The 59,258-nt window shown below is 48.7% G+C and overlaps 2 long non-coding RNA genes, 8 other non-coding genes and 1 pseudogene across 10 annotated transcripts; 7 read left to right on the plus strand and 4 right to left on the minus strand.

The window, feature by feature from the left end:
• The first annotated feature begins 5,217 nt into the window (after positions 1–5,217).
• TRNAV-CAC (transfer RNA valine (anticodon CAC)) lies at positions 5,218–5,290 on the plus strand. Its single transcript has one exon. It is a non-coding gene; the product is annotated as a tRNA-Val (tRNA).
• An 8,421-nt stretch (positions 5,291–13,711) lies between these two features.
• On the plus strand, positions 13,712–13,783 carry TRNAE-UUC (transfer RNA glutamic acid (anticodon UUC)). The gene has a single exon. It is a non-coding gene; the product is annotated as a tRNA-Glu (tRNA).
• A 6,534-nt stretch (positions 13,784–20,317) lies between these two features.
• Positions 20,318–21,514, minus strand: LOC141582163 (uncharacterized). The gene is made up of 2 exons (XR_012515001.1): positions 21,213–21,514; positions 20,318–20,551 (listed from the first exon to the last, which is right to left on the minus strand). It is a non-coding gene; the product is annotated as an uncharacterized LOC141582163 (long non-coding RNA).
• On the plus strand, positions 21,447–21,520 carry TRNAN-GUU (transfer RNA asparagine (anticodon GUU)). The gene has a single exon. It is a non-coding gene; the product is annotated as a tRNA-Asn (tRNA).
• A 6,936-nt stretch (positions 21,521–28,456) lies between these two features.
• On the plus strand, positions 28,457–43,583 carry LOC141582315 (uncharacterized). Its single transcript, XR_012515181.1, has 2 exons — positions 28,457–28,890; positions 40,809–43,583. It is a non-coding gene; the product is annotated as an uncharacterized LOC141582315 (long non-coding RNA).
• On the plus strand, positions 28,673–28,836 carry LOC120360277 (U1 spliceosomal RNA). Its single transcript, XR_005576846.1, has one exon. It is a non-coding gene; the product is annotated as a U1 spliceosomal RNA (small nuclear RNA).
• LOC141582314 (coatomer subunit gamma-1-like) lies at positions 36,087–40,814 on the minus strand (annotated as a pseudogene).
• LOC120360276 (U1 spliceosomal RNA) lies at positions 41,812–41,975 on the plus strand. Its single transcript, XR_005576845.2, has one exon. It is a non-coding gene; the product is annotated as a U1 spliceosomal RNA (small nuclear RNA).
• LOC141582358 (U1 spliceosomal RNA) lies at positions 43,444–43,607 on the minus strand. Its single transcript, XR_012515224.1, has one exon. It is a non-coding gene; the product is annotated as a U1 spliceosomal RNA (small nuclear RNA).
• A 6,219-nt stretch (positions 43,608–49,826) lies between these two features.
• TRNAQ-CUG (transfer RNA glutamine (anticodon CUG)) lies at positions 49,827–49,898 on the minus strand. Its single transcript has one exon. It is a non-coding gene; the product is annotated as a tRNA-Gln (tRNA).
• A 4,451-nt stretch (positions 49,899–54,349) lies between these two features.
• Positions 54,350–54,423, plus strand: TRNAN-GUU (transfer RNA asparagine (anticodon GUU)). The gene has a single exon. It is a non-coding gene; the product is annotated as a tRNA-Asn (tRNA).
• The last annotated feature ends 4,835 nt before the right edge of the window (positions 54,424–59,258 follow it).

The raw sequence follows: 59,258 nt of genomic DNA on the forward strand, positions 1-59,258 counted from the left end.
GTGGTGAGCCGAGATCGCGCCATTGCACTCCAGCCTGGGTAACAAGAGCGAAACTCCGTCTCAAAAAAAAATAAATAAATAAAAATAAATAAATAAAAAATAAAAAAATAAAATAAAATAAAAAAAAAGATGCAGTCCAGTAGATGGTGCTTAAGGGTAAGGGCCGGCAGGTAGGCTGGGGCCTAGTGGAAACACCTGCCCTGACAAGGTGGTCCAGGAGGTCACGCTGGGGTGTGCTGAGGCCTCAGCGGAAGGGGTAGAGGTGCCCCAGCTCCTCCTCCTGAGTAGGCAGGAGCGTGATCCGCTTCGCTCTCACACCCCTGCCACAGAGCTCACAACCTTCAGTTCACAAAGACTTTGTCCTTTGGTTCCCGGCTGTGGTGCAGCTGAAGTCTGTGGATATACCACTCTAACAGCTTCCACGAAAACGGGGTTTGGGGCAAAGCTGCTTCTTCCAGTCCAGGGCGGGCAGCTCCACGGCCTGTGTCGGGAGGGAGAGTCGGGCCCGTCCTTCCTGAAAGCCCAAGCGGTGTCACTGGCTCGCTTGCAGCCTGGGCGGTGCCGCCATGAAAAACTTGAAAAACGTTCTTAGTGCACACTCACTGGGTCCTGGAGAAAAGCACTGCTGTGTCTGCGGCCATATAGGAGGTAGGCGAGAGGTGACCCCTGTTTTCCACACCCGTTCCTGGGTGTCAGTGCTGCCCGCTTCCGCGATGGGTGCCACGCCAGTGTTTGCTTTGTCCCTAGACGGGCTGTGGCAGTCTGTGCTCCTCCTCCCTTCGGGGTGGCCCACGCTCAGTGCTGGCTCTCCAGGGCGCTTGCAGCTCCCCAGGGACCTGCCCTGTACTTGCCAAAGTCAGAGTAGGCTGTGGGGGTACATGTGCAGGTGGACAATGGCTGGAGGGTCGAGAATCCCCAGGCGGGGTAGCGCTCCCCGACGGCTGCACCAGCAGCATGGCGGCCGCGGGCTCCGTTTGGGTCCGAGGAGAACGCAGGCGTGCCGGAGTGTGCTGGCCACACAGCTCTCCGTCCCCGGGAAGTCTGCAAAGCGCTACGATGGTGTTGCCCTATCATACGGGCAGAGGGTCTCCCCAACAGTTTAGCAGTGAGCAGACTGTCAGGGGGTGAGGGGAGCCAGAAGGCTCCCACCTGCCCTGTGGAGCTCCACGGTCCCTAGGGGCCGATCTCTGCCAGGCTCCTGCTGTTTCCTTTGCTGCACCCCGGCGACTTCCTGTGGGTGCTCCCATAGGACCTGGCTTTCTTCTCTCAGACTTCCGTTTGGAACTTGTCCATTCACCGGTAACTTTAATCTCTCTGAGGAGAACCGGTGTCCCTAGTCAGCCATCTTGGAAACTCTCCAAAATTTCGCTCCGGACATTTTACAGATAATCCATAGATACATGTTATTGGATGGAGGTGTTAGTTGATGTGTGTGTTCCTTGGTCCTTTTGTATCAGCCAGTGATTGAAAACTGAGTATAAATAATGGGACTGTATAACTGAAAAAAGATACTTCCCAGGAGAAGCCCTTCTGAAATTTTTTAATTAATTAATTTATGTATTTATTTATTTTTGAGACAGAGTCTCACTCCATCACTGGGCAGCAGGCTGAAGTGCAGTGGCGTAACCTCGGCTCGCTGCAACCTCCGCTTCCTGGGTTCAAGCAATTCTCCTGCCTCAGCCTCCCGAGTAGCTGGGATTACAGGCACAGGCCGCCATGCCCAGCTAATTTTTTTTGTATTTTTAGTAGAGACGGGGTTTCACCATGTTGACCAGGATGGTCTCGATCTCTTGACCTCGTGATCCACCCGCCTCGGCCTCCCAAAGTGCTGGGATTACAGGCTTGAGCCACCGCGCCCAGCACCCTTCTGAAATGTTTGTTTTAACGGTGGAAATAACTATGTTTGATACAAAGTCCTTTGACATTCAGATGTGTGTTCCCAGAGGGTGAATTGGGTGCTTTGGACGGGAAGCTGAGACCAAAGCTTTTGTGGTGGTTCTGCTGCCATCAAGTGGTGAGGGAGATTGGGAAAATCTTTTATCCTTTCTGAGCCTCAGTTTCCTCATCGGAAAGATCAGGTTATTGTTCCAGTTCTAGAAAGTCACTTTCTGCTCAGTTTTCTCAGAGTGTATGAGGGAGTGAGACGTGTATTCGGCATACTCCAGACACTGCACGGAGACCTGACCTCAGTCCCTATTGCGTGTTTCCAGGACCTGGCCCAGCCTGAGCCAATGTCCTTAAAGTGCAAAGCTGAGAGTTAAAATGGAAGAAAGTCTGCAAGTTTGGAGAATGAAAATAATTTTTTTTTAATTCCAAAGTAATGGTGGAATATGGGGTAGCCTATGGTGGTGAGAATAAGGACAGATTTCAAGCTGGGTCTGGGTAAGTCAGGGGAAAAAAGGGAGTGTCCACAGCATTATCAGATTCCTCAAAGAATACCTTGGGCTGAGTAGTGAGTAACTTACTCCACAGTGAACTTTGCACCATCTGAAGGAGATCTGCAAGATAAACTCAGGTCTGGTTTATACGGAGGGGGAACACCAAGTCCAAGAGGGGAACACCGATTCCATGAAACCCTGCCCAAGACCCAGCGGCCTTGACCTTGGGGCTGCCCTCTCAGTGGATTCTCTTCAAGTAAGTGTCGGCTTATCGGGAATGAACGGTGCTCAGAGAAGGGTTGGAGACATCCATTCTTGCCTTAAATAGTTCTGTGCTAAGTATAGGAGGCACCAAGGTAGGAGAATTCTTGTATCTGAAGCAGCGATACTAGTAATATGCTTCTGTATTTACAGTTGGGAAAGGCTTTACACACGGTATCTTATAAACATGGTAAGTGCTGAATTTTCCTTTCTCTTGGTTTAACACTTGGGTTCAGATACTAATGTCTTCCTGAGGAACTCAAGCCAGTGGGAGGAAGAACACAAACAGGTGATTTCAACAAATGTGGTAGCTCTCCTAAACTGGGTGGAGTGATAGCTCAAAGTAAAGCAGACAGGCCAAGAACACCTCTTCTATATGAGAGGGTGAACCATTGAGAGGAACTGCTGAGGACTGTCTGTTTTCATCAAGTCTCACCACAGATAACTGAACCCAGGACATGGACCAAATGCTATAAAGCAGAGTTCTTTCTAGGGAAGGGAAATTGTTGCGTCCTTGGAAAATGTAGAGCACTGAGGAAACTTTGGACAAGTATATGGTTGAGATGATTGGAAGTTTGCAAGCATTTCTCTTTTCAGCCGTTGGACAAATATTACTAAGAACCATCTTTAATACTTGGCCCTGTGCTGAATACATGGATCCAGAGATCAATAAAACATTATCTAAACTGTCAAGGGGATCTCCGGTGAGCAGTCAATAATGGCCATATTGCATGAGAAGTGCCATAATAAAAACATGACGAAAATATGGGGAAGGGGGAATAACATTCAAAACAGGGAATGGCCTGCAGTCATTGTGCCGATAATAAATGCATAGTAACAACAACTTTACATGCTTAATTCAACAACTTAGAAGAAATGGACAAATTTCTCAGAAACTGCAAAATAGCAAACTCAACCAAGATGTAACAATCTGAATAGTCCTATAAACACCAGAAATTTGAATTTGTCATTAAATAACTCCCCACAAAGAAATGGTCAGGCCAAGATGGTTTTACTGAAGAATTCTACTAACATTTAAAGAAGAATGAACACCAGTTCACACAATCTCTTCTGGAAAAATATAAGAGGAGGGAACACTTGCCAAGTCATTTTATGAGGCTAACATCACCCTGACACCAAAACCAGGCAAAGACAGTACGAAAGAAAACTATAAACCAATATCCCTCTTAAATTTAGATGCAAAAATCATCATCAAAATATTAGCAAATCAGATCCAGCAATGTATAAAAAATCATACACCATCACAAAGCGGATTTATTCCAACTGCGCAAGGTTGGTTCAACATTCCAAAATTACGTTCAACATTCCAAAATTAATCAGTGCCGTTCACCATATCAACAAGCTAAAAAGAAAAGGAATATGATTATACCACTTGAGGCAGAAAAAGCATTGGCAACATCCAATACCCATTCACGAATAAAAAGCTCAGATTGCTTACACAATCCCTTTTCCACGATTTCTTAATGTGAGCAAACAACTGTTCTGATAAACGCAATTAACGCGCGACCCTTGGCTGGCTCAGGTCGTAGGGTAGGGCTGGGCCGCCTTTGCGTTTTTCCTTTGGATCTGCCCCTCTTCCGGGTTTGTTCTCTAGAACCAGGGGAAGGACTGGGTCCTCTCTCCTCGGCCGGATCAGAAACCTCACACTCCTTCCCTGTCCGGAGAAGCTTCAGAGAGTGTTTTGTTGGGTTTGCTGGAACCCCGCAAGTATGTGGGGCTGAGCGCACGCAGTGCGTCCCCCTTTCCTCCGCTGTGACTGCTCTTCCCGCTCCTGCAGGAAAAGGCAATGCCCCTTTTGTCTTGTTCACGTGGGACTCCAGCAGGGGAGGAGATCGAATATGGAAATGGGGTGGTAGAGGGGTGGAATGCCACGCATTTCCTGATCGAAGGCTGCCATGCTTTGCTACGGTACCTGCTAAAATCTGGAAGTGTGATGAACTGTTACTTAAATTGAATCGGGTAGGATAAGAGACGGCGGCAGTGAGGGACGCCCTTTGGGAGGAAGACGTCGAGGCGCTGAGGCCCAAGGGCCCGCGAGGAAAGGGCGCGCAGCCCGGGTCCCCGGGCCTGGGGAAGGGCGGGAAGGGATGATCCTACGGTTCCTGGGAGGACGCGAAGAGCGCAGAACGCTGACTGCCGGCGCCGGGGAAAAGTCCCCGACGTGCGGCCCTCATCCCTGGACATGCTGCGTCCACATTCCTCCGCGGCGCGGGGCGCCCGGGGCTCTGACGCTCCAAACCCAGCGGCTGCTGCAGCTTCTGGGGGGGCGGAGAGTGTCCGCCGGGAGCATCCCGCGCCCGGGCCCTTAGTTCTGGAACTGGAAACCCCACGGCCTCCCGGGTTTAAAGCCCGGGTATGGCTCCCCATGGTCTTCGTTTTGGGGATAGCGCTAAGCCTGGCCCTACTGGGAGCCGTAGTCTCCTTGATGGCTGGTGTTTGCTGGGCTTTTTTCAGTCAAATTTCAAAATGCGGTTGCATTTCTTTCTTTAGACACTGTATTAGAAATGGCTGATCTAAGATTTTCATGATTATATTTTGTCTTTTAGGGACACATGTGGTTTCCGTAGTGTAGTGGTTATCACGTTCGCCTCACACGCGAAAGGTCCCCGGTTCGAAACCGGGCGGAAGCATGAGGATTTTGCCCCTAAATTTAGTGAAATTAATCGAGGTTGGGAAACAGAACACTAGTTGAACTTGTGTGTACGTTTTAGACCTCATCAGTCTAGACAGATTGTCGACCAGGCTACAATTGCCACTGGTCTGCCAGTTAGGGGACATCACAGCAGGCCTGATTAATAGTAGCTTTGGTTCCAGAAATTCCTTAAGGGTCTCTTCATGCTCTTCGATCCCCTGAATTTTCACAGGCTGACGCTGAAAGTGGATGACATCTTAGCGCATTTCCTAAGCGTCCTGCCTGGCTCCGCTTTACGCTGATACAGTTGCAGGTCTGACTGATTTGCGAGACAACAAAAACAACATATTTTTTGAAAAGGTTCTAAATCTGCACCTGGAACTCGTAGAGTCAATATTCGGAAATCACACGAATTATGTACATACATACACATTTGTATGCATACCCCTTCCCCAAATAATCCTCAGAAAACCGGTAAGTGTCCAAACGACTCTCCTGAGGCTTAGATAATCAACGATTTAATAAATATAGTTCCTAATGTGTGGTGTCCAGATCCTGGATTGCCCACCCTTCTCTACCGCTTTGTTCCTGCACGCCCTCAATTTTGCCTAGATGGATTCCAGGCCCCGGACTCTCGCTTTGCTTCCTGTCTTCTCAACAGCGCGCTTAAGCACTATTGCTCCAGGTGACGCTGCTGAGAACAGCTAAGCCGCCAGCATCAGTGCAGCTGGAGGCGGAGGCCCAGAATCCCGAGGAATCTGCCATTTACCCAGGTGAAAAGCCCAAGGGCTCTCCCCACAGCTTCCCAACATCCCTCTACAGATTTTTTTTTAAAAAAAATAGACGTATTAACCTGTAGAGGTGGAGAGAATCAAAGAAATCACAAGATATCTCTGAGGGAAAAAGGGAGGGCACCAGGAGTAAATCACTTGAGAATATCGAAGAAATAAGCCAAGGATAAAAGAATGGAAACCCCGTCTCAAAAAAAAAAAAAAAAAAAAAAAGAATGGAAACTGACAGGATGACTGCAGGGGATGGTGCTGAGGTGGATGCGAATCACTGCTTACTATTAATAGGTTGAACCAAGCACGAATGGGGGCATCACCAAAATACTTAATAAGGCACTCCTTTACCCACCATGTGTTTTATAGTATGGTTGCTAAAGAATGTGCCACCCTACTGGCTCTAGAAGCTTCTGGAGCCAAGGAGCCAAAGCATGGGAGCATAAAAATTCTGTCAGTTGAAGCCTTGGGCTCTATACTGCTAAGCCTGGCCCAGAGACTGGATGGCAAAAGCAGGGGCTGGTGTGATGGAATGGATATTTGTGTCCTCTTCAAATTACTTATTGAAACCTTAGCTCCCAATGTGAAGGTAGTTTTGGAGGTAGGGCCTTTGGAGAATAATCAGATTTAGATGAGGTCATGACCATGCGATCTCCATGGTGAAATCACTGTCCTTGTAAGAAACAGAGAAAGACCAAAGTGCGCTCTCTCTCTCTCTCTCTCTCTCTCTCTCTCTCTCTCTCTCTCTCTCTCTCTCTCTCCCCATCATGCCAGGGAGAGGGAGAAGGTAGCAGTCTGCAAGCCAGGGAGTGACCCCTCACCAGGGAACTGAATCAGCTCACACTTTGATCTTGGTCTTCTCAGCCTCTCCAACTGTGAGAAAGAAATTCCTCGTGTTTAAGCCACCCAGTCTGTGGTATTTTGTTATGGAAGCCTGAGTTGAGACCGCTGGTTCATTGGGGAATCCACTGGCATGAACCTGTGAGAAGTTTGAGACATGTCAAGTAGTTTGCTGCTCCTGGATTTCAGCATTGGCAAGAGCTGTTAGAATGATGAGCATAGAGGGAAACAGGGTACAGAGAATAAGGTATTAGTCATTGTACTGAAGAAATAAAGGGACATGACATGGCTTTAGGCTGAAGTTAGGTGCAGATTTAAGCTGTGGAAGGGTAACTCGGCATACAGTGTGGCAAGTAAATGGTGCAGACTACACTGGCTGTAATTTATCTGCTTATGTTAATGGTCACGAGAGCTGATAGATGGAAAAGTGTGGTATTAAAACGACAGTACACTTGTGGAGTGTCCAATACACTTGAACACTATTTTTTTAATTACGCTGAAATTGTTATGTCATGAAAACAGGAGAGTTTATCCAAAGGAAGATTTGCTTTGGGAAATAGGATGGATGGTGGTGAGGCTAAGTGTCTAGGCAGAGGTAGAAGCAGCTTTCAGTGTCTGCTGAAACACCCAGGACCACCCGCTACTCTCTGGGAGATGCTGGCTTAGGGCTGATCACTGAGTGTTGAGGTAGAGGGTGGTACATGATGCTGACAGGGAACTCCCCGGTGTGTTGAGTTTTAGTATCTGTGACTCTGAGATGCATATGAGGCCTTTGTAAATTTCAGAGTTGTGAATAGAAAGGACAGATTTGTATTTTAGAAAGAGATTTGGGAAGAAACGTGGCTCTGGTTGACAGACAATATATGAAGGCTTGTTGGCTAGAGCTGGTGTGTGTCTTGGGTGTTGGGCAGAGAACTGTTGGAGCCACAGCTCTGCGAGGTCAATGTGAAGGGTGATTTCCTTGTTAGCTCAAGTTTGTGACTCAGCCTGAGCCTGGCTTGGCTTCTTGGCTAGAGAAAAAGCATGATTTCACGTCACAGCTCCTGTCTTTGAAAAAGTCTTAATGACTCCCAGATCCAACATGTGGGGCAAACTCTAGATTTCTCTTCAGTTTAATCCCTCAAGGGAAGATTGAGGAAGGAAACCACTACTCTTTGAACTTCATTAAAGACTAATTTGTTAATATTTTGACCGTCAATATTTGCTTAAACCAGTCTACTCCTTACATAGCCAATACATCAAAGCATATTAACTTAGGAAATTGGATTCTCCCAAACAACGAAACATTGACTGCAAGCATTATTAATCTTTTTATATCACATTTCCTTCCAATGCATTCTACATCTTCAAGCAGAGAACTAGTAGTATTGTAATGATTACAAGACTGATCATTAATTACTCTTTTGCTAAAAAACAGCTTACAAAGGACTAACTCAGTGGACCAACCTTTGCTTCCTCATTATCTCTACCTGGATTCTGGCCTTTTATTTTCTCTTTCTTCTAATTCTAATTCTGCTTCTGCTTCTCATTTCCTCCCCAGTTAGGACTTTATTTACCTAAACTACCAGTTAGGTCACCTTCTCAGTACCACTAAGGCAGCAGTTTGAGGGTGACAATTGAAGATTTAGGATGAGAAAAAAGAAACGTGAATGAACTTTTTATGTTTCATTATCGGGGTTTGTGATGCAGGTAGAAAGACCTTTTTCAGAGTTAAGAGTTCGATACGGAAAAATAAGCTATTTTAATATTTATAACTTTGTCTAGTAAAATTTTTCTATAAAAACATTTGTTTTGGATGTCTTTGTTAGCTTTGAGTTGACACTTGAAAAAGCCTCTTCTGACAGGTTCTATGTCTTTCTGGATACTCTTTTCAGTTATCCCACCAGGAGCTAGCACGAGAGAAGCATTGGTGGCTCAGTAGTAGAATTCTTGCTTCCCACGTGGGAGACCCGGGTTCAATTCCTGGCCAATGCAGTTAGATTTTGAGCTTACTTCCCTTATGGCTCCTTTAACCCTTCTGCCCTGCAAAATTATACTGCATACCCTAATAGTGCATTTAGAGGCTTCACCACCACAAAGTAAACTGACCAAGGTCGTGCGAAAAGACATTCAGGAGACAAACCGGGCCCCTGCGGTTGTTGGACTCCGCAAACCACTTGGCAAAGTGGCAAATACGAAGTATTTCTGGCGAGTCACTGCAGTTTTGATGATATTGGTACCTGTTACTTTCATCTATTTTCTGGGCGGATCCCTGCAAACCCAAAAAACCATCAGGTTCCTGATTCGCGTGCTGGACCGTGGGCTTCCCGCTGAGCCACAATGGTGAGGATCAAGAAACGTAGCTCCCGAAAGGAGAGAAGCTGTGGGCGGGGCAGTCACCTCCGAGGTCCAAGAGGTGTCAAAGAAAGGGGAGGTGTGTGGGGAAGAATCTGCGTGGCGATGAGGGGAGCGCCGGAGACCGGAACTTGTGCAGGTGACCCTCGGGGCTGTACCCCAGACACCGAGAACCCAATTTGCTAACATCGTCAGCTACCGGGGCCTCCGAGTGTTTTGTGGGCCCGTCGGTGTTCCGGGAGGGATTCCGGAATCTGCGTCTGGCAATGTCTGTCAACACGTGTTGGCCTGGAATTTGGCCCGGCATGGTGGCTCGCGCATGTAATCCCAGCACTTTGGGAGGCTGAGGCAGATGGACGGCTTGAGGACAAGAGTTCAAGACCAGCCTGGCTAACACAGGGAAACCACGCCTCTACTAAAAATACAAAAATGAGCCGAGTGTAGTGGTGTGCACTTGTTATTCCAGCTACTTGAGAGGCTGAAGCAGGAGAATCGCTTGAACCCGGAAGGCAGACGTTGCAGTGAGCCAAGATGGGGCCACTGCACCCAGCCTGGGCGACAGAGCAAGACTCTGTCTCAAAAAAATAAAAAAGGTGGTGGCCCGAAAATTACATTTATATTTATTTTTTAAGAGTGTGTGTGTGTGTGTGTGTGTGTGTGTGTGTGTGTGTGTGTGTTTTGAGAGACAGGGCCTCACTCTGTTGCCCAGGCTGCGTTGCAATGACGCGCTCCTAGCTCACTGTAGTCTGGAACTCCTGGGCTCCCGTGATCCTCCCGCCTCAGCCTCTGGAGTAGCTGAGATTGCAGCTAAACCACCATGTCCGATCCGAAAAATATATTTGTAATACAGGAAAGCAAAGAACAGAATCTGGGAACTGTTTATCCGGTTGTCATGTGAGGATGTTACTGCGTTAGAGACACAACAAATGACAACAGGTGATGAATTGTCTTCCAAAGATTTTTGGAAGAATTTCTTCCCATTTAACAGTCACTTAAAATGTAGGATCAGCCACATCTGGGGAAATTTTTTTTTATCCTTGCCATGATGATAAATAACTTTATCTTGATAATGAATTATATCCTGGTAAGTTAATTATAACTTGCCATAATGAGAAATAACTTTATGCTGAGTGCAGCAGACACACAAGCCCTTGAGGACACATGCCTGAGGATTCTGATGAAGATGTGATGTCCACATATGTGCACAGTTGGACCTACGGCCAGCTTTGAAACAGTGGGAGACCTAGTTTCAAATTCAAGGTTGCTTTGAGTAGAAATTCACTTTACCTCTCTTTGCATGGCAATGGGGCTAATCTTCCCTAAGCTACCCCTGACAAGAAAAGGAATCATACTGGTAAGAATTCAAACTTCAGCAAACAGGGGTAAGTAAGAAAGTCTTATAAATCTATTCTAGCCACCTAGCAAGAAACCAGGAATTTAGCAAGTTTGTTCACATTCAGGACAGTTGTGTTCACTAGATCAGAGGCCCTGAGACACGAAGAAGAGACCCCCTAACAAGGGAAAGTGTTTCTTCCTGTCCTAGGACATCACTGCCAACTTCAGGGAAGCAGGAACACAGCTGCCCGCTTTACAGTATGGGCTGCTTTTGTGCCTGGAGTGTGTCTGATGTCCCAAGACCTGTACCTATTTCAGGGAGCCTTGGGAGGAGCCTGAATCACAGATGGAATTGGACAGTGCATGGAGACGGTTGAGCAGGACGAGGGTAAGTGCAGGGGCGTGGCCAGGTCCTACTGGGAGACAGTGAGCGGCACTGATGGGGAGAGACAAAGATAAAGTCAAAAGTGTGTGCTTCTGTGTCAAAAACTCAAACCAATAACTAGTTTGCTTTCATAAGCAATAAGTATTTTTTTATTTACATGAGGATTTAATCTCAAAACAGAAATAATAGAAACAGTAAGTCCAGGGCATAAAACCTAAACTATAGCTCATATTTATTCTTTCTAAATAGAGTTATTAGCAAAATATTCTTCGTAAAACAAATATTGTGGATATCAGAAGGCAAAAGTCGGCTGGGTGCGGTGGCTCACGCCTGTAGTCCCAGCACTTTGGGAAGCCGAAGCGGGCAGATCACGAGGTCAAGATATCGAGACCATCCTGGCCAACATGGTGAAACCCTGTCTCTACTAAAAACAAAAATTAGCCAGGCGTGGTGGCACATGCCTGTAGTCCCAGCTACTGGGGAGACTGAGGCAGGAGAATCTCTTGAACCTGGGAGGCAGAGGTTGCAGTGAACTGAGATTGTACCACTGCATTTCAGCCTGGTGACAGAGCAAGATTCTGTCTCAAAAAAGAAAGAAAGAAAGAAAGAAAGAGAGAAAACAAAAGTCTTAGTGAAAATCATTGGTATTCCATAGAAGAGAGAAATAAATATAGTCAAGGGAAGACCACATCTCATACTTCTCTTGTATATTCCAAAGGTCCAGGGAAATTCCAGGTAATAGAGGTTATTTCCCACACTGTTAAAGCAAGGTTGCAGACGCTTCTGAATTTTGGTCCCAATACTTTAGGAGGGCACAGCTCTGTCCTGGAAAATGATACAGGACTGAATACTCTTCCTGCGACTTATTCTGGCCATTCGTCCAACATTACAGAAACCAAAAAATGGAAATATGGCCAAATTCATGATTTGCTAGCCCTCTCGTTCAGGTTTCTTACCTGATTCTTAGGATAACGGCGTTACCTTGAGGATTATGATGAAGATATGCTGTCCAAATATGTGCACAGTTTTGTTTTTTTTTTTTTGAGACGGAGTTTTTTGCTCTTGTTACCCAGGCTGGAGTGCAATGGCGTGATCTCGGCTCACCGCAACCTCCGCCTCCTGGGTTCAGGCAATTCTCCTGCCTCAGCCTCCTGAGTAGCTGGGATTACAGGCACGCGCCACCATGCCCAGCTAATTTTTTGTATTTTTAGTAGAGACGGGGTTTCACCATGTTGACCAGGATGGTCTCGATCTCTCGACCTCGTGATCCACCCGCCTCGGCCTCCCAAAGTGCTGGGATTACAGGCTTGAGCCACCGCGCCCGGCTATGTGCACAGTTTTGAGCAAAATGCCTGGTACAAATTGATCAACAAATAATTACTGAATGATTATATGAATATTTACTGAATGACATGGATTCTATGAATAATTATGGAATAATTGTTGTGATTGCTTTTATTAGCAGTTCTCAAAACTCATCTCTTTGAGATGTCGAGTAAGCCCATAACTTTGTGAACCTGTAGTCTCATCATTTTTAAAATGAAGAAACTTGACAGATTTTCCTTCTGCCACAGAATGTCAGGCCTCCCAGACACCAGAACATGTATATACATAAAGCCTTTGATGTATCTGAAAGCAGTATGCTCACAGTGTTGCTGGAGGATGATGCGGGCTGTAGAGAGGCACGCTTTCCAATGATTGATCCAGTCCTCCTTGCTTCACTTCCACATGAATGTTGGGCAGCCCAGGGTCACACCCATTGCACCCTCAACTCAGGCAAGCCCAGGAAGCAGCCAATCATAGGAGACCTGGGCTACAGAACGGTCTCCCAAGTCCCAGGCTCACAAAACCTGGGTGGCAATGAAAGCTGAGAAAGTGAGGAGGTGGTTCAGGGGATCACTCTTCCCTACTCGTTCCTGTCATCTCCAATCCACCTTCTATTGCACAGCAACCCGGAGGACCACCAACCACCCCTGACCATCACCTTGATCTTACCATGTTTGGTTAGTGGGATGCAACCACACATCAACGGCATTAGACCAACTCAGAAAAATATCTCTCACACAGTCTTCCTTAAGGACCGCCCATGGCCCTGTTATTTTCAGTATATGGGAAAAAATAAAATGAAAACAACAAAATCATATCAGGTTTACAAGACTTCCCAAGACAGATGGTCACACATGCCTTCAGGGGATCTCTATAGAAATTATTTCAATGACATGACACTTTGAAAAGAGCTCTTCTGGGACTAGAATGACATCCATAAGTGACAAGAATGAGATGTAGTGTTCAGTCACATTAAAAAACAAATCATCCCACATAAAGGAAGCTTTGGATATAGGAGCATCAAACTGATCTTAAGTGTAATAAAAAGCTTCTTCTGCCACAAACATCAGCCCAGTGGTATCTGCCAGTAAGAAAAAACAAATCAGCATAACCATGGGATGGAGCAAGAAGAATATTGAGCCAGGAAAGAAAACATTTTTAAAAAATGAATTCCTCATTCACTTTCTAGTGGATACAGAGAAAACTGCAGAAGAGTCAGAGGCTATCACAGCAGTGTAATGGGATGATGTGTTAAACTTGTGAAAAAGCCTTCAATTCTGTTTTCACATATGAGAAGGAGGCGTGACTGACTTCCTGACTAGAATTAAGCAAATATCGCATGTTGGGAAACTGTTTCTGCCTTGATGATTTTATACACACAAGAGATAAAAAATGAGGGAAAGCACTGTCGTGCGTCTCCCTGGTGGTCTAGTGGCTAGGATTCGGCGCTTTCACCGCCGCGGCCCGGGTTCGATTCCCGGTCAGGGAAGCTTTTGGCACCAGCCTTCCTCCCGCGGGAATCTTCCTACTCCGCTGTCAGCCGGCCTGTTCCAAGGGCCAGATGCAGAACAGCCTCCGCAGTGAGGTGCAAACCCCGGCGAAGGAGGGCGAGTCCTGGCGGACCGCCTCTCAAGACACCGCTCTGGCTTATCTCGGTGCCAGTTACCTGCTGAAGCAGCTTTAGAGAGCGGCTGGGCCTCTCACTCAGGTGTACCCAGCCGCGCAGAGCTGCCAGCCCCTGCCGATCTGCACACAAGGCGCCCACACTTTTTGCCGCCGCCGCCCCGGAGGCGCCGATCCGGCTGAGCTGCGAACTAAGAGAGAGGCCAAGCCGAGTCCTGGCGATCGTGTGCACACGGGCGGGTCCGCGGAGCGTCCTCACCTCCGTTTGCAGCTACCGTGCTCGTTAGGCCCTCGGAAGAGGTGACGGGAGGCGATGCCCGGGAGGGTGGGAGGGGAGTGAGCGCGGATGGCGTCCTCCAGGGCCCTTCCGTTTGTAGGCTGAGCGGTGGAGGAAGACGGTGGTCGCTGACCGAACGAAGGCCGCAGGTGGAGGAGGCACAAGTGGAAACCCGCTGCCGGTGTCCTCAGCAGAAGGCAGGTGTAAAACTCAGCTCCGGGACGTCAAAGCGGCGGTACCACAGGCAAATCCCGCAGTGTCTGCACTCCACCAAGCACCTGCCCGGCTCCCCGTTTCCATGCAGAGCCCCGCGCCCCCTGTCACATGGGGGAGAGCGCGCGCCTGGGGGCGAAGTGACGGACTCGGAGCGCGGTGAGCGCGCGGTGGCTGCGGGGCGGAGCCGCTGCTGAAAGGAGGCCTGGGTTGTCGCGTGGGTGACTGTGGGTGGAATCTTTGGCGGAGGGAATGGCGGAAGCTTCCATCTTTGGTGGAAGAGTGGCCAGGGGTGAGCACACCGCCAGGGGCCAGGAGGCTGTGCTGGCCCTGCGGGTTACGCGCTCATTCCTACTTAACTGGCCGGGGAGAGACCGTGGTCAGGAAGGGGGTTCTCCCAGAGTGAAACTTCCTCTTCGCACTCTAGACTTGCTGATCCCGGTGATTTCTTCAATGCGGGAGATGGTGTTTGTGCTAGAATAGGGCTAAGCTGACATAACCGGGTTCAAGACTGACCTCGTCTCACGCCCACCCAAAAACGTTTACAGCTTCCTTCTCTCTCTCTCTCTCTCTCTCTCTTTTTTTTTTTTTTTTTTTTTTTTTTTTTTTTTTTTTTTTGAGACGGAGTTTCGCTCTTGTTACCCAGGCTGGAGTGCAATGGCACGATCTCGGCTCACCGCAACCTCCGCCTCCTGGGTTCAGGCAATTCTCCTGCCTCAGCCTCCTGAGTAGCTGGGATTACAGGCACATGCCACCATGCCCAGCTAATTTTTTGTATTTTTAGTAGAGACGGGGTTTCACCGTGTTGACCAGGATGGTCTCGATCTCTTGACCTCGTGATCCACCCGCCTCAGCCTCCCAAAGTGCTGGGATTACAGGCTTGAGCCACCGCGCCCGGCTTTTTTTTTTTTTTTTTTTTTTTTTTGAGATGGAGTTTCGCTCTTGTTACCCAGGCTGGAGTGCAATGGTGCAATCTCGGCTCAACACAACCTCCGTCTCCTGGGTTCAGGCAATTCTCCTGCCTCAGCCTCCTGAGTAGCTGGGATTACAGGCACGCGCCACCATGCCCAGCTAATTTTTTTGTACTTTTAGTAGAGACGGGGTTTCACCATGTTGACCGGGATGGTCTCGATGTGGGACAATTGGGTTGGTTTCAAAGTCAGTGCAGCTTTCCTATGGTTGCTAATTCCATGATTATGTTACATTGTATGGCAAAGGGATTTTACAGATATAATTAAATTAACCTTAAAATGGGGAGATTATCCAGGCTGGCTAATCTAATCACGTGGACCTTTAAAGTATGGGTCTAGAGGTCAGTCAGTGAACTAGGAAGTCAGAGAGATCCAAAACATGTTAGATGAGGAAGAATTTCTTCGTTGCTGACTTTGAAGATGGTGAGAGTCACAGTCAAAGAAATGAACTCCCCAGGTCAGCAACTTTGTAACTAGTGCTAAGTGCAGAGAGGAGCTAACAATATTTTTAAATGCATTTACAATATGTGGTCAACAGATTCACATTGTCTCTGCCTAGTCTTCTCTTTCGCTTTGTCCCTGCATGCCATTACGACTGTCTAGATTGGCAGACACAACCACGAGGGCTTGTGCAGCGTTCTCTCCTCTCCTGGGATGCTACGGCTCTCTAGAGTCAGACAGCACTGCTGAAGGTGGCTGAGTACAGTCACCTGCTGGTATTAGAAGCCACAGGCCCCTAGTTCATCAAGGCTCTAACCTTCACCTACCCCAAAGTTCTCAGAGCCCTCCTTATAGCTTCCTATCAGTTTTATACAGATTATTACCCATAAACCTTGCTCTTCCTTGGGCCCTAAGGCCAGGGCTTCTAATATCTTCACCACTTTTGAGGTATCTAGTAACTCTTGTTTCTGAAGTTCCGGTTACCGCATCCCCACTGCACAGCGAGAAGTTACCGGATGACCAGCCCAAAGCCTCACATGCAAATCAGGGCTAAACGGTGACTGGATGATATTTTGTCTAGATCAGCCACAGGTACTGGCAAATGTGACAAGGATATTATTTCTAAACATTCGACACTACAGAAACACTCTAGAGCTTACTTCCCATGTTAAAAGACACCCTGGAGGAGTGGTTGTTAATCTCAGGCCAAGCATTAATCCCTCCAGGATTACAAGCTGGCTCCCAAAGTTGCCAAGCTATTGGACAAATTCTTTAATCTCTGTTATACCTAAACTATCGTCAGGTCCCCACAATTTGCACCTGGCTGCTATACCTCTAGGAAGACTAGAATTACCTATGAGTCAGAGTCTAAAATAAGCCTTCTAAATCAATTCAGATCTGTCTCACATACTCTTTGGTTTACAACTGATAACCATGAAGGGGTTCTGAGTGGAGGTGCCCCGACCTTTGGCAAATCTCCAATTGGTGCTTGGTACCAGCTTGAGCTATCTTAACTGCTCAAACCAATAGGACAATTTGCTGAGGCCTCAGAGATCCCCGCCTCCAGAGAATCCTGATTTCCCCAAATTGGGTTGAGATCTAAGGTTTATTTTGCTGTACAACTCATTTTCTGGTGGTTTACCTGCTTCCAACAATGAAGGCAAGTTTTCCTGCTTCGTGATGGTGGAGAGCAGGCACTTCCTTTCTGGCATTTCAGCTCACTTCTGTTTTTATTTTTTAATTTTTTGCCTGCACCCCAACTCAGCTCACTTCTCACAGGGAAGGAGAGTTTGAGTTTTTCCTCCTTCTAGGATGGTACAGAGCAGTCTGCAGCCTGGTCCCCATTCCTAGCTCAATAACCGAATCTGCGTTTTGTCTTAGAAATTCTCCTGAGTGACTCAGGTTAAGATTAAAAACCAACTGCTCGTAATTTCCCCTTCCCACTAGAGCGCTCAGCAACCATATGAATTGTGCGATCATCGATTTTCTTAACTTTTTGGTTTGATTTTGTTTTTGTTTCCTTCTTTTTCATTGGGTTTGACCAGTTCTATCTGACTAGATCAAATCCAAAAAAATGTTCCAAATTATGGGGAACAAGGCCTCTGAATCAGAGAAATCCATGCAAAAAAAATTAATTAAAAATAAAACATTTTAAAAAGAGAGAGAACTGGGGGGGGGGGGAAGCAGCCATCAAGAAAATAAAGGTTTTGAGTACCTAAGGGTCTTTCTTTATATCACAGGGCCACTTTCGCTAGCCAGACCGAACTAAAAGAGCAATGGCTGTCACCTCGTCCTGCAGGCTAGAGTTCAGGAGCTACGGTTCTGCCCCTTTTCTCATCATGACAACCTGGGTTTCGTTCCTAAATCAATTTCTTTCTAATCGATATTTGGGTTGCTTTTGAAATAGCAGCTATTTGTCCCAGCTGAAATACAGTAATGAGAGTTAAAAGGATTTTTAATATGTATATTTCAATATACGTCTATATATAAAAAATATATAATATGCACACATATTTATATAGGTTAATGTATATTAACATATATATTTATTTAAAAGTCATTAATACTTTTTTTGTCTTCTTGGACCGTGTTGTTTGAGAAAAAGTCCTTTTCCTTCTCAGCTGACTGAATTCTGTTTCTCCGTTTACCTCTGTGTGTCTCTCCTTTCTTTTGCCACCCTCTGTTGCATGAGGGACCTGAAATAGTTTCTAACAGCCTGGGATTTCTTAATGAAAATGGAGGGATTGCCAGACTTTTTTGGGGGTAGAAACCTCTGCTTTTTCTTATGGAATCCCAAGAGTGTAAACAGAAAAGTTCCTCTCAGATCTTAAACTGCTTGCTTTTGTATTGTGCTACCTATTTCTTTTTTTTAACTAAGTATTGACTAAAATAGTTATTACAACAGAGGATACTTCTGGGGTGTTTAAGATACTAAATGGTGTCGTTTAGACACTTATAGAAATGTCTTTGTAACAAAATGCACGATAAAATAATTATGTGGCCTAACCCAGGGTAATTCTGCCTTTTGAAGATTTAGGATTCAGTGTGGGCTCTGCTGAGAGCTCAGGTCCAATTAAAAGACAGAGTCTAAATTTAGAACTATCTAAATAAAATTGGTCTACTTATACAGTCCTAGGATAGATTTCTATAATGTTAGGTTTGATTTGGCATCCGCTTTTAATCTCCCCCTAGTACACCAGACTCTTTCTCACTATACTTTGATGTCTAAATTTTGCCATCTGATGTTTCACCTAAGAGCTGTTCCTTTAATATATAAATTAGGACTCTCCAGCTGACAGCTGCCCAGAGCAACGAAGCAGGTGATCAAAAAATTGGAAGTCTAAAATAGGAGGAAAAAGAAGAGTTCTTATGAATGTATGAGAGCTACTCCTATCAGCATGTCTAATACATTATATAATTATGTGTCGTATATATGTTTCACTACTAAAAATAGATTTTAAAACTTGATTTAATTGACTTAAAGGGAAAAAAACACTTAAATGAAATACACTATCAGAAAGATAGACTTGAAGACATGCTTTTTTACAAGTTCATGTGATGTAAGTAAATCTTTAGTAAATAAACTGATTTTAAAATGATTGGTAAAACAGAATTAGAAATGGCTTCAGAATTGACAACATACCTTTTCATTTAAATTTACTGCTCAAGTGGTTTTATATTTATCTCTGCTATGTAGTATAAGGTGTCAATTTGAAATGAGGGTTATAAAGCTATGAATGCGGCCCAAAAGAGAATTATCTTTGTTTGTGTAATTTTTGATAAATAAGGCAATTAATGTTGTTTGTTTAATGAAAATAGCTGTCTTGAGTTATTGGCCAAAACAAAGAAACAAACAAACATTTATCTAATTTTAAGGTTTTTTGTTGTTGTTGTTTGTTTTGGTTTGGTTTTGTATTTCAGGCAGGGTTTTGAAGGGGTGATCTTGAATTCCTGGGCTCAACAGATTCACCCACCTCAGCCTCTCAAAGTACTGGCATTATGAGGTATGAATCACCATGCCCTGAGTAACCTTAAGGTTCTTACTTAGGAAAATCTGAAATTCACAGATAATGAAAATGGTTAATAGGGAAATAACTTTAAATGATAACTATCAGCTGGGCATGGTGGCTCACACCTGTAATCTCAGCACTTCGGGAGGTTGAGGCAGGCAGATCATGAGGTCAGGAGTTCAAGACCAGCCTGGCCAACATGGTGAAACCCCTTCTCTACTAAATACACAAACATTGGTCAGGCATGGTGGTGGGCACTTGTAATCTCAGCTACTCAGAGGCTGAGGCAGGAGAATCTCTTGAATTCAGGAGGCGGAGGTTGCAGTGAGCCAGGACCACACTGTTGCACTTCAGCCTGGGGAACAGAGTGAGACTCCGACTCAAAAAAAAAAAAAAAAAAAGAAAGAATAAGAAAACACACAAAAGCGAAAATAGTTCACCAACCCTCACTGCAAGAAATCTTAAAAGAGTCCTCCAGGTAGAAGCAAAAGGATACCAGATAAAAATGTGGACCTACACAGAGAAATGAATATTGGAAATGGCTTTTAGAAAGCACGTACTACACGTTTTCTTATTTAAATTAGATTAGATCAGATTAGATTAAATTAAATTAGAATTTAAATATTCTAAAAATATTTGACGTAATTTATAAAAGTAATAAGAATTACAAACTTATAACAACTAAAATAAAAATACACGATAACACTAAGATAAAGGCCAGAAAGGGAGGTGTCACGTCACTTGAAAGCTGACTGGTGAATTAAAGATATATCCCAGACACCCTAAAGCAGTCGCTGAAATAAGGAAAGAGTTATAGCTAATAAAGAACAAAGGGAAAAAATGGACTGAAGTAAGAGCCATGTGATCACTGCTGGAACCACTGCTCTCCGGGCCTCCCCCTAGAGAAGCGCGCAGCGGCCAGTGAGAAGCGAACAGAGTGGTGACTGCAGCATTGTCTGTGATCCGAAAGGAACAGAACCAGCGTCATCTTAAAGACATACGAAAAGGGTTTTCTTTATTTAACAGACAATTGAACCAACAATGGAAGCAAGTCCTTTGCCAAAAGGAACGCCGAGGGTCATGATGAGGCTGCTCCTCCAAAGATTTCGGGGTTCCCAGACGCCTAGTTTTCGGCCTGTTCTTCTGGAAGATCTTATTCTTGGGGAGCAATAGGTCCTCGCGTTTGGGGTTCTTTCAGGTTCTCTCTCCATTTCCTCGTTCTGCTACAATTAAAACAAAACAAAAACAAAATCCCCACAAAACCCATTCTCACTTCCAGAAGGTCCCGCCTGTGCCTCCGCAGGAGCCTTTCAGGAGGTCGGGGTGCCTGGTCCACCGCTCCCCGGCTTCTGTTTCTGCTTTTGCTTTTCCTCCCCGGCTCCCGCCGTCCCGCGCCGACCCACCGCGGGCCAGCTGCGCCCCGGCGCCACCGCGCACGAGGTGCCCTGGAGGCCCTGCCCGTTGCCGCCCGCGGGGCGCCGAGAAACCAACGTCAATAAACCCTTTGAGAAAATAACTTCCCCGTGGAAAAAGCCCTCTTGATTTCCATTCTAGGGCTCTTGAGAGGAGTAAAAGCTGAAGACGACGATGCATTCATTGGACAAGTCCCAGCCGTGCGCCCTGCTGAGTGCAGGACCCTGCTCCCCGCCAGGGGACCCACGAGCGACCCTCACCCCATCCCTGCCCTGGCGGGGACCCCGTCCGGGGCACAGGATCCGAAGACGGCAGCGGAAGCTCTGCAGCGGCCCCGAAAGCGCCTGGGCAGGGTGGGCACAGGCCCCCTCACTGGGCGAAGGCGGCGCAAAGAACGGGAAGCGCCATCCCGGGAGCCCGCCGGGCGCTCAGCTTCCCTTGGGCCCCCGGGGGGCTCAGGCGGGGTCGCACCAGGGAGATTCCGGGGGCTTCTGAAACAGGCGAGGGGCGGGGTGGGCGAAGGCCGTTCGTCTGTCCTCGCTCCGGAATCTCCCAACGCGCGGGTGTCCAGCGTGACCGCTCCGGCCTCTCCGGTTTTCCAAGGCCTGGCCCAGTCGTCCTGCCGGCGGGCGGCGAGGACGGACCGGACGGGGGAGGTCGAGTGAGCGCGCCCTACCTGGAGTGCCCAGCAGGGACGCGGCGCCTGTCTCTGTGGCGCAATCGGTTAGCGCGTTCGGCTGTTAACCGAAAGGTTGGTGGTTCGAGCCCACCCAGGGACGCTAGTGTGGAACTTTTAAAGCATTCACGAATTGTCAATCACTAGGTAAGTGGAGACGATTTTATCTTCCCGAAGTCCTAAGCCACCAATTTATGACTGATCCGAGTCAAAGCCCAGCCCACCTCCCCGACCAGATTCCTAACCAGATATCTTTGAAGTGCCAGGTTTACACCTGTGCGACTCCGAAATCCTGAAACAGAGAGCTAGGAACCCACTTCTGGTGCGATAAAATTCTAATTCAGTCCGTTATTCGCTTAAACGAGTAATTTATGTAACTCTAGTTTTTCATTATTTAACAATAGGAGGCCAGTAGTATCCCCAGGATGTGCCTGGATTTGACATTTCTGTAGTGTAGAGAACTGGGTGGACAATGCCACATTATAGAGTTTATATAATGCTTCTAATCTGAGTACATGCTGCAAATGTATCTTTCACAGGAGCAGTACCAGATAATATTACAATATGAATATCTATAAAAGGAAAAATGTGCAGATGTGCAATTGAGCTTCGTGCCTCTCCCTGAGACCCATGTTCACATTGATAGAGCGATCACTCTTATCAGTTATAGGCACCTGTAATCCCACCTACTCGGGAGGCTGAAGAAGGAGAATTGTTTGAACCTGGGAGAGGGAGGCTGCAGTGAGCCGAGATTGCGTCACTACACTCCAGCCTGGGCAATAGAGTGACACTCCATCTAAGAAAAAAAAAAAAAAGTTTTTGAGGTGAGGTTGGTTTCAGTTTTAGGATGACAAAGAACGCTGCAGTCACCATTCTTGTACACCTGGCTGTGGTCATTGTGGTCGCGTCTTCACCGCAGACATTTCTATAGTGTAGGGAACTGGATGCACCATTGCGGCACCGTTGTGTTTATATCATGCTTCTGATCTGAGGACACTCTGAGAACGTGTCTTTCATGGGAGCAGCACCAAGTAACATTCTAATATGAATATTTCTAACAAGAAAAATGTGCAAGATGTGCAATTAAGCTGCGTGCCTCTCCATGGGACCCATGTTCATAAAACAGTGGCATGAGCAAACATCTGAGTGGCGTTGGTGGCCTTCTGACGTCAAAAGCTGAAGCAGAGGACATGAAAACTCTCACTGAACATCCTCTGTAGGCTGGCCGGATTCATTCCTAGGTCGGTGGTCTCTGATCAGGAGGGAATGCTGGTTGCTTGTTTTATCAAAAACCAAAAGGGAGGGAAAGCCTCGGGCCGTTAGCTGGTAACAGTGGCAAAGCAGGGCTTTCCGAAGGGTGGCTTTGTTAACCCTTGGGAGAAACAAGCCTAATTGTTACCAGATGGCGAAGTGCAGTTCCAGGTTCTTGGTGTCCCAAACAACGAACCGTACATGACACACACAAAGCAGCAAAGCAAAGTTTATTACGCACAGGAACGCTCTCGGGGAGATGACGGCAGTGTTAGTTTGGTGTATACACTGGGTCTTTTTATGTGTGTTTTCCTTTTCTTCAGAAGGACGGCTAATCCTTATTTTTTTTATTTTTTAGATTTTTGTATTGCATTTTAGGTTTTGGTGTACATGTGAAGAACATGCAAGATTGTTGCATAGGTACACACATGGCAGTGTGGTTTGCTGCCTTCCTTCCCCTCACCTATGTCTGTCATTTCTCCCCATGCTGTCTCTCCCCACCTTTCCATCCCCCCATCCCTCCCCCATTTCCCCCCAACGGACCCCAGTGTGTGATGCTCCCCTCTCCGTGTCCATGTGTTCTCATTGGTCAACACCTGCCTATGAGTGAGAACATGCCGTGTTTGATTTTCTGTTCCTGTGTCAGTTTGCTGAGAATAATGGTTTCCAGGTTCATCCATGTCCCTATAAAGGACACGAACTCATCATTTTTGATGGCTGCATAATATTCCATGGTGTATATGTACCAGGTTTTCCCTGTCCAGTCTATCATCGATGGGCATTTGGGTTGGTTCCAGGTCTTCGCTGTTGTAAACAGTGCTGCAATGAACATTCGTGTGCATGTGAAGGATGGCTAATCTTTAGCCAGTGTTTACCTTTCGCTTGCTAGGGAGATTGCTTAGTTACTTTGGCCCTTGTGCGCGTGCAGGTTGCCTCCATCCCATAATTTTAAGTCCATGCATGTGTGCAGTCCATATGTATGGGATTTAATGAGCTGATTATCGTATGGAGTCCTGTTAAGGACACCTTTTGTCTCTAATGTGCATGGCTTGCTCTGAGGGGCTGCCCCTATACTGGTTTGGATCTTGCCAGCCATGCAGTCTTTGCTTTTTTTTTTTTTTCTTGAGACAGAGTCTTGCTCTGTCACCCTGTCTGGAGCACAGTGATGCTATCTTGGCTCGTGGCAACTTCTGCCTCCCAGGTTCAAACAATTCTCCTGTCTAAGCTTCCTGAGTAGCTGGGAGTACAGGCACGTACCACTACACCCGGCTAATTATTTTTGTGGTTTTAGTAGACATGAGGTTTCACCATGTTGGCCAGGCTGGTCTTGAACTCCTGACCCCAGGGGATTTGTCTACCTCCGTTTCCCAAAGTGCTGGGATCACAGGTGTGAGCCGCTGCGCCCGGCCTTGCTTGCTTTTTAAATCTTTTTGTTTTGGCTGCTCGACTTCTGCCTCTTAGCTTGCTTCTTGCCCACATGCCCCTTCACCTTGCTTGTTTCTGCTTTTACTCATTCTGCCTTTTATCCAACCTCCAATTCCCTCTGCTGTTCTCCTGCCTCATAATGGCAGTTAGAGAGGAGGGTTTAAGGGGGCATGTGTGCTGTGCCACCTCTGATCCTGTCACAGCCAGAAACTCAGTTTTCAAGGTTTCTCTGCGGTCCTGTCAGCCAAGAGGGAGTCTGGTCGTAGGGCTTCAAGCTTATTTTTACTTCTCAATCCTGACAAGACAAGGCTGGATGAATGCAGATTCTCTGCAGGTGTAAATTTCCCCTATAAAAGAATTTTCGCTGGGAGCAGTGGCTCACGCCTGTCATCCCAGCACTTTGGGAGGCCGAGGTGGGCGGGTCACCTGAGGTCGGGAGTTTCAGAGGAGCCTGCCCAACACGGAGGAGCGCTGTCTCTACTAAAAATACAAAATTAGCTGGGCATGGTGGCACATGCCTGTAATCCCAGCTACTCAGGAGGCTGAGGCAGGAGAATCACTTGAACCCAGGAGGCGGAGGTTGCAGTGAGCCGAGATGGCACCATTGCACTCCAGCCTGGGCAACAAGAGCGACACTCCGTCACACACACACACACACACACACACACACACACACACACACACAGTTTACAGGATTACTTCTGTTTGCTGGCTCTCTTGACAGCCACTTTGAAATATGCCAAAGAAATATATTCTGGGGTAAAACAGTTTTATTTTCTTCATCTATCTACAGCCTCGCCATGCTGGCAGCCCCCAATCCCAGCATACCTGAAGCCTTTCTTTTTAAAAAGCTTTCCCACTCTTCCGGGTGCCTTCAAGTCTCTGCCAAAACGCAAGTAACAGTGGCTGACTCTTAGATATAGCACGCTCAGAATATGTAGCCTTTGCTTTTTTTTTTTTTTTTTTTTCATTTTGTTGGTCTTCATTCATTTGCAGAAGCTTGAGTGTAGAGCTGACAAGGACACCGTCTTTGACCAAACCTCAATCCGTTTCCTCTGAGCCCCTTTCTCTGTTCGTTCCTGGCCTGCCAAGTCCAGTTTTAGAAAAGAATCCTGTCGAGCTGAGTTTAGCAAGCATCTTCCCAACCACCTGTGACAGCTAATCAAGTTCCTCTTAGTAGTTTTCGATCCACTGACTTTAATATCTTGCTGGTTGGCTATAAAGCTTCATCTTTTCTTACTTCTTTTTTTTCTCATTAAACTTTTTTAACGGGTCTTGAAATTCTGTGACAAATTTTAGGTCGTTGTTTCATTAAAAAGTACTGATTTTAAAAACTAATGACTTAAAACTGCCACACGCAAAAAAGAAAATCAAAGTGGTCCACAAAACATTCTCCTTTCCTTCTGAAGCTTTTACGATGCATTGCTATCATTAACCAGTCTTTTACTACTAAACTTAAATGGCCAATTGAAAAAGAGTTGAGCTCAGTTCTCTGCTGGTCTCTCTTGCCTACTCTAGTACATACATTAAAATCTGCCTCAGGTTTTTAATAAGCGTCCAGTGTAGTCCCTTTGAAACTACTTTGCAAAATTATGACAATAAGAGAAATCTGACGTGGCTGACTCCATCTTGGTTCCAGCCTCACAGGCTAGCTGGCTTCACTCATCCCTGTGCAATTGCTCCCCAGCTATTGTTGGAAAAATTCAAGTTTATAGTTTAAATCAGGCGTCCCCAGCCCCTAGGGCCACAGACAGGTACAGTCCCTGGGACTGTTAGGAACCCAGCCGAACAGCAGGCGGTGAGCTGCAGGCTTCAGGCGTTACTACCTGAGCTCTGCCTCTTGTCTGGTCAGCATCGGCATCAGATTCTTATAGGAGCTCAGACCCTATTGAGAACTGTGCATGTGAGGGATCCAGGTTCCACGCTCCTTATGAGACTCTGACTAACCCTGTGACCACCCTGTGCCATTCCTGTCTCATCTGACTAATGCCTGATGACGTGAGGTGGACATTTTCATCTGGAAACCGTCGCCCACCCCCTTCTGTAGAAAAATTGTCTTCCATGAAACTAGTCCCTGATGGCAAAAAGGTTGGGAATGGCCAAAAAGATTGGTTTAAATGATAACTTCCCCAAAATGAAATGACCCCTGTGAAATTAATGAAAGGCCACCAAGTTAGGAGGATGAAAGGGGCCTGAATTCTCCTAAGATATGTGCCTCGTTAGATCATTACTAGCCGTTATTCCAGAGGTCACAAGATTTGAGCTTCCCCAATTACCACTGGGAAGAACATCACTGTTGTAGAACCTAAGATTGACCTCTTGAGATGTCTTTTCAGGCTTTTGCATTTCTGACTACCGGATGTCACCATTTGGCCCGAAAATCAACCAGTCCCTCAGGCCCCACCCAGAAGCTGACTCAGTGCAAGAGGGCCAATTTCCACAGCCCCGAGATTTCATCCCCAACAGTCAGCACCATCCAAACCCCGGCCCCCTCCCCACCAAACTATTTTTGAAAGACCCCTTACCTCTGAGCCTTCAGTAAGATTGATTTGAGTAGTAACTCTGTCTCCCACATGTCGTGGCTGGCCTGTGTCAATTAAACTCTTTACTGCAATCCCATGGTCTCCATGAATTGATTTTGTTTGTACAGTGGGCAGGAAGAACCCCTTCAGGTGGTCATATCTGCAGGATGGTGCCAGTTCTTTCCGCAAAGTCTCATCAGATACCCAGAGAATATTTCTCCGCTACTGCCTGGACAGTGCATCTCCCTGTCAGTATCCAGGGAATGGGCCTGGATCAAGTATTTAGTATTCAGCCATTGCTACACTGCCACCTAATCCCTCATTTTCAATATTTTGCCATGCCTTCCAGTGGCCTAACTGGCTACCATGCCACAGAATCTGTGCTTTATGGTCTCCAGAGAACTCACCACTCGATGTTTTGTGATTTGAGCAATGGAATAGAATCCGATACTGGTGGGCTGGGGGAGGTCCCCAAACGCTGGTGGGATCTCGACCCCACCCGTGGTGTCCAGGCTCTTGACACCATCTCAAGAAGGAAGTCAAAGATGAGTCAGCAAATAAAGAAGAGATTTATTGCAAAGCAAAAAGCACACACTCAAGAAAGGGGAGTTTGGGCCAACCCCAGAGAGAGAACAATGGGATCTGGGGTTTCATCTTGATGGTTTCTTCAACCAAGGAGTGAAATACTCTTGAAAATTCCTGGGTAAAGGTGGAGACGTCTTGGCTGTGATGCCACCCATTTTTATATGAAATATTGGTGGTCTCCGAACTGTCCTGGCACTAGTGGGTGTGATTTCGTATGCAAATGAGCATATAGTGAGGTCCTAGGTGAAACCTACATCAAATCCAGGGACCACATGGGTCCAGTCAGTCTCAGCCAGCTTGGTCTACACCCTAGTTTTGCAACGTCTTAGCCCACAGTCTCAAGTCATGTAAATCTGCTGCCTAGAATTTGTTATCCTGTGACCACTCTGTACTATTCCTGTCTCAAATCTACTTGTAAATATTCAAACGATCTTTGACTTGGGCATTCCACCTTGGCTTAGTTCACAGTGCTGCCTGCGTTATAATTCAATATACGGCACGATGACCCAGGCGTTTGTTAAACACCTCACATAAGGTGTATCCCAGGTATTTGTGTCAAATGTGGAGTATTTTGGTTTTGTCTTTGCAGAATATAAAATACGAACATGAGGTCAGCACTGAGGCCTGGAGAAGGCTGTGCGGGAGATGACGTTGTCCAGCGCCACGCGTGAGAGTGTCCCATTGTCTCTTCTGGGGCAGCATATTTTTCTACAATACTGAATTTGGAGGAAAAAAACCAAGATTCACGAAACTGGACAACTGTGTTTACAACATTACCAGCGATAAACCGTGATCACTGGTTTGCATTCCTGGGAGGACCGCAGCATTCCAAGACAGGCGAGGCTGCGATTCTGACCCGGACGGCGGGTGTGCAGGCATCCGAGCCGCCCCTGCAGCTTCATAAACACGGTTTCCCTCTGATACCGAAGGGCCTCCGATTTCAAGGGGACTGCCAGATCACAAGGGCAAGGATGTGAGGGAACCGGTTTACACTGCAATCCTACACGTTCCAGGCTGCGAATCAAAAGCCATTATTTGAAGAAGGGCGCGCAGGCTCCGCCGGCCGCCGACAGCGCGCTCGGTCACGGACGGTGCGGCCCCGCCTCCCTGGGAGAGAACAGACGGGGCGGGGGGAGGGAGAGGCCGACGTCACTTCCCCGCCGACTCCGGCCGCGGTCGCTCGGCTGAGTGGCGGAGGAGCAGGCGGGCCTGGGAAGGCGCTGACGATGACGTCACGGAGGGGGCGGCCTCTATGCAGATGAGGCGGCGCAGGGGCTGCTGCTCGGCCACCCGCTGCTTCCCGCCGTGGGAGTTCCCCGCGTGGGAGCGAGTCTTGGACCGCGGGTCGGCCCCGAGGGTCCCAGCTGCGTGTGCGGGCGAGGAGGGCCGGGGGTGCGGCGCCCGCGGCAAGTGACCGTGCGTGTCAAGGGCGAGGCGCGTGAGGCCTTGTCGGGGCGGAGGCGTGTGTCCTCATACTTACCTGGCAGGGGAGATACCATGATCACGAAGGTGGTTTTCCCAGGGCGAGGCTTATCCATTGCACTCCGGATGTGCTGACCCCTGCGATTTCCCCAAATGTGGGAAACTCGACTGCATAATTTGTGGTAGTGGGGGACTGCGTTCGCGCTTTCCCCTGGCCTTTCGAGGTTTATAAAAGAAGAAGACTTTCTGTTGTTGGAGGTTATTGGAGGTTAGTGTTTTTACTGCTTTTGCTTAAATGTTTTGGGCCAGAATGAAGTAAATTAAAGGGATTTTTTGGGATTTCTTTTTTTCTGGTGTTTTCCCTGTGTTTTGTGTTCTACTACATGACAGTATCTAAGAAGCAAGTTCTTTCATTCTTCGGTAGAATGTGGTGTGTGCTGTTGTTTCGCTTCTCTTCGTCTCTGGCAGAGCTGAGTTCTGGGCCACGCTGTTTATGTAGAGATTGTTCTGTGGACCTGGAGGCCAGCCTTGAGGTTGGTCAGCCCTCTAGCCTAGATAACTTAAGAGGAAAAACAAGATCTTGTGCCTTATTACTATTATTATTTCATTACTTAAGCTTTATTATTTATTTATTTAGAGACAGTCTGGCATGATCTCTCAGTTCACTGCAAGTTCAGCTCCGACATTCAAGCCATTTTCCTGCCTCAGCCTCCAAGAGTAGCTGCGATCATAGGTGCATGCCACCGTGTCCAGCTAATTTTTATATTTTTAGTAGGGAGGCCGTTTCACCATATTTGCCAGGCTGGTCTCGAACTCCTGAATTCGAATGATACGCCTGTCTCAGCCTCCCAAAGGGCTGGGATTACAGGCATGAGCCACCTCGCCCAGCATATTTATGCTTTAAATGGGACATTTCATGAGGGAAAAATTTTCTTGTTGAATTTCTAACATGAAAAAATAATAGATTTAGCTGTAAATTAAATTAATGGTCTTGATAGTTTGGTACAACAAAAGAAAGTTGATAGCAGAGAGGAATCTGATGCTTTTGAACAATTTTAATAATGTAAATATTTAATATATAAAGACATCAGAAAGTTCATTACATTTTTTTAAAAATAATCAGTGTGATTCGGCTGGGTGTGGTGGCTGACGCCTGTAATCCAAGCACTTTGGAGGCCAAGGCGGGTGGATCACCTGAGGTTGGGAGATCCAGACCAGCCTGACCAACGAGGTGAAACCCCGTCTTAAAAAAAAAAAAAAAAAAAAAAAAATCAGTGTGAGTCTTTTGACAAATTAGAATGGTTTAATAATCTTGGTTATGCTGGGTGTGGTGGCTCACACCTGTAATCCCAGCACTTTTGGAGGTCGAGCCAGGGGGATCACGAGGTCAGCAGTTTGAGACCAGCCTGGCCAACATGGTGAAACCCCATCTCTACTAAAAATGCAAAATTAGCCGGCCATGGTGGCGTGCACCTGTAATCCCAGCTACTTGGGAGGCTGAGGCAGGAGCACTGCTTGAACCCAGGAGGCAGAGGTTGCAGTGAGTAAAAATTACATCACTGCACTCCAGCCTGGGTGACGGAGGGAGACTCCGTCTTGAAAAATCATCATCATCATCATCATCATCTTGGCCTAAAAACTGTTACATACTATATTTTATTTCAGATTTTATTATAAGGTAGAAAATAGTGGTAGTATAATAGTCTGGTACATACAAGACTTAGGTTTATTTTGGCCTGAAAATCTTAAGGCTGGGTGTGGTGGCTCATACCCATAATCCCAGCACTTTGGGAGGCCAAGATGGGCAGATCATAGGAGGCCAGGAGTTCGAGACCCAGCCTGACCAACATGGTGAAACCACGACTCTACTAAAATACAAAAATTAGCAGGGCATGGTGGTGCGTACCTGTAGTCCCAGCTACTCCGGAGGCTGAGACACAAGAATTACTTGAACCCAGGAGGCAGGTTTGCAGTTAGCCAGGATCATGCCATTGCATTTCAGCCTGGGTGACAGAGGGAAACTCTGTTTCAAAAAGAAAAAGAAAGAAAGAAAAGAAAGTTTTAATTAAATAATTAAATTGAACTTCCTAAATTTCTTGTGCTTGTTGTACTGGTCAAAGAAGCAAACATTACTGCCAATATCTATTTAAATGTACAAACAATTAGTTAGACCTGGCTCCGTGGCTCACGCCTGTATCCGAGCACTTTGGGAGGCCGAGGCGGGTGGATCACTTGAGGTCAGAAGTTTTGAGACCAGCCTGGCCAATGTGGTGAAACCCTGTCTCTACCAAAAATACAAAAAATTACCCAGTCATGGTGGTGAGCGCCTGTAGTCCCAGCTACTCAGAAGGTTGAGGCAGGAGAATTGCTTGAACCAGGGAGGCAGAGGTTGCAGTGAGCCAGGATCACTACACTGCATTCCAGCCTGAGCAAGAGCAAGACTCGGTTTCAAAAAAATAAAAAGGGGATAAAAAATTAAAATAATATGTTCAGAAAATTAAATATCTAACAATGAAAAGGAGGCCTAGCATGCATGACAACTACATTTTGCTCCTAACCCTTCCTACCCTGTAGTGGTGTCTTTTAGGCTAACTGCTTTCCCTTATTTCTGCACATAGGCCAAGCTGTCTATCAGAGGGATTTAGTTTATAGTTTAACTTTAAGGCACAGACGATGATAATCCCTTCCCGGCTGGGCACGGTGGCTCACGCCCGTAATCCCAACACTTTGAGAGGCTGCGGTGGGTGGATCACGAGGTCAAGAGACTGAGACCATCCTGACCAACATGGTGAAACCCTGTCTGTACTAAAAATACAAAAATTAGCTAGGCATGGTGGCACACGCCTGTAGTCCCAGTTACTTGGGAGGCTGAGGCAGGAGAATTGCTTGACCCTGGGAGGGGGAGGTTGCAGTGAGCCAAGATTGAGCCATTGCACTCCAGCCTGGTGACAGAGTGAGACTCTGTTTAAAAAAAAAAAAAAAAAAAAACCCTTCCTGAAACTAACTTCTGAGAAGATAAAGAGGTTGTATACACAAGAAACAGTGTTAGCTGAAGATTTATAAGAGCATTGTGACCTGGCAGAGGACAAAGAATTTTCACCACCCCCTTGGGCTCTCACTGCAGCCCTTAAGCCTGTCATTATCCGACCCCTTCACCTCAACCTCCTTCTTCCTCCTTCCCTAACATACAAGGGGCCTGAAATCCGTATTAACTTAAGTTGGTTCTTTAGGATATTAGTTCACCATCTGCTCAGTTTGGCGGCTCTCTGGAATACAGTCACCTTCTCTGTTCCCACACTTTGTCTCTCGACTTGCTGGCTGTAATGCAGCAAGAGATATGAGCTTTGGACTCACTTATAAATTAAGTCAGTAATATCTATAGAAGGGAGTTAATTTTTATGATTCTATAAATCAGAAGACTCAATCACTCCACTTAGGGTGCCTGGGTAAATATTTTTAGATATCATCCAATATATAACACTATCATTCTCTATTACTATATGTCAGCTCAATTTATAATTTCAAGATATATAGTTAATTTAAAAATTCATGACGAATATGAAATGCAGTTGATAATTTTGATTGCCTTTGGTTGTCTCTTACTTCATTAATTCACTTGGAGAATGCCGTTGCTTGCTGGGTTCAGATAGATTTCTGTATGTTGTAGGTATGCCGCTGGTGCTGTGGGTATTCTCATGTGTTCTCTGTTGTTTTTTTTTTTTTTAAAGACGGGGTGTCACCGTCTTTAAAAAAAATGTTGGTCAGGCTGGTCTTGAACTCCGGACCTCAGGTGATGCAACCGCCTTGGCCTCCAAAGTGCTTGGATTACAGGCGTGAGCCACCACACCCGGCCATGTGTTCTCTTAACTCTTGGGAATTTTGTAAATGTTCACTCAAGTTGTTTGTTTGTTTGTTTGTTTGTTTGAGACGGAGTTTCGCTCTTGTTACCCAGGCTGGAGTGCAATGGCGCGATCTCGGCTCACCACAACCTCCGCCTCCTGGGTTCAGGCAATTCTCCTGCCTCAGCCTCCTGAGTAGCTGGGATTACAGGCACGCACCACCATGCCCAGCTAATTTTTTTATTTTTAGTAGAGACGGGGTTTCACCATGTTGCCCAGGATGGTCTCGATCTCTTGACCTCGTGATCCACCTGCCTTGGCCTCCCAAAGTGCTGGGATTACAGGTTTGAGCCACCGCGCCTGGCCCTTTGTTGTTTTTAATATTTTGACATTTTTAAATAATATGCCTTGGTATTCTGCACCTCCTAGCTTCTCAAACACTCTCAGATGCTCTCAAACGGCCACCTTCGTTCTTTGTTACATACTGAAGTTTTTATTTGCTACTAGCTTTTTAATCAGAGCTACCATCAAAAGCCAACTTTGCAAAGATAGAATGTCATGAAAACAATGTGCATAATGTAATGCTGGCGGATTTTAATTAGATCTCAATAAACTTGACTGTTTTTTGTTTTGAGATGGAGTCTCACTCTGTCGCCCAGTCTGGAGTGCAGTGGCGCTATCTCGACTCACTGCAACCTCCACCTCCTGGGTTCATGCAATACTCCTGCCTCAGCCTCCTGAGTAGCTGGGATTACAGGTGTGTGCCACCATGGCCGGCTAATTTTTTTTTGTATTTTTAGTAGAGATGGGGTTTCACCATGTTGGTCAGGCTAGTCTCAAACTCCTGACCTTGTGATCCACCCACCTGGACCTCCCAAAGTGCTGGGATTACAGGCAGGAGCCACTGCACCCAGCTAAACTTGACTTTGAAAAAAGACCCACATTCCCAAACAGAAGCCGGGGAGCGGTGGACCAGGCACCCCGACCTCCTGAAAGGCTCCTGCGGAGGCACAGGCGGAACCTTCTGGAAGTGAGCACTGGAATCTCCTACTTATTTCTGGCAGAAGTATAAATAATTCAAAAACTTTGGAAAGTTGGTTGGCAGTATCCTGCAATGACAAAGCACCAAGTAGGCACTGGTGGTTTCGCTTTATGTAGTATGCCTTTTTGAACATTCAAACTTAGCTTTTCATTTGTGACGAACTCCTGTTAGTTCTTAACCCAGAAGAAAAGAAGTGATCTGCTCCCGCTGACCCATTCAGGTGCTCCAAGTGACCGGGGACTCTGCAGAGGTAACAGGGACACTACTCACCATGCAAAGGCAGCCTCACAGGGCACTCTCCATCGGGAGAACATCTTTATGAACCCCCTTTCCTGCTCTTCTGGGATGGTATATGTGGGACGGGTCCCCCGTGGCATATGCACTCTGTGGCCACCTAGTGGTTAGAAACAGTGGGAGCCACTGAGAGAGAGAGAGAAATGACTCCGGTGACATCTGTAGGATGACTTCATAAACAGCACACTGTGACCAAAACACATCTCGGGCCTTGGTCATCTTTGAAAAGCTCTGGATTGTGGGAAATGAAGCTTCAAATTCTGAGCAGGCTGTGAAAAAACAACCGCCTTTAGAAACACCAGCTGGGTTTCTGTGCAACACTTATGAATCGTCCTCTTGTAAATATCCAAGAAACTCGATCCGCCTAACCAGAAAAAGTCATGAGCAGAATGGAGAAAATGGGGATCTTTTTGAAATGCCTAAAATAATGTATTAGTGTGGACAATCAGAAATATTTGGTTTTAGGCCGGGCATGGTGGCCCACGCCTGTAATTCCAGCACTTCTGGAGGGCGAGGTGGGTGGATCATTTGAGGTCAGGAGTCCAGACCAGCCTGGCAACATGGTGAAACCCCATCTCTACTAAAAATACAAAAAGTAACCAGGCAGTGGTGACGCATGCCTGTAATCCTAGCTACCTGAGAGGCTGAGGCAGGACAATCACTTGAGCCTGGGAGGCAAAGGCTGCAGTGAGCCAAGATCACATCACTGCCCTCCAGGCTAGATGACACAGTGAGACCCTGACTCAAAAAAAAAAAAAAAAAAAAAAAAAAAATTGGTTTTAGAACCAGACAAATTAAATGGGAGACTTACTTCCAATGATACCTAGAAATTTCTAAAAGAAATTCTGAGAAAATTGCCTCCATTGGGGAGTAAACCGAAGGCGGTCAGCAGACTTTTTCTGACTTGAAAAATACTGAGGAGGCTTTGCCTCTTTCGCCTCCACCAGCTCCTTCTCCTCCGGCCCCTGCACCTGCACAGTCTCCCTCACCTGAGCCCTCCTGTCCTCTTGCCTCTTCTTCCATCACCGTCACCTGAGGAGAGTCCCCAGGGCCGTGGCCCCTTCCCTGAAACTTCTGTTCTGACAGCCCCTTTCAAGGTAATTCACACAGGAAGAGGGGAGCCTACCACTGTGTATTCCGCTTCACCATAATGTGAATTAAGAATATTATATAAGACTTCCCTGGTCTAAATGTAAATACATTTTCCCCTTCTGTTTCTAAAGCAGGCTCCAAGATCCTATAGGGTTTGGGAGAAAATTTGACTTAACTGTTGAAACCTTTGAGCCCAAATATTCTGACCTTCATCAATTAATTCACGTGCAATGTAAGAAGGCAAGACCACTAAACTGGATACAAAAGGCAAAATGGAAGGATTTTCAAAAACAGGCTGCAGAAGAACATGAAAGGGTCTGCATTTTGGCCAAATACCTCCGTGTTGCCCTTCCCCACGTCCTTCCTAAAAATGTAGATTGGGGGATAATTCAGCAATGTACTGAAAGCCAGACAAATCTGTCTTTCTTACTTAAAATGGTTTGAGAGCCAGGTGTGGTGGCTCATGCCTGTAATCTAGCATTTTAGGAGGCCGAGGTGGGTGGATCACTTGAGGTTAGGAGTTCAAGACCAGCCTGGTCAACATGGTGAAACCCGATAGCTACTAAAAATACAAAAATTTGCCAGGTGGCTGAAGCAAAAGAATCGCTTGAACCCAGGAGGGAGAGGTTGCAGTGAGCCGAGACCCTGCCACTGCAATCCAGTCTGGGAGATGGAGTGAGACTCTGTCTCAAAAAAAAAAAAAAGAAAGAAAAAGAAAAAGAAAAACCAAACAAAAACAACAACAAAAACACATTATCTAAACAGTTTGAGTGGTTTGAGAACCCGTGTCTTTACTGGGGCAGGGTCCCACTCTGCCTTCCAGGTTGGAATGCAATGGCAGGATCATGGCCCGGCCCAGCCTCGATCTCTCGAGCTCAAGTGATCCTCCCACCTCAGCCTTTGCCGTAGCTGCTGTGACCACAGGTGTGCGCCACCACGCCTGGCTACATTTTTGTTTTTGTTTTTTTTTGTAGAGACGAGGATTCTCTCCTCTCTCGTCTGTGACCCAGGCTTGTCTTGAACTCCTGGGCACAAGCGATTTTCTTGTCCGAGCCTCCCAAAATGCTGGGATGACAGATGTGAGCCACCGCATTCGACAGAGAATTCTTTCTTTTTTATTTTTTTCAATAAATACATGCTGATTTATTACAGGTATAAGATGGTCTCTTGGGGGATAAATTCAAGAAGAGTTGAGAATGTTTTTATTCGTTTATGATGTCCCTTTCCAGGAAGAGAGGACAACAAGATTTAGGACAAGCTGAAATCATCCCCTATTAAAAAAAAAAAAGTCACCCCCAAGTAGTCCCGGACAAGGAGGCAGAATAAAAGCTATATATCTGCAGTGATTCCTAATTGTTTTTGAACACAGAAGCTTGGGAAGGGGTTTCCGGCAGTTTCCTGAGGAAGGCACGACTTCCAGATAGTGTCGGGGAAGGGTCCTGTGCAGGCTGGCCCCTCAGCCCACAGATGCCAAAATGATGTCTACTACAGCTCCTCCAAACTTCTGGCTGTCGCCTGCGTTGTCACTGTGTCCAAAAGCAGCAGCTGAGAGTGCACTAGGATGTCACGACCACCGTGGAACACACCAGCCAGGAGCAACATGTGGGTGTTCTTGTCATCCAGCAGCTTGTCTGACCTCTCACAAGGGTGCATTCCCAAGAACTTCACCATGTTATCCACAGCCTCTCCGAGTGTCTTGATGGTAGACAAGGTGAACATTTCCTCCTTCCCAAATTCATCCCCTACCTCACCCTAGGCTGCTTCGAAGTTCAGTTGCATGACCTTTTGAATGTGATCAGCGACAGTAACTTCAGCTCTTCCAGCACATACTCATCCTCGCAGCCTTCATCGTCGGTCTCCCCAGTGTGGGAGCACAGTCCTTGACAGTGAGCTTCAGCATGCAGCTGAATGTGCAGGCCACAGCTGGGGGGTCTCCTTTGGGCTGTGCCGACAGCGTGTAGCAGGTCCCAGGCTGGTTGGAGGGCAAGCTCTGGGCAGGCACGTAACAGAGCCCCTCACAGGCTCAGTGGGCTCATCTGCACTGCGGCATTCTCCGGGGTCTGGTCACTGAGTGTGTTCGTGCAGTCACACAAACACCGTGTGATCGGTGAAGGTGTGCTTGGTGCAGCCGATGACATACTCGGTCTCTGACTCGGTGAGGGCCACGGACTCAGGCGAGGACTGGAAGGGGGGGCCCAGGTCCCTGGAACTCTGGCACTGCTGCCAACTGCTCCTGGAAGATCTCCTGTAGCTGCCACTTTCTCAGGGTGTCTGACTGCGGTGACGGGGGTGCCTTCCATTCTCTGCTCTGCCACGGGCGCTGTGGCCAGGGGCACAGACTTGAGGTCAAAAGGTTTTTCTGATGGTTCTAGAGTGTACTGAGGCTGAGCCCTCTCCAGACCAGGGACAGACACAGTCAGACCATTTAGGACATAGCCCACATTGAGGGCCTTCTGCTTTGCTCCAGGACTTTTGGACAAGGTGGCTCGGTCCCTTATTTCATTGTCATCATCCATCACATACCTCTGCAGCAACACCACGATACTGGGTAACATCTCTTCATTCTGGGCTCCAGACTTGGCCGGAGCACTCTCAGCACCTGCCCGGACCTCCTCATGCTCCACTTGGTGCTTTGAGGGTTGGTGGTCTTGGGCCCCTCCAGGCCCAGGAGATGCAGAATACGGGTGACCAGCTCTGGGACCTCGCAGTCCTCAATGAACTCGCACAGATGTGACAGCCCCGTCTCCTTGCCCTCTGAGTTCTCAGTGATGCTGACGACGCCGTCCCCAGTGACGCGCTTGTACTCACAGCCACCCTCTTCCCACAGCACGGTGAGCAGAGAGTTCATGAGGATGGCGTGTTTGCGAGGATACTTCTGACACGGGGCACTGACGGCCTGGACAACCACCACGTTGAGTTCATCCGAGATCTCTGACGCGAAGGAGGACGCCTGCTTCATAAGGCGGTCGATGCTGCTCTCACTGCCTGTCTTAAGGAGGGTGGTGGCGGCCAGCGTGGCAGTGCTGTGGTGTGAATCTGTGACCAGGTTCTCCAGATCCAGACTGCAGGCTGTCACAGCTGACGGCTGCTTCATGGCAACCTTACTGGGGGTGCGAACAGCCGCACAATGGAGAGTAGGCTTGGGTGAGCTGCGGAACAGCCGGAGCACTGGCACGGCCGGGGCAGCTCCTTGGCACTGCAGCCTGGCAGGTTGACGATGGCCGACGCAGCTTCGCCCACCACCATCCCATGCCTGTTGCACAAGCAGCGCTGGATGAAGTCAAACTGGACTGTCACGGCTGCCATCCTCCTCCTCCAGCTGCTTGCTGGCCACCTGGATCATCACGCAGTAGGCAACGGAAGACTTAAGGCCATGCCGGTGACCTTGCTGATCATCTTATTGACCGCCAGCTGGTCATTCTTACACACCAGGGCTGGTACAGGAGCCCTAGTATGTGGTGCTGGACCGTGATGTTATCACTGGATGCCACCTCCTGAGCCTCATTCACCCAGCACTTGACCAGCAGGTGCAAGGAAGACACAGGGCAGAGCTGCAGACATGGGCACCTTGCCTACAATGGCCTGTTTCATGCAGCGCTCAGTAGCCGGCAGCATGGTGCTGTCGGTGATCCGGCAGAGGGCTCGCACGGCTGGGCCCTGATAGTTGTCTCCTTTCCCAGTCACGTCTTTTATTAGCTGCTGGTGACAATGATGACATCCTCTGCGATGCGAGACATCTCCTTGATGGTCAAGTAGCACATCCGACAGAGTGTGAGATCATTGGACTGAAAGAGCTTGGTCATGGCAAAGAAGGCTTCGGTCGCCTCCGTGGGTCTCCAGATGCTCCCCACGGCTTATGAGATAAAGGATCTCGGTGAGGATGTGGGCACATTTCCGAGGGTCGATGGGAGTTTCATTAAATGCACGGGCCTCTTGGAGGATGGCTCTGTTCTCAAGGTGCTGGAGTGGGTTGGAGCCTCCACTTGAGTCCTCGTCCTTCTTGTGGCATTTCTTCAATGTGGTAGAGCCAGTGGGATGCAGCAGCAATGCAATGCTTGCGGGGTGCGGCTCAGAGAGGCGGGCAACAGTGGTTCTGCAGGGACCCCCGATGGAGGATTCTTTAAACAGTACCTGAAATGGCCGACACTAGCCTTTAAGAGCACCAGAATGATTCCCTTATAAATTGTGCTTTTCTCAGTGGCTTAAATACTTAGTTACCTTAGTGAAAGACACTAGCTCAGGCCAGGCACAGTCGTTTATACCTGCAATCCCAACACTGAGGGACACCGGACACTGAGGTGGGTGGGTCCCCGAAGCCTAGGAGTTTGACACCAACCTGGGCAACACGATGAAACCCTGTCTCTACAAAAAGAAAAAAGCAAAAGAAAAAGAAGAAAAACAAATTAGCAAGGTAGTAGAAATGTAATGCACGCAAGAATGATAATCATGAAGACAATCTGTATTCCAGAAGAGTAGGGAGCCTGTCCATTAGGAAGCCAACCGAAACCTCAAATCCCAGTTCACCAGTTCACACCCCAGGGTGCGGCGTCACACGCCGGTAGTCCCGGCTACTCGGGAGAATGAGTAACAGGATGGCTTGAGTTCGTGAGGTCAAGGCAGAAGTCAACCCTGGTCATGCTACTGCAGTCCAGCCTAGGTGACAGTGAGACCCCGTCTCAAAAACAAACACGCAAAATGCACAGAAACAAACAGCAACAACTTCAGAGTGTCACCTCAGTCTGACATGACTGTTGAACACCACTGTGCTGTTGGGAAATTAAAAGGAACACACTCCCTCCTGCTGTCAACCTGCCCTCCTGCTCTAGCGTGTCTGACCCATGGGCTAAAATGCCCAAGAGCTGATGTACTCAAATGATAATACACTTTCCTGTTCTGCACCTGCATTTATGTTGTCTGGAGGAGATCACCATCCAGTTCCTATAAATGTCTGAGGGCATGGAGTGAAGAAGGGCAGTGTCTTTTAGGATATCTGAACACAGATATGGCTCTGAAGAAACCCAACACTGGGCGAGTTCCTCAAACTTTTCACTAGGCCCGACCACCACTCTATTTTAGATAGAGATTCTATTGGGGCAAAACCTGAGAATTATCTGCCTGGCCATCAGGAAGATAATCCGTTGCATTTTTGTGGGGAGAACACTTCTGCTTGAAGGGAGCGTTTCTTCCCAGGATTACAAATCTTTCTGTAACCTTAGGGAACATTGCTGATGAAAACCAGGCATGGTGGCTCTGGCCTGTTATCCCAGTGACTCGGGGGCTGAGGTGGGGGAATCACTTCAGCCCAGGAGTTCGAGGCTGCAGTCAGCTGTGATGGTGCCGTTGCACTCCAGCCTGGGCCACAGAGTCAGATGCTGTCTCTGAAAGAAAAAGAAAAAGAGAGGAAAATATCGCTGATAAAACTGTGGCCTCTTTTGCAGCCCAGCAGAGAGCTATTCACTGGCTAAGGTTGTACTAGATAATCGTGTCGCTTTAGTGATATATTCCGCTGAGCAGGGAGATGTACGTGGTGGCTGACACCTTCTGTTGCACATACGTCAATAATTCCCATGAAGTAGAACCTTCTCTTGGAAAAAATCAGAAAGAAGCCAGTTGGCTACGAGAACTCCCTGAAGAGGAACTGGGATTTGATGTTTTCCCTGCCGTTTTCAGCTGCTGCCTAATGGAGAGCGTCCCTTCCTGTTCTGGCACACAGATTCTCTTCGTGATTATCATCGTTGTGTGCGTTAGATTTCTACTACTCAAGTTGTTAATGTTAGGTGTTTCTCATTGCTAACTTGTAAGAAACTAAATTCGTGATACTCTGAAGACTAGAGACGTTTCAACAAGTGACAGCAACTATGGAATTGACCGAGATCTCTCTCTCTCTCTTTTTTCCATTCCGTGATGACACCAATTCAGCTGCTGGGCGCTGTTAAAACTTCATCAGCGAGGACGCCTTTCCTCCGCAGCCCCCGGTGCGGGACAGGACTAGCTGGGAATGAGCCTTTCTGGCAAAGAGAAACGCCTTGGCCCTGCTTCGGATCGTCAGCACTTTCAAGAAGTTTTCATCTAAAGGGAGAATGAGGAAAGAGGAGAAATTCTGTGTGAGGAATGAGCCTGTCCAAATTCTCAGGCCCACAGAGGGATGACGCTGAGACAGCAGCCGCGCTCCGCTTTCTTTTAGTACAATACCGTATTTGAAAACAAAAACGACCCGAACTACAAGGGTCACGAAATTGGACAGTTCTCTTGACGACGCTACTGCTGGTAAAATCAGGAAGGACGGCTGGTGCGCAGCCATCTGAGCAGCCCCTGGTTTCACAGACACGGCTTCTCTGACAGCCAAGGGCTTCCCATTTCAGGCGCCATGCCAGCTCGCAAAGAGAACCGTGTTCGAAAGGACCCGGTGTTCTGTGATCCGAAACGCTCTAGTCTGCAAATTAAAAGCCATTCTTTGAGGATGGTGCACAGGCCTCCAGCTGGGCGCCACAGGGCAGAGGTCGAGCAAGCGCTTCTTTGAGGGAGACCAGCTGCGGGGTCTCGGCGCACCGGCCCAGAGGACAAGGGCGGGAGGGAAAGGAGGGAGGGAGAGGCCGACGTCACTTCCCCGCCGGCTCCGGCCGCGGTCGCTCGGCTGAGTGGCGGAGGAGCGGGCGGGCCTGGGAAGGCGCTGACGGTGACGTCACGGAGGGGGCGGCCTCTATGCAGATGAGGCGGCGCAGGGGCTGCTGCTCGGCCACCCGCTGCTTCCCGCCGTGGGAGTTCCCCGCGTGGGAGCGAGTCCGGGACCATGGGTCGGCCCCGAGGGTCCCAGCTGTGTGTTCGGGCTCGGAGGGCCGGGGGTGCGGCGCCCGCGGCAAGTGACCGTGCGTGTCAAGGGCGAGGCGCGTGAGGCCTTGTCGGGGCGGGGGCGCGTGTCCTCATACTTACCTGGCAGGGGAGATACCATGATCACGAAGGTGGTTTTCCCAGGGCGAGGCTTATCCATTGCACTCCGGATGTGCTGACCCCTGCGATTTCCCCAAATGTGGGAAACTCGACTGCATAATTTGTGGTAGCGGGGGACTGCGTTCGCGCTTTCCCCTGGTCTTTTGTGGTACCGAAAGATAGAAATGTGGGTAGCTAGTGTTTTTTTTGTTTCATTTTCTGTGCTTTGATTTTCTACGGGGGAAAGCTAGGAAGAGACAACGGTTAATATCGTTGTCTATTTTTCGGGAAAACGAACGTAAGAGTGTTTGGCTGTCGATGACCACTCAGGTCCAAAGAAGCTCAGCTTTAGAACGCAGAGGACGCCCACGGAGTGTTCAGGACACCGCGAGTGGAAGCCGTGTGCCCTGCGGACTGATGCAGTTGGATGAAGACGAGCCATTTACTTCCAACGCCAGCAGCCGACATTGCCTTGCTCAAATATAATATTTAGGAACCAAAACCAAAAGCAACTTGATAAGCAAACAGGTTTTGAGAATGTTTAAGAAATGTCCCTCTTCCCGGGACCGTCATCACTAACGTATGCTCCGGATTCCTGATGGAGAAGCTTCTGAACAAACAGCCGCCCACCAATCCCGTGGCTAAGAACTGCTTGGATATTGGTTTCCAGGCCCATCAAACATACCGAGGTTCTGACAAAGACGTGGGCTTCTGTCTGCCTTTGGGAAGGCTGATTCCTCAGGTTAAAAACATTTTTTAAATTTTTCTTCTTGAAAGCTTAGTCAGGGTGTCCCTCTCTGCCAGAAAGGCTCATTCCTGGATAGTCCTGTCCCACGTTGGGGACAGGGGAGGAAAGCAGCCACCTCTCTGAGGAATTTTTAAGAGTGCCTAAAAGTCCAGTGGAAAGGTCGTTACGACCAGGTGTGGTGGCTCACACCTGTCATCCCAGCACCTCCCAAGGCCAAGGTGGGTGGATCGCCTGAGTCCAGGAGTTCCAGACCAGCCTGGGCAACGTGGCAAAACCCCACCTCTACTAAAAATATAAAAATGAACCAGGCGTGGTGGTCTGTGCCTGTAATTCCAGCTACTTAGGAGACTGAGGCATGAGAATCATTATAACCTGGGAGGTGGAGTTTGCAGTGAGCTGATTGTGCCACTGACCTCCAGCCTGTGACAAAGTGAGACTCAAAAAAAAAAAAAAAAAAAAAAGGCCAGAGAGAAAGACCTGTTAAGTTTCCAGCTGCTGTGACTCATTGAACCATCTCTTGTCTTGAGAATACCACGAAACTAGTTTTCTCACAAGCAATGAGAAATAGACCGTGGATGGCAATCTTCTCAAGAGAATATAAATAAAGGCTGCTGCAGAACACGTAATGAAACGTAATTCGAGTACATCAGTTTTTTATGCATTTAACTGTCAGAGGTCAGGAATTTAAAGCAAAAAGGCAGGTTAGATTCTCATAGCAAGAAGGAGTGTTTCATTTTTAATTTTCCAAGAGTATGACGGTATTTTTCACAGTTCGGTCAAAAGCATCTAACGCAACAGCAGATCATAGTATAGAAATACTAAATAGCTTCATAGTTACTGGGAAACAAGCGCTTAGCTGTCATTATCACTGCGAAAGGCCAGGGGAAAGCGCGAACGCAGTCCCCCACTACCACAAATTATGCAGTCGAGTTTCCCACATTTGGGGAAATCGCAGGGGTCAGCACATCCGGAGTGCAATGGATAAGCCTCGCCCTGGGAAAACCACCTTCGTGATCATGGTATCTCCCCTGCCAGGTAAGTATGAGGACACGCGCCCCCGCCCCGACAAGGCCTCACGCGCCTCGCCCTTGACACGCACGGTCACTTGCCGCGGGCGCCGCACCCCCGGCCCTCCCAGCCCGGACACACAGCTGGGACCCTCGGGGCCGATCCGCGGTCCCGGACTCGCTCCGACGCGGGGAACTCCCACGGCGGGAAGCAGCAGGTGGCCGAGCAGCAGCCCCTGCGCCGCCTCATCTGCATAGAGGCCGCCCCCTCCGTGACGTCACCGTCAGCGCCTTCCCAGGCCCGCCCGCTCCTCCGCCACTCAGCCGAGCGACCGCGGCCGGAGCCGGCGGGGAAGTGACGTCGGCCTCTCCCTCCCCCCGCCCCGTCTGTTCTCTCCCAGGGAGGCGGGGCCGCACCGTCCGTGACCGAGCGCGCTGTCGGCGGCCGGCGGAGCCTGCGCGCCCTTCTTCAAATAATGGCTTTTGATTCGCAGCCTGGAACGTGTAGGATCGCAGTGTAAACCGGTTCTTTTCACATACGGTTAAGCTGGAGACGCAGCATTCCGCTTGAAATGGAAAGTCCTCCAATATCACAGAGAACCGTGTCGTTTCAACAAGCAACCAGCCAACCACGAGCACAGAAGGAAACCGCTGCAAACCCTACCGCCTTCGCCTTGATCTGATGTGTGTTTCCCTTTAGAGCATTCCTTTAGAACAGTGTCTCTGCGATCGGAGTTGAGGAATTCCATTTTTGTTTCTGTCTTACTGTCTTCAGTTAAGTTCATGCACTATTAAATGAAGTATTAGTAAAATAAGTCTAAGCTCAATTTTACAAAAAACATGTTTATGTATGGCCTTTATTGATTTTTCTTCTGCGGGGGCGGGCAGGGGACAGTCTAGCTGGAACATACGTTCTTCTCTCTGCAGATACACCAGAAGAACACGACTCCATCGGCGTCGCCCCAATGTTAACACAAGTGATTTTGAACTTAAGGTGATCAGAAATCGTACATATCTGTACTTTTTCTCTACTGGTGGTATGGTCTATGCTAAGCATGTATGATTTAAAAAGAGAGTAACTTTAAAATGGTTTGGAAGAAAAATATGTACGTGTGTGAATAGTACTTAATTCTAGGTGGTGGAAATATGGGCGCCTGGTTGTCTTCTCCTTTCTGTATCGTTTATATTTTTAAATGGGAAACTCAGTGACCTGGAAGTGAAAGAACAGATCAGCTGTGGAAGGGGTGTGGGGCGGGTGAGAGGAAAATGTGAAGGGGAGGACGAACCCCGCTCTGGCGGGAGCGTTTTTAAGTTGAAGGTTTCTGGGGGGCGTTTGTTGGGAGAAGAAGCATATGGGGGAGGCAGGAGAATCGCGAAAATATTTAGACGGTGTACTCCCTGTCGTACCGTTCCTCCTCCTTTAGTGTTTCTCAAAAGAAATACACTTACATTTCTCTTCAAGCATATGTGCTGTTTATGGTTTGTTTTTTTTTTTTATTAATGTAACTGGTGGGTTTATCTTGGTGCTGCCCCAGAAAAGTCAATGGAGCTGAGAACAGCCGCTTCCTGCAATAGAGACAGGATCTAACGCATGCAGAGCCAGCTAAGCAACAGGACAGAGGTTCATTATTACTCAAATCTGTCTCCCCTCAAATTCAGGGACTAGATGTTTTTAAAAGACAGTTTGGCCGGCAGAGGGCTAGGGAGTGGGGAAAGCTGATTGGTTGGGTTGGGGATGAAATCACAGGGAGTTGGAGCTTGTCTTCTTGCACTGAGTCAGTCCCTGGGTTGGGGCCACAGGACCAGATGAGCCAGTTCACCTGTCTGGGTGGCACCAGCTAGTTCATCATAAGGCAGGTTCTGAAAAACACCTTGAACACCAATCTTAGGTTTTATACAAATGATGTTATTTATAGGCACAACTGGGGAGCTTAGGAATCGTGTGGCTTCTGGCTGCATGGCTCCTGAGCCATAATTCTCAGTCTTGTGGCTAATTTTTTGGCTTTGCTAAGGAGCTCTGATGCCCAAGAAAGGAAGGAGTCTGTCTCAGGAAGGGTCCGTTATCATCTTTGTTTCAGACTTAGACTTGGAAGTAAATTTCTCCCATATTTAGCCTGGCCTATGCCCAGGAATAGCCAAGGGCAGGTTGGAGGTTAGAAGCAAGTGCAGTGCTCAGGGTCACGTAGCCGGGGAAGGAGGATTTGAAAGTAGGAATTTGAACTGAAGGCAGCCTGGCTCCACGTTCTCAGAACCACTGCGTTTATACTGCTCCTGACGAAAGTGCCCTTGCAAAAACTATGACAGTGAGAAAAACCTGACGCAGGACAAGTGTGACTGTCAGAGAAATCTGAGCTGAGTGACCCTGAGCAGGTTACTTAACATCGCTGCATCCCAGTCCTCTCCTGTGGAAGATGAAGATGATGGTGCGACCTTGGCCTGTAAGGACTAAATAATCACACACACTCATCAGCTGTGCCTGCCATGTGGCACTGTGCATATCAGGCACGGTCACCGAGTGTGGATCTGTTACTCATTTGCATGTTAGCTCTTGTAGTTTCCTGCAGCAGTGCGCAAAGAGCAGATGTGGCCGGTTGCCAGGGCTCATGTCTGTAATCCCAGCAATTTGGGAGGCCAAGGTGGGTGGAGAACCTGAGGTCGGGAGCCCGAGACTAGCCTGGCCATCATGGCCAAACTCCGTGTCCACTAAAAATACAAAAATTAGCCCCCCATTGTGGTGCATCTGTAATCCCAGCTACTCGAGAGGCTGAGGCAGAAGAATCACTTGAACCGAGAAGGCAGAGGTTGCAGTGAGCTGTGATTGCACCACTATCACTATAGCCTGGGTGATAGAGCGAGACTCCACCTCCAAAACAACAAACAGAAAGAGCAGATGTGATGAAAACCGGTTGTGTTGAAGTCACAGCAGTGATACTTTCCAGTGGCTGCGCACCCTCCCAGGGAGACTTCGGCAGTCCTCTCACCAGCAGTGATCTCCTGGGTGGGAGGTCCCAGGAAGGGCCCTCAATCTTCAGCAGGTTTGACCCTCAAGGAGCTTCAGGGAATGAGCTATGGAAGTGTTTCTCTGGCTTGCACGGTGGCTCACGCCTGTAATCCCAGCACTTTGAGAGGCCAAGGTGGGAGGATCACCTGAGGTCAGGAGTTCAACACCAGCCTGACGAACATGGAGAAACCCCATCTCTACTAGAAATACGAAATTAGCTGGGCATGGTGGTGCGTGCCTATAATCCCAGCTACCTGGGAGGCTGAGGCAGGAGAATCACTTGAACCCGGGAGGTGGAGGTTGCGGTGAGCCGAGATCACACCATTGCCCTTTAGCCTGGGCAACAAGAGTGAAACTCAGCCTCAAAAAACAAAACCAAACCCTATTTCTCTCTGTGAGGAACGAGGTCTTTATTAGGTCATCTGTTCAGCTCATCCAAAGGGGATTAGTGATTCAGTTTCTTGCTTCAAATCAGCCTCAGTAAACTTTTTATAGCTTTAAAGTGGAAGACATTTGAACACTTACGGGAGGAAACAGGACTTTTCCTCACGCAGCCGAGGGTCACCGCTGAGGCCTTTACGGCAAAGTCAGACCAGCAAGAGAACAGCACACCTAGTTATTTAATGTAAGTTTCACGTGACGGGAGCGCCTTCCAAAGGAAACGAAGGCCCATGGAAACAACTCAACCTCAGGGTTTTTTCCTGTTTTTCCCCTTTAACAGTAGGTTAGATGAAGAGTGGAGAGTCATAGAAAAGTGTGATGGAATGAAAGGAGTATGATCTAATGGTAATAAACTGGGGAAACATAGCAGGCCTATGTGTTCAGACTCTTCTCTGTGGCCCTGTATCTTCAGACACAACGACGCACCTTTCCTCTGGGTACAGAGAGGGCACCTCTCACATGAGAGCCTTATGATCGGCTTCAGGGAAGAAGGGCAGGCGGAGGGTGACAGTGGCCTTCCTGCTTCTGCTGTTTTCTCAAATTCCTTTAGTATAAAATATTTAAGAGCCCAAGGTGTTATATTTTGGAGCAGTGTGTCCTGAACCCCATCACTCACATGCTACGCAACCCAGAGTCTTTGAGGAGTGATACATGTGACTATAAAATATTTCAATGCAAAATACAAACGATGGCTGGGCACGCAGGCCAGCACTTAATCCCAGACTATGGGAGGCCCAGGCAGGTAGATCATTTGAGTCCAGGAGTTCGAGGCCAGCCTGGCCAACTTGGCAAAACCCCCATCGCTACAAAATCTACACAAATTAGCCGTACACCGTGTCGTACACCTGTGATCCCAGCTACTTGAGGAGGGTGGGCTGAGGATCAACTTAAAAAGTAAAATCAAAAATTTTTTCCCTTTAGGGCCGGGCGCGGTGGCTCAGCCTGTAATCCCAGCACTTTGGGAGGCCGAGGCGGGTGGGTCACGAGGTCAAGAGATCGAGACCATCCCGGTCAACATGGTGAAACCCCGTCTCTACGAAAAATACAAGAAATTAGCTGGGCATGGTGGCGCGTGCCTGTAATCCCAGCTACTCAGGAGGCTGAGGCAGGAGAATTGCCTGAACCCAGGAGGCGGAGGTAGCGGTGAGCCGAGATCGCGCCATTGCACTCCAGCCTGGGTAACAAGAGCGAAACTCCGTCTCAAAAAAAAAAAAAAAAAAAAAAAAAATTCCCTTTAACTTTAGACAGGTGAAGCAGTGGGAATGGAGAAGGAACAAAGAAATCTGTCAGGAACTGAGATCAGTTGTTTGCAAACACGAGCGATCTGCATGCACTGCACGCTGTCGTGAAAGCCTCAGGTGCTGCAGAGCTGGTGGTGAGCAGCAGCAGTGAGGCAGCGTCCGGGCCCCGCGCTTCTCTCTGGGATAACAACGCTCAATGCGCCTGCTCCTCTGGCTGTGCGATTTTCCACCCCAGGCCCTCCAGTCCAGCCTGCAAGGGGAAACGGAGCGCGTGTTTTCGCTCCTGCGTCCACTCCAGGGAGCCAACAAGGCCCCTCTCTCCCACCGCCCACCGCACCTCCCCACACCCTCCAAACTGACCCCTCAAGGACTGTGGCGTTTTTCAGTCTTCTGTAACTGCTGAAAATTCTCATATTTTCAAAATAAAATCAGAGCGATGGTCCTGAGCGCCTGGAGGGACGTCTTAGCTTCCTCTCAACACCCGCTCATGAGCCCCATCCCAAGTGTTCTGCCGCGCAGAAGAAAACATTTTTGCATCTGTCTGGTCCTAAGGCGTCGTCTTCTCCTTGGGGCGGGGTCCTGGCCGGTGGAGGGGGAGCCCCCACCCCGACCGACACTCATCCCTCTGGGCTGCTCAGCCTCCGCTTCCCTGCGGCCCTGCGGGAGCTCCTTCCAGGCTGCGGAGGAGCAGGACCAGGGCTCCCAGTCCGCGAGCTTAAGAGGCCGCTGCGCGGATTTCTCTTTCGGGCTGAGCTCTTGGGACCAAACAATGAGATTTCCAGACTCAGTTTCCAAAGCTTAGTGAAACAGCGACAAAGAGCCCGCAGTAGAGACGTGGGAGCTAGAAATTCGGCATAAAATCAGAATATGAAGAACAGTAAATTAACATTCGGAATAGGATGGGCCATCTGAATAAACAGTGCTACTCCCAAGTTAGGTCTCCAGCCATGGACCCTACACCCAGACGCCATCACCAGCGACTGACTGAGCTAACCCATCACAATTTCATGCCACCATTCCTTAGCAAAGAGACAATGGGTGCCACTTAGAGATTTTCTGGGTGAAAGGCGTCTCCTGGGGTAGGATTGAGGCGAGGCAGCCATTTTAGTGGCGGAGACCGCTCACCCCAAAACCCAGGGTCACGGGGTGGGGCTTCCTGCGTTGCTGGGGCGCTGGCTCTCCCATTGCATGGGGCCAGGAGGCCCGCTCAGGACGGGGACGCTCCAGGCTTGGTGACTCCGATTGGATGTTTCGGCAATTTCCCTGTGGACCAGGCCACTGTGAGAACCCAGTTTTGGGGACCCGGTCCCCTGAGGGATAGGAGAGCGCAAGTGACATCACCGGGGACGCAATTCGAGACGGGAGCAGGAGGGACGCGGGGACTTGCAGCAGCCCGCGCCCTGCGGGGAACCCTCCTGAGACCCAAACCTTTCCCTCCTCTGACCCCGGCCTTGGAACAAAGGGCAAACGGAATCCACACCCCTTTCACTTTATCCTTGAGGCGGGAGTTTGCCTCCTGGATCGCCTTCCTGCTCCCGTGTAAAAGGCTGCCTCTGTGCACAGCGCCCGACAAGGTCCCACCGAGATTTGAACTCGGATCGCTGGATTCAGAGTCCAGAGTGCTCACCATTACACCATGGAACCGCCCGTCGGGGGCGCCCGAGGTGACTGGCCTTTGCAAGTGAACTCTCAGCTCCAGCGTCACCACAATGTCCTTCGCGGCTGTTTCCTTCTGGACACACAGGACCCGAGGACCTTTCAACTGCAATGGGGGGTCGCCCCAGACTTGCGTCTCTGCTCTTCCCTTTAGGTTTCTATCTCGGAGAATGAGACGAAGCCCCTTTTGGGATGAGGAACCCGGAAGAGCGATACTTAGGCCTCCGCAAAAGCCGCCGGTTCTCCCAGTCCCAGAGTTTCCCGCCCCGGGGTAAAGACTCTGCCAAGCCCCCTCCCCGCTGGGGTTTCTTTTCTTAGCAACTGCCGTCTTCCCTTTGTGCACGGAGCACTGCGGGCCGTTTCCAGAACGGGATTGGGAGTGTGCTGGGGTTTCTGCTCTCCTTCCGCCTTCTCCTCCTCCTCTCTCTCCTCCCGCTTCTCCTCCTCCTGTCACTCCACTTCCGACCCCCCTCCTGCTCCCTGTCTCCCCCACGGCCCCCCACGCCCGTTTCCCCACCCCCTCCAGCTCTCCGTCCCTCCTGCCTCCTCCTCCTCCTCCGCTCCTTCTGGCCACCCTTCCTCCTCCTTGTCGAGGCTCCCACCCTACCCACCACCGGCCTCCCACGCAGCCTGCACTCCGAAAAATGCCCACCGCGGTCCGAGAGGAGGTGGAGGAGGACGTTTCTAGCCAGGACATTTGGGGGATCTTCACTGGTGAGTGCGAGTACAGCGACACCAACAGAGGCGATGAACGTCAGCCAGTCCTCAAGGCCTGGGCCGGACGGCAGATCCAAAGCCACCCCACACCTGGGGTCCTGTCCCCATTCCAGAAAGCCGAATCCAGTTGCCGAAGTCCGAGGAAACTGACAGCAGCGGGAGCCCTTTTCTTGCACGTCGGTTCCAAGTGGACGGATCACGGTTTGTCCTTTCAGCCACCGCGAGGTCAACACACAGGGATTTGCATCTCCCAGGACTCAGCCAGTGCCCTGGACGCCTGGCTAGGGCCTGTGCGGAGAAGAGCTCGGCGTGGGCCCGTGTCCACCTAGGCAGAGGCTCCTGGGGATGTGGGCGCTCACCGAGAGATGGCCCCTTCCATCGTCCTGGGGCCGCGTGGAGCCTCCGCACTGCACCTCTCGGCCTTCACCCGGGGATGCCGCCAGCTCCGGCTGCTCAGGGCTCCAGTGAGGCCTCCAGGGCTCTGAGTTTTGAATCGTCCTATTTGGTGCCCCAAGAGCCGCCTCCCACAAAGTGAGCAGACGTGAAGAGCCGCCAGATCCAAAAGGCGCAATCACAAGACATTGCCAGCCAGATAGGACAGAGTCTCCTCTCTATTGTGATTTAGATTCAAAGGGAAGATGTCATGGTCCCTAAACATCACAGCGTGACCAGGGCATGGCACCCACGGCCTGCAGCGCCCTTACCACTGGTTAGGTGTAAGTTGTTTTACTTAAGCAGGCAAGTGTTCTCTTCTAGATGTTTCCTCAGTGGCTAGATCTGCGCCCCCAGCCACCGTCTCTGTCTCTGTCTCTCTCTCTCTCTCTGTCTCTCTGTCTCTCTCTCTGTCTCTCTGTCTGTCTCTGTCTCTCTCTGTTTCTCTCTCTGTCTCTCTCTCTGTCTCCGTCTCTCTCTGTCTCTCTCTCTGTCTCTCTCTCTGTCTCTCTCCCTCTCTTTGTCTCTGTCTCTCTCTCTGTCTCTGTCTCTCTCTGTCTCTCTGTCTCTCTCTGTCTCTGTCTCTCTGTCTCTCCCTCTCTCTCTCTCTGTCTCTCTCTCTGTCTCTCCCTCTCTCTCCCTCCTGAGCCCCCTCATTCTCTACCCACATTTATTTTCTCTGTTTCCGCTCTGCTGCCCCACTGCCACCTGCTTTCTCCTCTTCAGCTTTCGTGGTTCCTCCCTTGCCTTCCCACTGGCACCCCCAAACTAACGCTGCCGCACTGTCCTGGGTGGAGAGATGCGTGTGATTGTGGCTGGTGCCCTCCAGACATGTCCAGGGTGGGGAAACATGGAGCAGCTGGCAGTATGATGGTTTGAAAGAATGGCCACTTTCAAAAGCCTTTTACCTCTCTCCATCCAGGATCTGTTGGGACTAGAAAGTTCCGGGCCACAGTGGAGTTCTTGTCCTCCAGGGCGGTGTGGGGGGTGCCTCCTTTCACTGAGCCGTCATGGCGTGGCTATGAAGTATAGGTTCATGTAATAAACCTGCACGTTCTGCACGTGTATCCCAGAACTCAAAGTATAATAAAGAAAAAAGTTTTAAATTTAAATACACATTCCACAAATTACAAAACAAGTTTAGAAAGCCTCCCTTATGCCAGTTTTACAAAAACAGAAATGACGGCACATCGTTGACAAGATGTCAAAGTGGCAACATCCTAAAGTAGTGAAAGAGAAAGAAAGTTATTGTGGAATTCTATGCCGCAGTGAAAACTCTTTCAAAATTGTGACTGAAGTAAGGACATTCAAAGACATACAAAAAATGAGGCCAGGTGCGGTGACTCAGGCCTGTAATCCCAGCACTTTGGGAAGCAGGGGGATCACTTGAGGTCAGGGAGTCAGAGACCAGCTGGCCAACATGGCAAAGCCTTGCCTCTACTAAAAATACAAAAATTAGCCAGGTGTGGTGGCACGTACCTATAATCCCAGCTACTCAAGAGGCTTTAGCATGAGAATCACTTGAACCCAGGAGATGGAGGTTGCAGCGAGCTGAGGTCTTGCCACTGCACCTGAGCCTGGATGATGGAGCAAAACTCCATGTAAAAAAAAAAAAAAATACAAATAGGGAAACCCATTTGGGACCCTTCTTCTGCACGAGGGAGCTTTTCTCTTTCTTTCATCTGATAAACTTCTGCTCTTAAACGAAAACAAAAACGCAAATAAAAATAAAGACATACAAATATATGAAAGCATTCACTGACCCACACTACAAGAAATGTTAAAGGAGTCGTCTAGGCCTCAGATAAGGATACCAGAGAGAAAGCTGGACCTCCACAAAGAAATACAGATGACTGAAAACCTCTATGTGGGTACTTCCATGTCGGGGTTTATAACATGTCTAAAATCAAGTTACATGACACTAGCACAAAGGCCAGAAGGGGAGGTACAATGTCACCTGATGGCAGCCTGATCAAGGTGAAGTCTAGAAACCAGAAAGCCATCACTGACACAACAAAAGAAAGAATTACAGCTAATAAGCCAAAAAAGGAAAGACAATGGACTGATATAAAAGCCATGTGCTCACTCTGCTGGAACCACTGCTCTCCGGACCTCTCCCTATAGAAATACACCGGTGGCCAGTGAAAGTGAACAAGATTGATGACGGCAGCATCGTTTGTAATCCTAAAGTAATAGAACCAATGCAATTTCAAACATAATGGAAAACGCTTTATTTAACAAACACGGACAATCGAACAAACAGTGAAAGGAAGTCCTTTTGCCTAGAGGAACGCGGAGGGTCAGGAGATGCTATTCCTGCAAGGATTTCAGGGTTTCCAGACGCCTAGTTTTCAGGCTAGTTCTTCCGGAAGATCTTATTCTTGGGGAGCTACAGGTTCTCGCATTTGGGCTCTTCCAGGTTCTGTCTCCGTTTTCCCCTCAATTCCTCCCCATTCTGCTGCAATAAAAAAATTAAACCTCACCGCCAGCGCCTCTGCACGAGCCCTTTAGGCGGTCTGGATGTCTGGTCCACCGCTCCCCGGCTTCTTTCCCCGCTTTTCCCTTTCCCCGCTTGTCCGGTCCCCGGACCCGACCCCAGCCCAGCTGCGCCCCCGGCTCCACCGCGCAGAGGGTGCCCTGGAGGCCCTGCCCTTTGCTCACCCCGCGGAGCGCAGAGAAATCAACCTGAATAAACGCTTTGTAAACGGAATTTCCATGGAAAAATCTCTCATGATTGCCATTCTCAAGGCTCTTCAAAGGACTAAAAGCTAAAGGCGACGATGGAGTCATTGGGCAAGTCGTGCGCCCTGCTGAGTGCAGGACCCTGCGCCCCGCCAGGGGACCCACGAGCGACCCTCACCCCATCCCTGCCCTGGCGGGGCCCCGTGCGGGCCACAGGATCGGGAGACGGCAGCGGAAGCGACTGCGCAGGGTGGGCAGAGGGTCCCTCACTGGGTGAAGTCGGCGCAGAGAACGCGAAGAGCCATCCCGGGAGCCGGCCGGGCGCTCAGCGTCCCTTCCACCCCCAGGTGCCTCCGCCCGGGTCGCGGACGGGGCGTTTCCGGGGGCTCGTGAAGCAGCGGCGGGGCAGGACCGGCGAAGGCCATTCCGCTGTCCTCTGACTTCAGAATCTCCCAACGCGTGGGTGTCCTAAGGCACCAGCGGACTCGCTGCTCCGATCTCTCCGAGCCTCGCTAGCCGTCCTGCCCAGGCAGCCCTTAGTGTGGAAGGGATGCGGGACCTTTGGTGAGTGGCCCTACCCATCGCACTCGGGGGAGCCGGCAGCACCTGTCTCTGTGGCGCAATCGGTTAGCGCGTTCGGCTGTTAACCGAAAGGTTGGTGGTTCGAGCCCACCCAGGGACGCCTCCTCTAACTTTTAAAGCGTTCACATGTAGATCAATTCTGACAGAGCATCACCTGAAATGTCAGGTTGTCTTGTGCCTGTGTACAAGAAACAGAGACCAAATGAGTCCCTCTGGTGCGATAAAATCCTCGTGCTACCCCTCATAGGCTTGGATGGGTTATAGACCAGCCTCGATGTTTTTCATTTTTAACAGGAAGCTTAGAGAGGTGTCCTATGCCCAGGGTGTGCCTGGATTTACATAATGTGACCAGTAGAATCATTTATCATCATCATAATCCTCTCCATCATTTTTGAAAACAGCATTTCCCCCATCAGTTTGTGCATGATTTATTTAACCCTTTTCAAAATGTGTTGGAAATGAAGTTGGCCTCGTGGTTTTAGGATTTCCAAGAATCCTGCAGTGATCATTCTTGCACACATCTTTTTGGATACTAATATTCCTAGAGTGTAGAGAACTGGATGTGCCACTGCCATATTACAGGCTTTTTAATTTTAATTTTTAGTTTTTGTGGCAGGATCTCATTCTGTCTCTCAGGCTGGAGCGCAGTGGCCCCATCACATGTCACTGCAGCCTCGACTTCCCAGGCTCAAGCGATCCTTCCATCGCTCAGCCTTCCCAGTAGCTGGGACTACAGTCGTGGGCCATCATGCTCTGCTGATTTTTGTATGTTTTGTAGAGAAGAGATTTCACCATGTGGCACAGGCTGGTCTCCTAATCTTAATCGAAGTTAATATGAGCACACTTTCATCTGTGTGGGTTATACTGGGCTCAAGCAGCTCCGAGGCCTCACAAAGTGCCAGGATTTACTGGCATGAGCCACTGCATCGGGCCTTGTATAACGCCTGTGACTTCAGCAAATTTAATAAATTTATCTTCTGCGGGAGGGGTACCAAATCATATTCCAATTTATTTCTCAACTCTAATACTGTCCCTTTCTTCATTTACTTGCTGGCACAACAAACTTTCTTCTCCCTCCCCATCTTTTTTTAGAGTAGGTGTCACTCTGTCACCCAGTGTGGAGTGCAGTGGTGTGATCTCAGCTCACTGCAACCTCCACCTGCCGGGCTCCAGCGATCCTCACACCTCAGCCTCCACAGTAGCTGGATCTACTGGCATGCACGAGCACCTTCGGTTTTTTTTTTTTTTTTTGGGGGGGGGTAGAGATAGGGTCTCGCTTTGTTGCCCATGTTGGTCTCTAACTCCTGGGCTCAACAGATCCATCTGCCTTGGTCTCCCAAACTGCTCGGATTTCAGGTGTGAGCCACCACCCTTGGCCATGTGCCCAGGATATTCTAATAAGGGGCTAGGTGGCTTCATGGTTTAACTAAGGGGATGATACAACAGAAGGACATGGAGGACATTACACACAGATATTCTGTGGCACAGGATGGACAGGTAAACTTCTAAGACATTTCATTTGATTTTTGAGACAAGGTCTCACGCTGTTGCCAAGGCAGCCATGCAGTGGCACGGTCATAGTGGAGCATGATCACGGCTCACTGTAGCCTCAACCTCCCTGGGCTCAGGAGATCCTCCCACCACAGCCTCCTGAGTAGCTGGGACTACCAGCATACACCAATGCTGGCTGGCTAATTTTTGTATCTTTTTGTAGAGACGGGGTTTCACCATGTTGCCGGGGCTGCTCTCCAACTGAGCTCAAGCAATCCATCTGCCTCAGGCTCTCAAAGTGCTGGTATTACAGTTGTGAGTCACTGTGCCCAGCTTGTAATTGTTTCCTATGGTGACCAAGTCACATGGGTCCAGAGAAGACAGGTCACAGTGACCTCTTTGATAGTCTTCTGCCAAGTCATTTATGCAAAGGAGCAAAATCACAATGGTTTCAGATATTTTTTTCTCCTTTCGATTCCTCTTTTCTTTCTAAATTTTGATTTGACTTTTATTTGCTGAAAACAATCTAATGCCAGCTCTCTCTTCTGTACTAATGAAGAATTAACACGCAGGTAAGTTTCTCTGAGTTATTCCCTGACTGATTTCTTTCAGAGCCTATGTCCATAAAAATCAGCCCATCTGAGAAACATCACTGTAGCCAACAGAATCCTGCACCTGACAGGCCCCTGTTGCAGACCTGGATCCTTAGCGCTACTGGCGCTCGTTCCATTTCCAACTGCTCAGCACACAGAAAGCCAATCATTGAGACACTGAGTATTGCTGAGGAAGAAGCTACTTGGGAGGCTGAGGTAGGAGAATGGCTTGAACCCGGGAGGCAGAGGTTGCAGTGAGCCGAGATGGAGCCATTGCATTCCAGCCTGGCCGACAGAGTGAGACTCTGTCTCAAAAGAGAGAGAAAAAGAGAATACAATAGTGTAACCATTCTAAAATACTGCCTGATAGTCTCCAATACAGTGAAAAACACACCTACTTCCTGACCCAGCCATTCCATTACAAGGCTTATATGCAACAGAAATGAAGGCACAGGTCCATAAAAAGGCCCATTGTGGAATATTTGTAAACACCTTTTTCACAATTGCCAAGAGTAGAAATAGTCCAATTGTCCATCATCTGTAGTGTATTCACAGGTTAGAATACACTCATCAATAACACCAAAAACCTGAGATTCATGCCATATAATGGAAGCATCTCATAATCACTGTTGCATTTAAAAAAAAAAAACAAAGAGGCAAAATCAGTATACTCCATTACATGATTTCAAAAAGAAGCAAAAGTAAATCACAGAGATAGAAATCAGAAGGGTGACTGCCTAAGTGGGGATAGGGTTGAGGATTGACTGGAAGGGGCTCTAACGACTTTTTGGGCTGGTGACAATGTCCCATAACTTGATTCAGGTGATAGTTTCTTTTGTCAAAATACACTGGGCCTCGAAGTTAGGATTAGCACACTTTGGTCTGTGTGGATTATACCTCAGTCATTTACTGATAGCAAATAAAGAAGTAAAAACAAAATTAAAAATTGGGGTTGGGGAACGTCATTAAATTTCAATTTTATTATGTTCTTTAGGTTTCACTTTAAATACCGGGTTGGAATTGAACTCTCGTCTTCTCTTGTTCATTTCTGTTTTGGCCTAAAAAGACCCTGAGGATGTTTGAAATATCTGAGCTAAAGAAACAGGCATGGCCACATCACGTCATCAGTAAAAGATTCCAATAAGGCTGACTGAGAGGGAGCGTCTCAGCTTTTGGATATTGCACTTAATCAGAGAGGAGGCAAAAATCTAGCCTTTCAGGATGACAGACCCGGCATGCAGGTTACGGGTTGCTTCTGTTTCTGCCGCTACAGAGAGCTCTGAAGCCACAGGAAAGTTGTAACCTCTCTGGTCACAGGTAAACCGCGCAGCCCAGGCTGAGCTTGGAGGCTAACGGGAAAGAAAAGCCCTACACCCTAGAAGGCACACTGCTCAAACTCCGATTTGAGCCGGGTTTGCTGCGGCCACAGCACCGAGTAGCAACCACGATGCGAGCAGGGCGAGCCCCAGAATCGGACGCGGCCCGACTCTCTTTAAACTGAATGTAGGGCTGCTTCCGTTTTGGAGATCAAAGGGTCCGCATAGATTTCGTTTTCTCTTGGTGTCTCTTCATTTTTCCCCACTCTGCTACGATAAGCAAACAAACAAACGAAAAACAAAACACTTGTCATCTCTCCCTGGTGCAGTCCTCACCGCTGCACAAAGCGACTGAGAAGTTTTGACTCCCGGGTCCCGACTCTACCGACTACCGGCCCTCCTCCTGGCCATTCCCTGTGGGACCCACCCCCTGCCCAGCTCCCAGCCTCCTGCCCCAGGCACGCACCCCAAATCAGCGCGGCTGAGCCCCTCAGCTCCACCTCGCCAAGTGGTAAGAGAGGGGCAGGACCCTTTTCTTGCCGCTGGCCCCTAGAGGACCTCACCCCTTGCCCTCTTCTGGGGGTGCGGAGAAATCAATCGGAATCAACGCTTTTCAGAAAGAACCTACTTCCCCTTCGCGACCAGTCTGGGCGAAATCCTGTCTGTACAAAACATACAAAGTTAGCCGGCATGGTGGCGCGCCTGTTGTCCCAGCTATCTGGGGGCTGAGGCAAGGAGATGGCTTGGCCCCGGGAAGTGGAGGCTGGTGGAGGCTGCAGTGAGCCGAGTTTGCACTACTGCACTCCGGCCTGGGCGACCGAGTGAGACTCTGTCAACAAACAAAACAAAATAAAACTTCCCCGTGGAAAAACAGTGCGTGATTTCTACTTTCAGGATTCTTCAAAGGGTTGAAAGCAAAAGGAGACGACGGATTCGTTCGACAAGTCCTCGCCGTGGGCCCTGGTGAGTGCCAGACCCTGCTCCTCGCGAGAAGACCCACCAGCGACCCTCACCCCATCCCTGCCCTGGTGGAGCCCGCGATCGGGGCACAGGATCCGAAGACGGCAGCGGCAGCTCCGCAGCGCCCCGAAAGCCACTGAGCAGCGTGGGCACAGGCTCCCTCACTAGGTGAAGGCGGAGCAAGGGACGGAAAGAGCCATCCCGGGAGCCCGCCGCGCGTTCAGCTTCGCCTGGGCCACCGGGCGGCTCGGGCAGGTTTCGGATGGGGGCGTTTCCGGGGACTTTTGAAGCAGGCCAGCGGCAGGGTGGGTGAAGGCCATTCGACTGTCCTGGCCTCAGAATCTCCCAACGCGCCGGTGTTCAACGTGACCAGAGCGACTCACCGGCCTCTAATGTCTCCGGTTTTCCAAGGCCTCCTCAGTCATCCTGAGGACAGAAGGGCTGGGGACAGTTTGGTGAGTGCGCCCTGCCTACAGCATCCTGTAGAATCGGTAGTCACGGTCTCTGTGGCGCAATGGGTTAGCGCGTTTGGCTGGACTAGATGGAGGAGACAGAGGAGGACAGACTCAAGAAAA

This window comes from Saimiri boliviensis, chromosome 19 (genome assembly GCF_048565385.1).
Source record: "Saimiri boliviensis isolate mSaiBol1 chromosome 19, mSaiBol1.pri, whole genome shotgun sequence".
NCBI classification, from domain to species: domain Eukaryota; kingdom Metazoa; phylum Chordata; class Mammalia; order Primates; family Cebidae; genus Saimiri; species Saimiri boliviensis.